Source organism: Plecotus auritus (assembly GCF_963455305.1).
Source record: "Plecotus auritus genome assembly, chromosome: 3".
Classification (NCBI taxonomy): Eukaryota; Metazoa; Chordata; class Mammalia; order Chiroptera; family Vespertilionidae; genus Plecotus; species Plecotus auritus.
In genome coordinates, this window is record NC_137772.1 from 205062590 (window position 1) to 205134317 (window position 71728).

General features: G+C 43.6%; 2 protein-coding genes across 5 annotated transcripts; one reads left to right on the plus strand and one right to left on the minus strand.

The window, feature by feature from the left end:
* The first annotated feature begins 15335 nt into the window (after positions 1-15335).
* Positions 15336-39042, plus strand: FOXJ2 (forkhead box J2). Of its 3 annotated transcripts, none has more exons than XM_080659212.1 (11): positions 15336-20342; positions 26304-26650; positions 28308-28349; positions 29314-29382; positions 29552-29692; positions 30151-30349; positions 32534-32941; positions 33369-33470; positions 34267-34476; positions 35084-35179; positions 36066-39042. In XM_080659212.1, the coding sequence occupies exons 2-11, from the start codon at positions 26318-26320 to the stop codon at positions 36152-36154; spliced, it is 1689 nt and encodes a 562-aa protein (XP_080515338.1). In that variant the 5' UTR covers positions 15336-20342; positions 26304-26317; the 3' UTR covers positions 36155-39042. The 3 variants fall into 3 exon arrangements, with proteins under 3 accessions (XP_080515338.1, XP_080515336.1, XP_080515337.1); XM_080659210.1 differs by having other exon boundaries at positions 28275-28349; positions 36066-39041; XM_080659211.1 differs by lacking the exon at positions 15336-20342 and adding an exon at positions 23216-23250 and having other exon boundaries at positions 28275-28349; positions 36066-39041.
* Positions 39043-40004: 962 nt separating this feature from the next.
* C3AR1 (complement C3a receptor 1) lies at positions 40005-60510 on the minus strand (the record flags this gene model as incomplete). Of its 2 annotated transcripts, XM_080660091.1 has the most annotated exons (3): positions 60438-60493; positions 54321-54394; positions 41859-43317 (listed from the first exon to the last, which is right to left on the minus strand). In XM_080660091.1, the coding sequence occupies exon 3, from the start codon at positions 43305-43307 to the stop codon at positions 41859-41861; it is 1449 nt and encodes a 482-aa protein (XP_080516217.1). In that variant the 5' UTR covers positions 43308-43317; positions 54321-54394; positions 60438-60493. The 2 variants fall into 2 exon arrangements, with proteins under 2 accessions (XP_080516218.1, XP_080516217.1); XM_080660092.1 differs by lacking the exon at positions 54321-54394 and having other exon boundaries at positions 40005-43317; positions 60438-60510.
* Positions 60511-71728: the final 11218 nt, after the last annotated feature.

Here is a 71728-nt window from a genome sequence, read left to right on the forward strand (position 1 = left end):
GCCTGTAAATTGTAATTAGCTAGTTATTTATTTGCTCTACTTACTCTCCTTAAGAGGCTGTGCCTTAGCCCCCTGACCAATGGGCACACCAATAAATACTTGTGGAAGAAGGTAAAACCTCATACAACTCTAATGTTGTCTGAGATTAACTCAATTCTGGGGTCCTCAACAAAGCTCTTCCCACTGGTTCAGTGCAAAACAAACAATGTTATCAAGTTAAGGGTTGTGGGGAAAGAAAAAAAGAGCTGAATATGTTGAAAACAGAACCTCTACATTGAGTCATTGCTCTGTCATCAACTAGCACAGTCTCCCCATTAGCAAAATGAACAGGGGTCAAAGTAGGTGATCCTGCTGATATAAAATTCTGCAATTTAATGCGGCTTATTTTGCCAAATAAAACTTAAAACATTTTATATAAGCCATCTCCTCATTGCTTCACCTTAGCCTACACTACCTCAGTGAGCTGCAGGGAGTGGGAAATCATGATTCTGCTTAACTAGTTATCAAGCCTGAGTCTGTTTCCTTCCTCGGTCCGCTCCCCTGGCGTGGGTGGGTGGTTCTGAGGACCTGCTGGGATGCTGTATGTTGAAGCACTAGTATTATTTCCTGAGTTTATTTGGAGGAGAAGAATCAGGACAGACTATTCCTTAGCCTCCCTATTACCATTTCCTTTTCCTCATTTGGGAAAAACAAACAAACGCCCCAAGTCCCCACAACTCTTTTAACTCAAATAAATACACTTTTCTTAAAAAGGGAGATGTTACTTAGTGATTTGTAAAGTTAACTCAGGCGAAGTCTTCACGAAAACCAATGGAAATGACAAATTGAGTCAACATATTAAACGGGGACAACGTTAATAACAATATTTTGCCAGACGCACTTGGGCTTACTACCCCCCCCCCCCCTTTTCTCACACTTCAGGAATAAAGAACCACATGAATTCGGCACTGAATGAAGGAATGATTCCTAACTTTTTAAGAAAGCTCCAATTTCCATCGGGCAAAACCCTACAAAGCTAATCTCATCTGCATGGCACTTCACCTCCTGGTGGACACCTCGGAAGGCCAACACAGTGCTCTCTTCCTTGGTCCAGTTCCCTCTGCCTGCATCACCCTCCTACGGCTGCCTCACCTCCTCCGGTCTCAGGCCAAGACGACGTCTCAGACCCATCCCTCCCCCTTCCCCCAAGGTGATACCCGCCCCCCCAACTCTCTCTTTCCTTCCTAAGCTGTATCTCTGCCGGCATTTTAGGAGATACCTCTGCATCTTCTTGTCTGTCCCTTGCCTGGTCCGCTCCAGGAAGGCAGGGCCATGGCCCACCCCCTTCCCTGTGGGACCCCCGCAGCCAGAGCAGAGCTGGGGGCCCAGCAGGTGCTCCAGAAAGAACTGTTCTCTCCGACACCCCGAGGCTCCTGGCTAGTTTCTCCAGTCTCCCTGAGCCCCGCCCAGCACGCAGTCACCACCCACCTCCACCGAGCCCGGCTCGGATGCTGGGTGCTCGGAGGCTCGGCCTCCCGCCTGCGGGCCCCGGGCAGCGCAGCGCACCCACCACCCGGACCGCAGGGCCCCGCGGCGCCGCTCAACCGCCCAGCTCGGGGCCACCCGCACCTGCGCCGGGTCCAGGCCGCCGCCGGGAGACACAGCGACGGCGCCCTGCGCTCCGGCTGCCCGTTGAGCAGCCGTTAGGCCCCGCGCTGCTCCCAAAGGCCAAGCTTCAGTTTCGAATGATCCGTTGACCTGGTGGAAAGACGTGACTCGGTTTATCCGCGCCCTCCGTTAGCCGGACGCATGCGCCGCGCGCGGCCGGAGCGAGGGGGCTGCTCGCGCCCCCCCCACCCCCTCCTCCCCGCCCCGACCTCGCACCTTCACACCCAACTGACCCGCGGGCCTCCCGTCCCATCGGGCGCCGCACTGGCATCTGCGCGCGGAAAGAGCGTGGAACCCTTCACGGGGAACCGGTTCTGGGCACCCCTGTTAAAGAGGGGGTGCATTTCTGCTGTAACAGATACCCGCCCCCCTCATCGCCTCGCAGACGTCGCTGCGGGGTGGGCCCCGGTCGGGCTGCGAAGGCCAAGGGCAATTTCGGGTCGTCCTTGGGCCCCGGTAGCTTTGGTGATGAAAACCCAGCGCCTGGCCCTCCACCCCGGGAAGGGCTCACAGTTTCGGGGTTGGGAGTGCACAGGCTCCGCGCCTGGCCGTGCTGCCCAGGGGAGGGGGGCGCCCCAACCGAGCACAGGGGTGTTTTGAAGGGATCGTTCTCCTCTGAACCCAATTATTTGGAGCCCCACCCGGAGAGCCTGACCTTCGGTAAAGAGTTGAGTCAACAGTGACAAGGTTTTTGTTGTTGTTTTTAATATATATATTTTTATTGATTTCAAAGAAGAAGGGAGAGAGGGAGACAGAAACATCCATGATGAGAGAGAATCATTGATGGGCTGCCTCCTGCACACCCCCCACTGGGGGTCAAGCCCACAATCCCGTCAGGCGCCTTGACCAGGAATTGAACCGTGACCTCCCGGTTCATAGGTGGAAGGTCAGCCACTGAGCCACGCCAGCTGGGCTGCATTACTTCTGCCTGAGCTCCAAGGGCCCTTCCTCAGCTTCTGTAACTTGTTTCCTGAGCTTATGCAGCTCAGCTGGCTCACGTCTACTACCTTTGGAACTTTCTAAATACACTTTATTATTTGCAAAAAAAGAAGAGGACATATTGAATGATTCCATTTCTATAAAGGTCAAAAACAGACAAACTAATCTGTGTTGTCATAAGCCTAGATTGTAGTTACCGTACCTTTGGGGTGTTGTGACTGGGAAGGGACATCAGGGCTTCTGAGGTGTGTTCTGGGATTAGGTCTGGGTGCTGCTAGCTTTGTAAAAACAATCATCCAATGAAACATTTTTCCATGTATTTTTTACTTTAAGAAGTTTTTAAGAAAAGAAAAAAAAAACCTGAAGTATTAATTTGTCTTAGTTACCCACTATTCAAGCTACATTCATTTTATTTATTTATTTATTTATTTATTTATTTATTTATTTATTTATTTATTTATAATTCTCACCAGAGGATATTTTCCCATTTTTAGAGAGAGTGGAAGACAGAGAGAAATATTGATGTGGGAGAAACACATTGATTGGTTCTCTTCTGCATGCACTCTGACCAGGGCCTGAGGCCGGGGAGGAGCCTGCAACGGAGGCCTTGACCAGAATAAAACCCGGGACCCTTCAGTCCGCAGGTTGATGCTCTATCCACTGAGTCAAACTGGCAAGGGCAACGAACATTCATTTTATAATCATGTTATATAAGGCACTGACAGGCACTATGGAGTCCTGGGAAGATGCTTGTGCTTTCAGGAGTTCGTAATTGAAGAGGTGGCACAAACATAAAAGCCATTGCTTGGGCATAGTCTTTGATACTATGCTGTTTGTTAGGGAAGTCCAAATTAATTGCTTTGGGAGAAAGTTGGGGGAAAGCATATGCATCTAGGCAGAGTTTCTGAGTTAAAGGGATTTATTTATTTATTTATATTTTTAAAATATATATTTTATTGATTTTTTACAGAGAGGAAGGGAGAGAGATAGTTAGAAACATCAACCAGCTGCCTCCTGCACACTCCCCACTGGGGATGTGCCCGCAACCAAGGTACATGCCCTTGACCAGAATCGAACCTGGGACCCTTGAGTCCGTAGGCTGATACGCTATCCACTGAGCCAAACTGGTTAGGGCTATTTATTTATTTTTAGAAGGGATCTTAAGGTACTCATAATGACTTACAGGCAGCGGTAGGGTGATCAGCTGTGTCAGTGTCCCAGGACTGAGTGGTTTCTTGGAACAGGTGACCTTTAGTGCTAAATCTAAGATAATACTGGGAAACCTGGGAGGGGCAGTCACTCTAGCAGGGGCTGAGCCTGATACATCTTTGAATGTATCCAATTATCTAACATAAAGTCTTACACATAAAAAAAAAAGAAGAAGAAAAAAAAGTCTTACACATAGAAGATGCTCAATAAGCTCAATGTATATTTGTTGAAATGAAATAGGGAAAGTGCCCGGCCAGTGTGGCTCAGTGGTTGAGTGTTGACCTATGAACCAGGAGGTCATGGTTTGATTCCTGGTCAGGGCACATCCCCGGGTTGCAGGCTCAATCCCCAGTAGGGGGCATGCAGGAGGCAACCAATCAATGATTCTCTCTAATCATTGATGTTTCTATCTCTCCCTCTCCCTTCCTCCCTGAAATCAATAAAAATATATAAATATATATATATATATATATATATATATATATATACACACACACACACACACACACACACACACACACACACACACACACATACACTAGAGGCCCGGTGCACGAAATTCGTGCACGGAGGGGGAGGGTGTCCCTCAGCCCAGCCTGCAGCCTCTCCAATCTGGGACCCCATGAAGGATGTCCGACTGCCCATTTAGGCCCGATCCTGGTGGGATTGGGCCTAAATGGGCAGTCGGACATCCCTCTCACAATCCAGGGCTGCTGGCTCCCAACTGCTCACCTGCCTGCCTTCCTGATTGCCCCTAACTGCTTCTGCCTGCCAGCCTGACCACCCCCTAACCACTCCCCTGTCAGCCTGATTGATGCCTAACTGCTCCCCTGCCAGCCTGCTTGCCCCTAACTGCCCTCCTCTGCAGGCCTGGTCACCCCTAACTGCTCTCCCCTGCCGGCCTGGTCCCCCCTAACTGCCCTCCCCTGCAGGCCTGGTCATCCCTAACTGCCCTCCCCTGCAGGCCTGGTCCCCCCTAACTGCCCTCCCCTGCAGGCCTGGGTCCCCCTAACTGCCCTCCCCTGCTGGCCTGATCTCCCACAACTGCCCTCCCCTGCAGGCCTGGTCCCTCCCAACTGCCCTCCCCTGCAGGCCTGGTCCCTCCCAACTGCCCTTTCCTGCAGGCCTGGTCCCTCCCACCTGCCCTGCCCTGCTGGCCATCTTGTGGTGGCCATCTTGTGTCCACATGGTGGCAGCCATCTTTGACCACATGGGGGCAGCCATCTTGTGTGTTGGAGTGATGGTCAATCTGCATATTATTCTTTTATTAGATAGGATATATTGAAAAAAGAAATAGGGGAAAGTAGTAACAGAAATAAGGGTACCTATTCAAGTGATGCCAGTCATTTCAGGGGTGAGCAGAGAGTTGTGAAAAATGTGGGTTAGGACCAGTTGAGGAGGATGTGAATCCAGACTGATTAGTTTGGACTATATTTTATTGACAAATGGTAGCCATGGGATGCTTTTGAACAAATGGTGTGACATGGGGTGGGGGAGTGTTTTTCCTTATCAAATCTGGGGAACAAGTTGGTATAAGGAAGAGTATACAAGCTGAAGTCCAATTAAAAGTCCAGAAAAGAAGTAAAACAATGGATTTTTAAAACTGTAAGGGAACTAGGAGGTCCACTAATCTAATGCTTTTCCTATTATACTAATATGTTCCTTTTAGAAACTGTTTCTTCCAGTTTCCTTCTCATTGCTTAAATGTTAATATTTACTTGTAATACTAATTTTAGTTAGCAGTAAACGAAGGCCCAGTGGTAATGTCACTTTTTCAAGGTTATTCAGCAAGTTCTAAGCAAGGTTGGGCAAGGAGCTAACTTTCTTCTCTGTAAGGGCCGTGACCTTGCACTTATTCAGTGGTTTCAGAGCCCTGCCACACTGGAACAGTGTGTTCACTGAGAAAGGAAAGGCAAAGTTAGTATTTTTCTTGAAGTTTAATGTATCAGTCATTTATTTATTTATTTACTTACTTATTTACTTATCCTCACATGTGGATATTTTTTCCATTGATTTTTATTTTATTTTATTTATTTATTTTTTTAAAATATATTTTATTGATATTTCACAGAGAGGAAGGGAGAGGGATAGAGAGCTAGAAACATCGATGAGAGAGAAACATCGATCAGCTGCCTCCTGCACACCTCCCACTGGGGATGTGCCCGCAACGGAGGTACATGCCCTTGACCGGAATCGAACCTGGGACCTTTCAGTCCGCAGGCCGACACTCTATCCACTGAGCCAAACCGGTTTCGGCTCCATTGATTTTTAGAGAGAGTGGAAGGTAGGGAGAAAGGGGGAGAGAGAGAGAGAAAAAAAAATCGATGTGAGAGAGAGACACACATTGATTGGTTGCCAGGGATCAAACCTGCCACCCAGGTACATGCCCTGGACCAGGAATCAAACCAGCGACCCTTTAAAGCAAGGGCTGGTGCTCTAACTATTAAGCAACACTGGCCAGGACGAGTTTATCCAGTTTTTAAATTCTGAGATGATAATCTCCCCACCTTTTTGGTGTTACAAATATTACTTCTTTTATGAAGTGATGGTTATGGCAAACAGTAACTGGTAATGTCCTTAATGTGACAATATAAAAAGTTCTCTGCTCCCCTTATGTTCCAGTTGGTTTATAAAATGAAAATGTCTGAAACAGACTTTTGCTTCATTCTTGTGCTACTCCTGGCTCAGAATCCTTTCTCTCTACTTATTACCAAGGAAATTTAAAAAATGTAGATTCCTAAACACTTGTGATGGATATGGCTGACTTACATACTATCTCCTTTTTATATAATTTCCTATACTGCAAAGGCTGGGAATCCAAAAACTGCTTTCCAGATTTTGTTGCAGCTAGGAGTGAGTCTAGTTGTAAAGTTTGATGTCAATAACTTGCACACCCAAGAGACTTGAAAGTAGAAGTGAGGCAGGGGCAGCACCGTCACGGGATGCTGGGTTTTCTGCAGCCGTGTCCCAGCATCCCTTCGCCAGGCTTCTGAAGGCTGTTGAGGCAGCATTAGCAACAGCCAATTCCTGGGTCACAACTAGTGCAATGTGAGTTTTTTTGTTTTTGTTTTTTAATCCTCACCTGGGAATAAGTGTATTGATTTTAGAGAGAGGGGAAAGAGGAGAGAGAGAGAGAGAGAGAGAGAGAAAGAAACAGATCAGGTGCCTCCCATATTCACAGTGCTCTGATCAGGAATCAAACTTTCATTCTTTCGGGATAGGAGACTATGCTCCAACCAATTTAGCCATACTGGCCAGGGATAGGGCACTGTGTTCTTAAACTCAACAGTTTCAGCAATAAGTCTTCATTCCTCCCCTTTCTGAAGCTTCCCTGGTGAGAGGGTTTAGTAGTCTCATTCTCGGAGTCATTTCTGGGATACAGCAGAGACGCTGCTCCTCCAATCTTTCAAAGGACTTTTTAAAGGACCTATATCTCTGTATTAAGGCATTTTCTGCTGAAAATAAAGTGGCTTCTGTTTACTTCAACCTAGCCCGATAGAATACCTGACTGGCAGTAGTAAGTACATTGTCCCTTCTACACCTCTACCAGCCCCTCCTATACCTCTGCCTTCCCTTTTCCTCTTCATAAATGCCAAATGTAGTGTAGTCTGGTGCTTTCATTCTTGGTCTTTCAAGGCCTTGTAGCTGTTCCTTGGGTCTTTAGAAAGAAACTTTAAAAAAAGTTTTTATTGATTTTAGAGGGGAAGGAAGAGGGAGAGAGAGTGAGAGTGAGCGAGTGAGAGGGAAATAGCAATTTGTTCTTCCACTTATTTATTCATTCATTGGTTGATTCTTGTATGTGCCCTGTCCGGGACTGAACCTACATCCTTGGCATATGGGGACGATGCTTTAGCAATCGAGCTACCTGACCAGGTCAGAAACTTAAAAAAAAACCCCACACAATTATCATTATTATTTATTTATTTTTAAAATATGTTTTAATGATTTTTAGAGAGCGTAAGGGAAAGGGAGAGAGAAACATCCATGAAAGAGAAAGATCAGTCATCTCCCTCCTGCACACCCTCTACTGGGGATCAAGCTTGAAACCTAGCCATGTACCATGACCCAGAATAAATCAGTGACCTCTGCATGCAAGGGACAGTCCTCAACAAACTGAGCCACACTGGCTGGGCCAGGGTCAGAAACTTTGGATTATTGTTTCACAGGAGGGTGAAGGCTAGGAAGAGGAAGGAGCTCGCTAGGCTCCGGGTGAGGATCTCTCTAAGGTCAAAGATTCCATCTACTATCTGACTCAGTGTCTCATGTTCTTGCCAATCAAGATGCCACTGGTTTACTTTGTCACGCAAAAAAGGCCCAAACCTGTAGAGAATTTTTATAAGAGTTTATTTGAGCCAAACTGACAACATATGCTGGGGAGCAAGATAAAAAATGCTTCCCAAAATGACAGCTTTTCAACGTTTTTTTGTGTATTTAACATCAAAGAGGGAATTGTAATGAAGATTACATTGAAGCAGGAAAAAGCAAGGCAGGGATTGGATTACGGGAAGTTAACAAGAGTACATACTCTCTTGAGGATGGTTATGGTTTTATTTCAAAGGTGTGTTAATCTAGATGCACAGATGCAATGGACAGGCCTTTCTTAAGGCAAAGATAAACCTTTCCTAAAAAGTTATATGCCTGGGTGTGACTATCCACCATGACCTGCCCAGTTAGGAATTTATGATCAGATCACCCTATGAGGTTACTTTCCATAGAGCTCATTTTTACATCCACAATTTTTACATGCTGGAGGGCTTGGATCTGCGATTAGGAACCATGGCAGGTTGTTGTTTTTTTCTTCCTTAGACTTAGTTCTGGGCTCTAATGATGCCCAATAAGCCAATTTCTGCTTTGGCTTATTGGGCATCATTAAAGGGAAAGTGACAGTGCTGTCAGTGTATGAATTATGAACCTAAAGATCATTTTGTACATTTCCACATAATTCATATAACATTAGGAATGTGGGTAAAAAATGGGGTTCTCTGGAAAGGAACATCACAGGGTAATCTAATCATAAATTACTAACTGGACAGGTCATGGTGGATAGTCATGCTCAGGGATATAACTTCTCTAGGAAAAAGCTTATCTTTGTCTTAAGCAAGCCCTGTCCATTGTTCCTGTGTATCTCGGTTAACACACCTTTGAAATGCCTCTTTGCATATCCTTCCTTCTAAAGCATGACCACCCTAAGCAGAGCACATAATCTTAACTATCCTGTAATCAGACCCACCCACACATTATGTGTTCAAGAAAGCACATAATATTTTATATATACATATATCTATATCTATATCTATATCTATATCTATATCTATATCTATATATATATATATACACATATATATGTGTGTGTGTGTGTGTGTGTGTGTATATATATATATATATATATACTAGAGGCCTGGTGCATGAAATTCGTGCATGGGGCAGTGGTGTCCCTCAGCCCAGCCTGCACCCTCTCCATTCTGGGACCCCTCAGGGGATGTCCGACTGCCAGACATCCCTCTCATAATCTGGGATCGCTGGCTCCTAACCGCTCACCTATCTGCCTGCCTGGTTGCCCCTAACTGCCCTCCCCTGCCGGCCTGGTCACCCCTAACTGCCCGCCCTGGCCAGCCTGGTCGCCCCTAGCCACTTCTCCCTTGGCCCCTGCCACCATGGCTTTTTCTGGAAGGATGTCCAGAAGATGTCCGGTTTAATTAGCATATTACCCTTTTATTAGTATAGATATGTTTATTGATTTCAGAGAGGAAGGGAGAGGGAGAGAGAGAAATATCAATGATGAGAGAGAAGCATTGATCTGTTGCCTCCTGCACGACCCCTCACTGGGATCAAGCTTGCAAGCAACCACAACCTAAACCCAGGTATGTGCCCTGACTAGGAATCAAACCTTGACCTCCTGGTTCATAGGTTGACGCTCAACCACTGAGTCACACCAGACAGAAAGCACATAATCTTAACCTGTAATCAGATTCCTGCCTTGCTTTCTCCCACCTTCCTATAATCTTCCTATAGTTCCCTCCTTAATTTCAAATGCATAAAAGAAATTTATTCTCCCCAGCATATGTTGCTCCCCAGTATATGTTGTTAGTTTGGCTCATATTCTTGTAAAAATTCTCTACAGGTTTGGACGTTTCTTATGCTGACAGGAACAAAATGCACTTTTCTCTCATGAACACAATTGAAAATTTTCTTTTTTTAAAAAACCCTCCCTCAAGGATGTGTTTCTTACTGATGAGAGAGAGAGAGAGAGAGAGAGAGAGAGAGAGAGAGAGAGAGAGAGAGAAACATCGATTCCTTATATGCCTGCACTGGGGATGGAACTTAAAACCTAGGTATGTGCCTTGATTGGGAATCAAATTGGCAACTTATTATTTTTTTGGTCTTTAAAATGCAAAATTTTATTTTTTAATTAAATCTTTATTGTTGAAAGCATTACATATGTCCCCTCCCCTCCCATTGACTCCTTCTAGCCCCCCCCCCCCTCCACCCCAGGCCTTCACCACACCATTGTCTATTCCATGAATTATTCATATACGTATACAAGTTCTTTGACCATTTTCCACTCCCCCACCCTCCCCCACCTTCCCTCTGAGATTCAGCAGTCTGTTCTGTGCTTCTAAGTCTCTGGATCTATTTAGTCAGCTTATTTTGTTCATTAGATTCCACATATAAGTGAGATCATGTGATACTTGTCTTTCTCTGACTGGCTTATTTCGCTTAGCATAATACTCTCTAGGTCCCTCCATGCTGTCTCAAAGGATAAGAGATCCTTCTTTTTTCACTGCTGCATAGTATTCCATGGTATAAATGTACCATAGCTTTTTTATCTATTCATCTGCTGATGGGCACTTGGGCTGTTTCCAGATCTTAGCTATTGTAAATTGTGCTGCTATGGACAGAGAGGTGCATAGATTCTTTCTGATTGGTGTTTTGGGTTTCTTTGGGTATATTCCCAGAAGTTGGATCACTGAGTCAAATGGCAATTCAATATTTAATTTTTTGTGGAAACTCCATACTGTTTTCCATATGGCTGCACCAGTCTGCATTCTCACCAGCAGTGCACTAGGGTTCCCTTTTCTCCACATTCTCAGCAGCATTTGTTATTTGTTGATGGTAGCCACTCTGACAGGTGTGAGGTGATAGCTCACTGTTGTTTTAATTTGCATCTCTCTGATGGTCAGTGACTTTGAGCATTTTCTCATATGTCTCTTGGCCATCAGTATGTCCACGTTGGAGAAGAGTCTATTTAGATCCTTTGCAAATTGGCAACCTTTTGGTGCATGGGATAATGCTCTAACCAACTGAGCCACACTGTCCAGGACTGAAAATTTTCTTAAAATCTCCCCTTGCCCTTTGGCATAAGCAACATATACCTTATGCTAGAATTATATATAGCCTAGTAATAATTTTCCTATGATACTTTCATTATTGCAAATATAGTTGCCTCCTGTTGCTCCCCTTATTTATAAACTATTGCCATAATGATACTGAAGAGCCAGTATGATACACTCTCCTGTAAATTATTTGGCCTAGAAGATCCCAGGAAATAATAATAATAATAAAAAAAGGTGAGATAGCTTCTGTTAAACAAAAGGTATTTATTTATTTATTTATTTATTTATTTATTTATTTATTTATTATCTTGACCAAAAGCCCTGCAGGGTCCTGCAGTAGGGATAGTTACAATACAAGTGGGAAGTTCTTGCACCACTCCCTCAGTTTCAGAGCACAGTTGTTTTTTTTTTAAATATATTTTATTAATATTTTTACAGAGAGGAAGGGAGAGGAATAGAGAGCTAGAAACATCGATGAGAGAGAAACATCGATCAGCTGCCTCCTGCACACCCCCCACTGGGGATGTGCCCGCAACCAAGGTACATGCCCTTGACCGGAATCGAACCCGGGACCCTTCAGTCCGCAGGCCGACGCTCTATCCACTGAGCCAAACCGGTTTCGGCTTGTTTATATATATATATTTAACTGATTTCAGAGAGGAAGGGAGAGGGAAAGAGAGATAGAAACATCAATGATGAAAGAGAATCACTGGTTGGCTGCCTCCTGCACGCCCCCTACTGGGGATGGAGCCTGCAACCTGGGCATGTGCCCTTGACTGGAATTGAACTGGGGACACTTCAGTCTGCAGGCTGATGCTCTATCCACTGAGCCAAACTGGCAAGGGCCAGAGCACAGTTTTTATGCCATGTTAAAGCATTGCTCAAATCTAGCTATACGAAAAAATGTGGCCTGGCCACAGTTGGCTGGAGTGCCAAGGTTGCAGGTTCAATCCCTGGTCAGGGCACATATAAAAATCAACCAATGAATGCATAAATACGTGGAACAACAAATTGATGTCTCTCACTCTCGTAAGATCAATAAATAAAACATAAAAATATAAAAAAGAAAAAATCTGGACTCAAAAAAGTGAACACTTGTGCTGGCAAGCAAGTGACTCCATAATTTATAGTATAGCTGGTATCTTTCAACACTCAAATAGTAAATCCTTCCTACCCTTGAATTTCAGATTGTAGGTTAAAGACCTTATTTTCCATTCACTGCATGTAGAGGATATCTTTCCATCTATTACCATCTATCTTTTCAATCTTTCTAGGAAGGCAGGTTGATGGGAAATCTGCTTTCAATTTTAAAGGCCTCAGGCTAAGGAGAAAATGGTAGCATTTTTGCAGGCAGGTGGGTAGGTAGCCCCCCAGGTGGGTCTGGGAAGTATATCTACATCTCAATTTAAGGCTGGATTAACTCAGGTGGTGAATGTAAAACACTTTTCCAGGATCATAAAATTGGCACAGAAAAGGTCTGACATGTTTAGAATTTGTTCAGCATACTTTACAAAAGTTTATCTTTATGGTTTGGTTCCCATCATCTACTATGTATCGGACAATGCCAGGCACCAGAGATCCAAGGATGAATAAAATATACTCTCTCCTCAAGGTATTTGTATATAATTATTGCCTTTCCTTCAGATAAATCTTTGCAGTTCTCTTCACCTCCACCCACCCTCTCCAATTATTTGATGAATGGTTTCTTTAGGAACCCACCTGCTTGATACTGTTATCCAGGGTCATCCCTAGCTTCCCACACCAGAGCCTCAGATTTCCTCTTTCCCTAAACCAAGGCTAACACCCTCGCTTTCCTCTTTCATTCATTTTTTCAGGTAAGGAAAAGGGAAGTCTGGGACCAATAGCTCATAAGACTTGAATTTTCACGTATATTCCAGAAAGCCAGGGGACACGCAGACTTCGTTGAGTAAACAGGAAACGATCGATCCCATGCAGGAAATGACCTTCTCTGAGGGCAACCAAGGTGCCGCGGATTTTCCTCTTTCTTCCCTCAGTTCCCTGTGAAACTCATTTCCGGGTCTCAATCAATTTGGTCCTTAGCTACAATAACAGAGTCCGGCAGGCCCCGCCCAGTCCCACCGTAGACAGCGTCCCCCGCCCTGAGAGCGGCCAATAGGCCCTTCCCTTCAGTGGACTTCTTCATGCCTCGCTTCACATCGCTGCGTATCTCGACCTATCAGTAGTAGAGGTAGGAGGTACCAAAATAATCTCCACTTCCTCCCCAATAGCCACCCGCGTTGCGTCATCCTGATGGATTACTTAGGTAGCCAATCAACAAGCAACCTCGGTCCCAGCCTACCTTAAACCCAATCAATTAAAATGAAGAAGGGGAATTGGGGCGGAGAATGGAAAACTTGCCCCTCTTTTGGAAATGGCTTGAAAAGGTGCGTCCGGACCTCGTGAACTTACGTATTTTTTTAAAACTAGGGGTCACTGCATACTTTATTATCTCATAAGCCCCAGTTCTGTCCCCCAAGATGAGCCCCACCCCTCACTTCTCCTCCTCCCCGGTTTAGTAGAACACATCCCCACCCCGAGTACTCCGGGAAAGAGCCAAACCCCAATGCCTGGTGCTTTACACGCTCCTCCCCGGGCGAGTAGAGTCAGGGGAAGGAGAGACCCTGCAGCCCTGGCGCCAATCTTTCCATTCAGTGCGTGTCTCCCCCCTTGCCCACGTTCCCGGGTCGGAGCTGACACGGGAGTGGGCGGAGCCGAGTGCCTGCTGGCTGCGGGAGCGGCAAAAGCTTCTTAAGGTGGAACAGAACTGTTAGGTGGCTGGGCCTCAAACTACCTGGGGTGTGACCTGCTTCTCAACCTTGCTTTCTACACAGTTTCTCATCGCTGTCCCCTAGCCTTAGTTTTAGACTTTTTTTTTTGCAAGAATAAACAGGTTAGGTAGAGGATATAAAGTTAAATTAGTAAAACTTAAAATAATAGTTATGTAAAGGAAATACAAATGGTGGAGAGAACTTTCCCCTTATGATTTAATCCCCTCTGCTGTGTTCCATTCTTCTGAGATTGCCTGTTACAGTAGCAGCTAGGACTTTTCCTGATGTGCAAATGTGAGCTCAACTTTTGTCTGGTAAATCTTCCTAAATGAATCATTTTTTAAAAAAAACATATTTTATTCATTTTTTTACAGAGAGGAAGGGAGAGGGAGAGGGAACTAGAAACATCAATGGGAGAGAAATATCGATCAGCTGCCTCCTGCACACCTCCTACTGGGGATGTGCTGGCAACCAAGGTACATGCCCTTCACCGGAATCGAACCTGGGACCTTTCAGTCCGCAGGCCGACGCTCTACCCACTGAGCCAAACCAGTTAGGGCTCATTTTGTATCTTACGTTTATTCTCTCCCTACTAGATCTGACTACAGCCATTAGGAAACAAGGACCTTGTGCCAGTGGCTGAGGGTACCTCCTATCCTTTTACCACGAGTCCCCTGTAGCTGGCAGAATGGAAGGTGGTATATTTCCTGGGCTTGCAGTCTTGTCCCTGGCTCAGTCTTCTCATTTATAAAGTGGGCATAATAATACCTACCTTCTAGGTTTAGTGCGAATACCTGAAGACATAATGTATTAGTAAATGAAAACACGTAATCTGAAAGGTATAAAGGAACAGTAGATAATATTATGAATACAAAGCATATAATAATAGTAAAGATTTACAACATCCTTACTATGTTCCAGCACTTTTATTTTTTTTAAATATATTTTATTGATTTTTCACAGAGAGGAAGGGAGAGGGATAGAGAGTCAGAAACATAGATGAGAGAGAAATATTGACCAGCTGCCTTCTGCACACCCCCTACTGGGGATGTGCCCGCAACCAAGGTACATGCCCTTGACCGGAATCGAACCTGGGACCTTTCAGCCCGCAGGCCGACACTCTATCCACTGAGCCAAACCGGTTAGGGCTGTTCCAGCACTTTAAAAAAAAAAAACAAGTTATTTTGTACAACTTCAGACACATACAAAAGCAGAGAATAGTAGTAAAAAACAAAATAAAAAATAAACCATGTTGTAATAAGCAACAATGGGCAAATTTTTCATCATTTATGTCATCACTTTATTATTTTGAAGCAAATTTCAGGCATTTCAAGACTAAATACTTCTGTATACATTTTTGAAAGATAAAGATTCTTAAATAATAACAATTTCATTAGCACATCTAAAATATAACCATAATTTCTTGATATCACCACGGTCAGGATTGAAATTTCACCAACTGCTTCATAATATCTGTTCCAGCTGCTTTTTTCTAACCAGAATTTCCCCAAAATGTCCACATATTGTATTTCACGGATATGTCTCTTGATCCATATACGTTGCATTGGATCAATATGTTTTAAGCCTCTTTCAATCTCTAGGTTCCCCTTTCCTCATGTACTTATTTATGCATTACATGCATGAAGTAGGAATTATTATTATCATCCCCACTTACTGATGAGATACTGAGTAACAGAGCAGTTTAATGACTTAAGTTTTTAATTATTGAGTGCTAAAGTTGGGATTTGAATACATGAATCATATCACTATACTATGTTTCATAGTTTCATATAATACACAGCTCTTTAATGCCTCCAAAATGTGTATTGTGCTGTATTAGTTACCAATATTATGAAGAAGCATTTTGCTCAAGGTCAACTAATACTCATGAAGAATTACACAATATGTTCTATTATATAGAAGGGTGGATCCTTCCCTGAGAAACATCAATATAAGAGAGAGACACATCAATTGGTTGCCTCCCACATGGGGCTGGGGATCTAGTCTGCAACTGAGGTTTGTGCCCTTGACCAGAATCGAACCTGGGACCCTTCAGTCTTCAGGTTGACACTCTATCCACTGAGCCACATCAGCTAGGTGAGACATCCATTAGTTGTTCCACTTATTTATGCATTCATTGGTTGATTCTTGTATGTGCCCTGACCGGGGATGGAACCAGCAACCTTGGCACATCGGGACGACAGTCTAACCAATTGAGCATACTGGCCAGGGCCTGTTTCTATTTTATTTTTCTTTTTTTAAAAAAATATATTTTTATTTGTTTCAGAGAGGAAGGAAAAGGGAGAGAGAGAGAGAAAGGAACATCCATGATGAGAGAGAATCATGGATCAGCTGCCTCCTGCAAGTCCCCCACTGGGGATCGAGCCCACAACCCCGGCACGTGCCCTTGACCAGAATCGAACCTGGGACCTTTCAGTTCGCAGGCCGACGCTCTATCCACTGAGCCAAACCAGCTAGGGCTGTTTCTATTTTTTTAAAGTTACAAATAATGCTGCAGCAAATATCTTGTATATTAGAAATAATTCTTGAGCTTTTAATTTTTCTGAATTTACAGAAAAAGAGTCTTATCTTTCCCTAGCTTTTCAATTTTTAATATTTTTACCCCTGCTCCCCAAATTCCACATACATACATAGAAAATGTCAAAGTTTGAAAAAAGAAGCATAATAAAATATCTAACTCATAGCAAGAAACATTTGATGGCAAATTATCTTTGTGTGGGGGAATGAGTTAATGTTTCAAAGTGTGTGTGTGTGTGTGTGTGTGTGTGTGTGTCGGAGGGGGTGGGGGGATACCTGGATGTTAGAAGGGTACAGAGAAAGAAAAGGCTCCACAGGCCTTTACTTCTTTTGAGCTTAAGGATGACTTTAAAAAAAAAAAAAAAGGATGACTTTTAATTCTGACAGCTCTGGACAGTGGAGTAGAAATTAAGAGCTGAGTCCTTAGAGTCATTTGGATTTGTTCATTTAAGTCCCGACTTTGCTACTTATTAATCATGTGGACTTAGACATAGTCAATAGCTGTTAGTCATAGTTTTCTCATCTGTAAAATAGGTATAGTAACAGTGCCTTATGGGCTTCTAGAAGAATTCAATGTGATAACACATGCAGTGTGCTAAACTCAATGCATGGCACATTGTAAATATAATGTAATTTTATATATATATGAGTGGCCCGGTGCACGGATTTGTGTAATTGAAAGGAAATTTATTAGAAGAAATATTTTAATATTGCTATTCGCCCTTTCTCTATAATAGAAGTCAATCAAATTCACGATCGATAATGACACATTGAAACACACACATGCGATTGGCACCAGCGAGAGCTTTATAGGTTTCAGGCATGCGTGAGTCAACTTAGTCTTTTATATATATATATAGAATAAAATAGACCTTGCTTAATTAGACCTGCTTTCTGATGCAGCTAAACTTTTTCCAGCCCAGTGAAGCACCCCAACTTCTCTTTCAGGTAATTGTTAGCAACACAGCAGTAAATATCAACACGAAGCAGATTATTATTGTAGATCATGCAGGAGAACAAAGGGTAAAATATTTAACTGCAGCAGTGTTTGACTATATTCTGCACAGTGAGAAAACCATTTTCAAGGTCCACCATTTCTTACTTCTTTTCATTCGGGTCAAGTTTCTAAGCTTTCTAAATCTCCATTTTCAGGCTAATGAAAAGAAAATAGGATTCCACCGAGTCTCCTATCTACCTATTCCAGGACTTCCGTGAGGATCAAATGAGATGAGGCACGGGAAAACGCTTCATTTGGTTAAAGTGTAAAATGTTTCCACCTGGCTATAAAGCAAGTCATGTTTCTGGGCTGAAGAAACTCCAAGGAGACTAGTCGCTAGGGAGAGGAAGCCAGCCGTTGCTATGTGATGTCATTACCCGGCACCCACAGCCACCATTTTGGGGCTGGGCTGGGCTGTGGACCGCATTTTGTGCCATCGCAGCATTGGCTGCGATTTGGTGGGGTGTTGCTCCGGGATGGTGGCGGGGCCTGTGTCCCACCTGGGGGAAGCCGAGTGTTGCTTTGTCATGACGCGCCAGGTCTGTGCTGCAGTTTCTCTGTAAGTGGCCAGTGCACGTCACGGCAGCTCCTGCATTGAGAGTCTGTCCCCTGGTGGTCAGTGCGCGTCATAGCAACTGGTCGGAAGGGCGGAGGGACACTTAGCATATTAGCCTTGTATATATAGAGATAATTTAAATAGAATATAGTATCATATATTTATCCAGAGGACAAAAGACTAATGTCTAAATGTGAAATGTAGTCATCAAGCTGTAATCTTGGGTATGCAGTCTTTTTTTGAGCAATTCAAATAATTCATGGATGTATTTGCTTTCATATTATTTTATGTGATAGAAAGTAGAGTAGATTTAGAAAAGCTTAATAGGCCAGAGGATGAAACATAAGAATCTGCAGAGAAATAATGACTCCAGGAGGAAAAGTGGAGGGTAGATTCCCTGGTGTGGCATTTTCTATCTTTGGGTGGGGATTACTCTGTAAGGGGCAGAGAATAAGAACATTGTACACTCTATGACCAAGATAAGATACGTTATAGGTTTTTCAAGCAAATTGAACAGTCATATTTTGTATACTGTACAATTTAGAAAGCAACCCGTATTGGGTAGGCAAGGGGAGTATCAAGGTCCTCTCTTTGGTGATTGATTCCATAGAACAAATTTATAATGCTAGACTTCCTTATGTTTAGTTCAGAGTTTTCTCAGTTACACGCTCATTTATCTCTTTATACACTCATTTATCCAACAAGCATCTATTGAACTCCAGGATGATATCAGGGTAACACATTAACTTCACCCTAACCCCCATAACCCTATAAACTATCTCAGGGGACAGAGAAGTCCATCAAAGATATTCCTGAGAAAAACGGGCATGTTCATCTGCATATGGAACACAACAGAATGAGAAAAGGTCAGCGACACAGAATTAGTGTGGACTTGACAGTTCGTGTCCGGTGTGAACGAGGCAACCTCCCGCTGGAGAGCAGTGGGTCGTCACTAGGGTGGATGGCGAGCGGCACCGAGCGGTGTCCTGGTGGCGGCTGGCGGGGAGGGAGGGTCTGCGCTCGGCCCGGGCTGTGAGCAGTGGCAGCGTCCCCGGGAGCCGGGGTGCAGCGGCGCCGCTCTCCAGGCGCAGCGCCCCCCGGCGGCACAACCCGGCCCGCGGCCTGGAGCCGCCCGCTCCTCCTTAACCCGCGCGGGAGGCGGCGGCGGCGGCGGCCCGGCGGGCGGGGGCGGGGGAGGGGCCGGGAGCGCGGCGCGGAGGCCGGGGAGGAGCCGGGGCCTGCAGCGGAGCCGAGCCGAGCCCGAGCCCGAGCCGAGCCCTGGCACTGTCCGTCCGCCTTCTGGCTCCCTGGGAGCCCGGACTGGCCGGAGCCCGAGCGGTGGCAGCGCGGGGAGCCCCACGCGCCAAGTGAGCGGACCGGCCGGGACGGGGCTAGAGGAGGCGCTGGTGCCACAGTAGCCAGTGACGGGGGTGCGGAGCCGCGGCCTCCCGGACCCTGCTGCCCAGGCCGCCCGGGGAGAGCGGGGAGTACGAAAACCCCACCCTCTGGGGCACCCCAGCTGCGGAGGCGGGAGCGGGGACGGGGCCACCTCTCCCGGTGGAAGAGAAGACCCTTACCGTCCGCGCGAGGGAAAGAAGAGACCCTGGTAGGGGACGAGTCCCCCCTTCTTGGAGGCGAGGAAGGTCCCGGTTCTGGCCGCGAATAGATCCGAAGTAGAAGGGGCGATCCTTGCTGAGGAAGCGGAGTGAGACCGCCCGCGTGCCTCCGCCCCTCCAAACACACTCTGAGCACTTCGGGACTTTAGAGGCAAAGCGAAAGGGGGTGAGCTTATGGAGTAGGCACCCTCCATCCTCTCCAGTACTCACAGAAGCAGAGGACACTCCAGGGGAAGAAGAGGCAGCGGCCCTCAGCGTGTCGGGAGAGAGGAGAACTGCCCCCTCAACTTCCTTGTGCCTAGACAGTGGAACAGGGCAGAGCCCCTCCGCTCAGGTCTCCAGTGGACAGAAGGAGCCCTCCACTCCTGAAAGATCCAGCTTGGGGGGGAGGGGGACTCCCCCAAGGGGGAGGAGACAACTCCTGGTTGGGAGAGGCTCCTCCCCTCCTCCCCAGCGTCACAGGCAGGGTGTGGGGGGTGTGCCACCTTCCCCAGGTAGGACCCCCTTCTCCTCCTCCTCCCCCTTCCCCTCCTCCTCCCTCCACTCCTCATCCTCAGGGGACCCAGATCCCCTCCCCAGCTTGGGAGGCTCAGCCAAGAACCGGAAGAGCCACTGAGGATGAGACGCTTCAGCTGCCTTTGAAGAGGGGAATCCCTCCAACCCCAAACTCCAGTACCAGGTGGTTCCCTCCCTTTGCTGGGGGAACCTCGGAGACAGGTTAGTGCGTTCTTTCATCTTCTCTCCGTCAGCATTAGGCACTAGTGGGGGCAGGGGTCTGAGATGGTGGCTCTTGGGTTTCATTACTGGGAAAGGCAGAATGATAACTCAGAGAAATGTGTTCTGAAGGAACTCCTGGATTCGAACCCACACCTTGCTGCAGAGGCTCTGAGAAGTGGGTTTCATTTTGTGTAGGGATGGGATTCACCTGGGAAGTGTATGTTTCCATGCTGACAGCAAAGGGATATGGGAAAACACCTGCATTTTCGGAATCCATCCATACTGTGTAACAGTGATTGACACATCCCAGCTAGACTCCCATATCACCCTGCATCCTTGGGGCCATCTCCCCTGGACAGTGGGTCCTCTCACCTGGAGAGGGCCCTCACTCAAGTCATGGTGGCATTTCATGGCCTGACCTTGTTTGGGGCTGCCACTGGTATTACATTTTCTTATCTGTAACCCGTCACTGTGATGACTGCTCCCTTGAAAGTAAAGCACACTGTCCCCGCTCACTGTACCTCAGACACCAAGAGGCCTCCTGTCCTGATATTCCCATTCCTGGCTGGAAGCATTTACCGATAAAGCCCAAAGGGAAAATGGGGACTCCACACGTCCCGAGACAAGAAGCAAGGGCACAGGGGGATGCCTGCTTCTGGGTTGAAGTTGTTCCCTAATGCTGACTCTGTCCCACTGTCCCAGTCATCCTTCCAACTCCTGTCCTTGGCTGACAGTTCCTCAGGAAAAATCAGGTCCTGCAGAGGAAGAAGGAGGATGTTCAGCCTCCTTCCAGCTTTTCCTCTAAAGAAGTTGTGATGTGACTTCTCAGGAGTTCCCTTTCCTAAAAGCACCTAAGAGTCTCATCTGCCTTCCTGTTTCTTGTTCAGTTCTGAGTCTCTGGAACCTTGTATTTAAGTTTTTCTTTGTAAGATTGGAGTAGGAATCATCCAAGTCCAGAATCTTTAGAAAATGCAGGAAAAAGGTGCCAGGAAATTCTTCTAGCTAAGCCCAGGCTGGTGTTTAGGAGAGCTCTGCCTTTCAGCCTGGGATCACTAACGGGGCGCCTGCCTTCTTGCCTTGTCACTAGGAAATGTCTTCTGTAAGGGTTATTACAGCCCATAGCACGGCCAGGTGGGAGGCTTTATCTCTCTGGGTTTTTGTATTTCTTCTTTCTCTCTTTGTCTGGTCCATGGATGGGCTGTCTGAGCCCCTAAGTACATCCACTTGGACCTGGAATCTACCTGTTCGTAGTGATATAGGAGTAGAGGAGACAGGGCTACAATCCAGGTTTGTATGGCTGTGCTTTAGAACGATGTGCATATGTTTCTTAATTCAGGTGAGTGTGGCTCTATCTGACCTCTGTCTGTGTTTCAAGTGGGTATGTTTCTGGAGACAGGTACATGTATGCTTTTCAGACCAAGCCTCCAGTGACCTAGAATTGTATGTTTCCAGTAGGCCTCTAAAAGCAGGTCCCCCTGTGCAATGACCTGGGGAGGGTTCTGGTAAGGATGCTCAGCTGGAAGGAAAGGCTGGGCCTCCCCTGGCCAGCGGGAGCCCTCATGAATGGCTGCATCCCAAGCAGCAGGGCAGCCCAGCCAGCCTCAGGCTGGGATCACTTCTCATAGGACTAATAAGAGAGCTTCATTTCTGGTATCTCTAGTCTCAAAGGCATGAGGATCTTTGGCTCCTAATCCTAGAACTTCTTCCCTGACTTTTGAAAACGGCTCTGGTGTAACAGCAGTTTATTTCTTACAAAGTACTTTACCAGATGCTGGAATGCAACTTGTTGAATGGTAACACCTCCAGGTGTACCACCACCACACAGCTTCGCTGGCCCTGTTTGCCCTGAGTTTTCCAATGCCTGCCTCTGTGGAATCAGTCAGAAGCACATGGCTCTGGGCTGAATTAACTGTGATTTAGAGAGTGCTATTTTCCAGATCATGTCTTATGGCCAGACCTAGCCCCCCCCTGAAAAATAAGAGATAACATTCTCCTATTCCTTCATCCCTGGAGTTTGCTCGGTCCTGACATTGATCAGTGATACTGTCCCCAAAGGAAAAGCTTGAGATTCTGACATCCTGCGAATGATTGCAAACTCAGTGCAGGCTTTGCAGTATAAACCATCGACGGCTTTCTGCTCCCAGTCTTACCTCTATGATCTGTCAGTTTTCTAATTTTTAATTTCTAATATTCTTTTCCCCCATTAAAAAATAATAGTTACACTTACTAAGTGCTTTAAGATATTAAGGTACCTGGGGAGGGGACAGGAGCGGGGTGGAGGGAGTCAATGGGGGGAAAATAGGGGCATCTGTAATACTTTCAATAATAAAGATAATTTAAAAAAAGAATATTAAGGTAATCTTCACAACAACCCTATGTAGGTATAGTTATCTTTAATTTATAGATGCAGAAACTACAACACACAGAGGTTAAGTAACTTGCCTGAGGTTGCAAGGCCAGTAGGTAGTGGAGTCAGGACTGAAATCCAGGCAGCCCACTGGTAATTGGTAATGTGGTTAACTTAGCCATTGCTCTATTATGTGCAAAGCAGGAAATGATCATTCCTTAATGCCTGACCTTGGCACCATACAGAGAACAATTACTGGCCTTGCAGATAAAATGGGAAGAAAACTGTGCCTATAATTTTGGATCTTACATGTATCATCCAGAATCAGTCTTCCACTCCAACAGAATGTCTTTCTGTTTTTCTCTGCCTTTCTCCCAGTACTGTAGTCTTCCTTAGACGCCCTGTGGATGTGATGGAGCCTGCCCTTTGGCTGCCTTTCCCAGTTTCTATGGGTATTTCCTTTCAGTCTTCCAGCACGCAGAGAAGAATGTGGCCTGACTCAGGTTCTGCCCAAGCCCAGTGGCACGAGGCCCACCTGGAGAGAGAGGTCTGGGTAACTAGGTTGGTTGGACTGAGAAATGGAAGTACCTCTTGTTTGTCTTTCTAATAATAGCCCTGAACATTAGCCTCATGCCATTATTTTGGGGAGTGTGGAATGTGTGGCAGCCACCAGCTCATTAAGCTTCATTCACTTCCCTCCAAGGGTGAAGCCTTGGCAGTGTTTAGGACTTCATCCCTTTTATTAACAGGGGAAACTGAGGCATCGAGACTTCAGGGAGCAAGGGGTGGTTAGGGATATTTAGTGAGTCAGTGTCAAGGTTAGGAATGGAACACAGGAACCTCAATGTCTGAGCTTTTTCACACTGGGTTGCCCTTCAAGAATGGGGAAGTGACAGGAGTGAGGAAGTGGGATGGGTTGAAGGAGAATGGTGCTGAAAGATCAGAAGGACCTTTTGCTGCAAGCTTCTTGTAGCTGATGAGACTGGAATATATTTTGAGTGCCGGGGCGTATCTGGAGGGCTGACTGGGAGGGTGCTAGAGAAAGGTTAAATTTAACCCCCGTGTCCTAACCTGGTGCTGGGGTAAGGATAGGGAAGGGCATAGAACAACTAGCAACAGGCTGAGAATGCTTCCCTTTCCGGAAGTCACCGTGATTGGCATGTGCCAAATGGGTTCTGTAAGCCCTCTGACCGTCTACTCTCATGCTCCTGTCCAATGTTGGGTGAGTTTCAAATGAAATATCCACTAAAGGCTTCTGTGTTCTTAAGATGAGATTTCCTAGGGCTCTTTAGCAGGAGATCATAGGGAGTAGGGTAAAATTTCTTTACAGCCCTCCCTGTGGTCATTGAGAACCTGCTCATTGTCCTAGTATTATCTAGCTGGGATAACCCGGCCATGGGACCCTGCTTTCTCATAGAGGCTGTGGTGCTTTGATTTAGTATAGTGCTAGGAGGTCTGAGACTTCCTGGAATGATTCAATATCCCTATTAGTTTCCAAGTTTCTGTGGGTGGTGGGAGAGAAGATACGGATACAAGGAAGACCCCTTTATAAAACTATTTATAAACATGATCTCCCCCCCACCCCCTTCTCTCTTTTTTTTTTTTAAATATATTTTATTGATATTTCACAGAGAGGAAGGGAGAGGGATAGAGAGCTAGAAACATCGATGAGAGAGAAACATCGATCAGCTGCCTCCTGCACACCTCCCACTGGGGATGTGCCCGCAACCAAGGTACATGCCCTTGACCGGAATCGAACCCGGGACCTTTCAGTCCGCAGGCTGACGCTCTATCCACTGAGCCAAACCGGTTAGGGCGCACCCCCTTCTCTTGTCAAGCAGTTTTGGGTTGCAGTTGGATTTCTGGCTGCCTAGGCCCCTGAGGCACTAAGGTGTTTCCTTCATCCTTGCAGAGTAGGCGTGTTGCTGGTGACGAGCTCAGGGCTGGGTACTGGTGTGTATGTGCAAAGATTGGGTAGGTGGGGACCTTGCGGGGGAGAGAGATGACCACGAATGCTGACCTTTAGGAGAAAGGGGTAAGTGTCAAGGGGGGAAGAGTCACTGACCAGAAGAGTGACTGATAGCCTGAAAGATGAGTTGGAATCGGGAGAGGGGGAGGCAGCCATTGCTAGGACTGAACTTTGGATGGCAAAGTGTGTGGATTTGTGCGTAGTTGTATGTATGCGCTTGTGCATAGTATCTGTGCGTGGATTTAGAGATTACATACATAATATGTTTCTGTCCAGGATTCTGAAATCTGAGGCGTGCTAGCGAAATGCCCTGGCGGGGCTGTCTGCAGGGACAGGAGGAAGAAATACTAGTTGGAATCTGGAGGCTGTGCAGGCACAAACCTGTCAGGCAGCAAGTGCTTAGGGGGTTGCTGGCATCAGCTCTAGGGGAGTGCCAAATGGCTACCAAGCGGTTCCTGCCAGCCTTTCTAGACCCTGCAGTACAGATGTCGCCCACCCTTCTTCTCCTTCCCCCACCAAGATGTCACTCTAGCTACACCTCTCTGCCAGTAAGAGCGCCCAGGCTGTGTGGGTGGCAGCTGGGCGTGCACACATCAGGCGTGGGCGGTTTGGCAGCGCCAGAAGTTTGCATGAAGGTGCAGCGAGCGTGCGTGCCTGGCTGGGAAGGAAGGAGAGAGGAGGAGGGCGGGAGAAGGGGAGCCAGTTCTTAGCCCCAGAGTGGCTATTTTTAGCCAGGCTATCTGATTGTTACCGGTGTGCACTCAGCTGGGTGTCTCCCTGGCTTAGTGAAGCCCAGCAGGCCGAGAGAGGTGGGAGGTCCTTGTTGATGACTTCTTCCTGGTGTAGGTGTCTGTGGGCCGAGCTTGCAAAGGGGTAGCTTTCAAGGTGTGAGGGCAGCAGTACTGAGGAGCTGTTACCTGTGTGTGTGTGACTTTGTGCTCTGTTGGTAAGGTATGCTGTATAGCTAATCGTGATCTCTGTTTATGTGTCTGTCTTACATCTGTTCTTTGCTGGAAGTCATATGTAATTTATGCTTGGTATATATCTAATATGCCTCATGCACATGTATGTGAGCTAAAAGGGGCCAGTGCTCAAATATATCTGATACGAAACATCTTTAGAGTGTTGGTGTATGCTTCATCAGTGTATAATTCTGTTTAGAATGTTTTCTTCATATGCTCACTTGTGCTGTCAGTATATGTTGTATGTAAATTACAGCAGGTGTCACATAATTGAAGAACAGACTTTGGCAGATGTTTCCTGCTATCTAAGTGTATTTTTTAAAGTTATTTTCTACATACTTTAAAGATATTATGTTGTAGGGCTTTCAGTAAGGAGAACAGAGGGAATAGCTCAGTTGGGTGGTTTGATCTCACTCTTAGTCCTACATGAAGGGAGAGACCTCTAGGCTATGTTCCACATTAAGATGTAGAATAAGTACCAGTCTGTCATCTGGTAGATGATTGGTGATAGATCCATTTGGGTTTTAGGACCAAGTGGAGGGCTCTCTCGTAGAGAAGTTTACTAAGGGAATTGTAGAAGAAAGAAACTATCTTCTTTAAAGCACTAGGATTCAGGTATTACTTGCCACCTGTAACCAGAGTTAACACTCATTTTTCTGTTTCCTTTGTCCATTTCTCTGCAGAACCCAGAAGAACCATGGCTTCTGACCTAGAGAGCAGCCTCACCTCCATAGACTGGCTCCCCCAGCTGACCCTCCGAGCCACCATTGAGAAGCTAGGGAGCGCTTCCCAGGCTGGCACCCCGGGGGGCAGCCGCAAGTGTCCACCAGGCTCACCCACAGATCCTAATGCCACCCTGAGCAAAGATGAGGCAGCAGTCCACCAGGATGGCAAACCACGATACAGCTATGCCACCCTCATCACCTATGCCATCAACTCCTCTCCGGCCAAGAAGATGACCCTCAGCGAGATTTACCGCTGGATCTGTGATAACTTCCCCTATTACAAGAATGCTGGCATTGGTTGGAAGGTGGGATGGCTTCTATAACCAGGGATTATTTATAGCCTTTGACAACTTTTTTCCTCTACTTTTGTTTCTTTGTTTAATCTGGTCCAATGGACTGACCTGACTCAGACATGTGGTATATACTTCCATCAGATACATCAGGGAAACTCCAGTGATACTGAGCCTCTAAGTATAGTTATGGGGCTGGCAGGATGTTGTTACTCATTATACCCTCTTTTTTTAATTTAATTTTATTTTATTTTATTAAGGTATTATATGTGTACATATCTTACCATTGCCCCCCCCCCCAACCCCACTCCCATACATGCCCTCACCCCCCAATCATTATACCCTCTTACCTTCTGATTCCTCAAAAAGAATATCCATTCATTTCACAGATATTTATGGCCACTCTACTATGTTCAAGTCACTGTGCAAGGGATAGGATTGCTCCTTCCTACTTGGTAGTAGGAATCCCATCACATTTCCAAAGCTTCATTGCACATAGTCATCTTTTAAAAAACTGTACACCAAGAAAAAAAAATATAATTAGGTCCTTTACCAACAGCTCATCGACCAAGCAAGTAATGAGAGGATAAGTCATTTGGCTGGAGATAAAAAAAGAAGGGACTCCTCTTCCAAGCTAAGAAGGAAGATTGATGTTCTCAGTCTTTTGGAGTACCAATTCATGTGCCAACTGCAGAGCAGAATGAGGTTTTAATAGAGTTCTCGCACTGTATGAATCACCAGTTGATATACAAACCAGATGATGGGCTGAAGACTGTTGAAAGCAGTCAGTTTTTTTTCCTTTATGCATATGCCCCTGCTAACTACCAAAACCTCCAACACATTTACACGACAATATTTCTTTCCTTCAAATGTGTCCAATCTATGGGCTGTTGAGAAAACAAAGGTGACCTGTGCCTTTGTTTTACTCATAACTTCTATTTGTTATCATTAATAGAAACAGTTTTAAAACTGTTTTATAAACAGTTTTGTTGTTGTTAATCTTCACCCGAGGATATTTTTCCATTGATTTTTAGAGACAGTGGAAGAGTAGGGGGAGACAGAGAGAGAGAGAGAGAGAGAGAGAGAGAGAGAGAGAGAGAGGAGCATTGATATGAGAGAGACACATCGATTGATTGCCTTCTGCATGCTCCAACCAGGGCCAAGGTTCTAGCTTACAACCAAGGTACGTGCTATTGACCAGACTTGAACCAAGGACCCTTTAATCTGCAGGCCAACACTTTATCTACTGAGCCAAACTGGCTAAGGCTAAAACTTTTTTTTTTTAAACTATAGATAAAATGGTATGGAAATTGGGCAGATGTGATTTTGAGGCATTTATATATACTTATCAATTGTGTGGAAAGATTGAAAAACTATATAAGCAGCTTTCCAGAAGCACCTGGTAGCCACATTTATAGCCATTACTGCTCATCAATATAATATCTGCATGTTTTCTTAGTTCATTATTCTTGCTATCTGTTAGGTATGCTCCTTCATCAGTAAAGTTGAGTGGTGCTGAGTTTACTCTGATACTTGAACTTTGTTTTGTGTTATGTCCTTTGGTGTCCCTTTGTATCCTATTGGAAAATGTTTTGCTTTGCACAATGCTCAAATCTCACTTGTTTCTGTGCTTCCTCAGAACTCAATTCGGCACAACCTTTCTCTCAACAAGTGTTTCCGGAAGGTGCCCAGACCCCGGGATGACCCTGGGAAGGTGAGATACTGCTTGCTGTAAGCACTGAAGGAGGAACAGGAAGGAGAGAGAAGTAGTTGACAGCCCAAACTCTTGTGATTGTTTTAATTACCCAGAAGAGGAAATCATGTTAGAGAAGCAGCTTTATTTTTTCTCAATGGAAGAGCTTGGTAATCAAGCTTGTAGGGCCCCACTAAAATGAGTGACTAAGGAAGATAGCAAAATCTTTTTTTTTTCTTTTAATATTCTTATTGATTTTAGAGAGGAAGGGAGAGGGAGAGAGAAATGGAAACAACAATGATGAGAGGGAATCATTGATCGGCTGCCTCCTGCACTCACTGTACTGGGGATTAAGCCCACAACCTGGACATGTGCCCTGATCAGGAATGGAACCATGACCTCCTAGTTCATAGGTCAGTGCTCAACCACTGAGCAACACCAGCCAGGCCTGAAGTCTTATAAAAAATAGAAATATTTATGTTAAAGTTGACTTTGCTGCCCTATGGGTTTGTGTGTGTGTGTGTGTGTGTGTGTGTGTGTGTGTGTGTGTAGCACTCATTCTAGATGTAAAAGGTGGTCTTAATAACCTTTGTAGGAATTTTTTATCTTTTAAAAGAAGAAGAGGTAGGTCATTCTCTTTGTTTGACAGATTTGGATGCTAAAGCCCAAGAGAGTCTTGCCTCAGATCACATTGAAGAGTAGCAGTTTGAACTAGATACCATTGTTCTGTTCCTCCAGAACAAGAGGTCTGCGTTTGCACCATATGGGATATCTCTGACGCCCCCTAGTAGGACAAACTTACTCCTCAAAATTAACCAGTATCCTTAAGCTTTTGTGTGAATTTTCAGTCATTTTTCTTTTGTCCAGACATTTTGCTTAATACATAGAACTGTTACTTTATGAGAAAATCCTCCCAAATATCTGCTTTTCCAAAGGTGAGACTTTTCATTGAAAGTGATTTTGTTGGTGCTGGTTCTCCTTCTAGGGCTCTTATTGGACCATTGACACTTGTCCCGACATCTCCCGAAAGAGGAGACACCCACCAGATGATGATGTAAGTCCTCACCTCATGGAGGGATGTCTTTTCTGAGTCAGCTGCTCCTTCCTCACTCTTTCCTGAGTTTTCATATATCTGGGCAAAGGGCAAATACCAGCAGAAACCATGGGTCTTGGGAGGAAGTTTAGCTTCTGCTTATGGATTTCTATTCTTTCACACCCCTCAGCTATCCCAGGACTCACCAGAACAGGAGGCAAGCAAGAGCCCTCGGGGAGGTGTTCCAGGGAGTGGAGAAGCCTCACTGCCTCCAGAAGGGAATCCTCAGATGTCACTGCAGAGCCCCACATCTATCACCAGCTACAGCCAGGTAGGAAGGAGAGGTGGCAGGGGGCATAGCGGCAGATGGATGGATGGATGAGTTGGTGGCTGGGTGAATGGATGGATAGGTGATTGGGTGGTTAAATAGAGTCATATATCTTTCAGTTCAAAATTATGTATTGAGTATCTGTGATACAGTAGGCAGATAAATTGGTAATGAAGGGGAGAGCAAAAGAGGGAAGCTGAAAGAGAGAGAATGAGAACAGAAATTTGAGAAAGATTAGGAAAAAAAGGGATGAGAAGAAGGGGGGCAAAAAAAGTTTATAAGAAAAATAAGTGCATGGATGTAGCATAGGGAAAGCACAAGAGGCTACATCAAAATATGAAATATGCTCATTCTTTGCAAAGTTGGTAGAGGATGAAGAGAGGCAGGAGAGCTTGGGGAGCACTAAAGGGTAGTATTGGTCCCTCATTTGGGACGTGGATCAAGTCTTTCTTCTATTGTAGGGCACAGGATCTGTGGATGGTGGAGCAGTGGCTGCAGGAGCTCCAGGCCGAGAAAGTGCTGAGGGTACCCCTCCCTTGTATAACACCAACCATGACTTCAAATTCTCCTACTCAGAGATCAATTTTCAGGATCTGAGCTGGTCCTTCCGCAACCTCTACAAATCCATGCTGGAGAAGTCCTCTTCCTCCTCTCAGCATGGTGAGTCTGAAGTTGGGATGGGAGCATGGTCATCCTTGTATTTTTGAATAGATGGTGACATTCTCTTTTCTCCCTTCTTTCTTATTTTTAACTCAAGGAGAGGTTGATCACTGGTCAGGGGAAGCATGTCATGAATCAGTACTGTTTGCAGTTGAGCTCTTCTGGCTTAGTTCTGAAGGACAGCTGTTTCAGCACACAGTCTGGGTTATTAGCTTCAGAAAGTGAGTTGGAAGCATCCCCCTTCTAGAGGGAATGGCAGTGATTTTATTGCTGTAACAAGTCATTTAGAGAATGACCACTAGGGGACAGCAGTTCTCTTTCCTTAATAGTCAGTACTCCCCTCCCCTCCCCGCACCCCCTCCCCCGACTCTTCTTTGTGAGAACAATTTAATCTTATTTTTTTTTTAGCATATTTATATTTGTTAATTTTTTTATTAGTAAAAATTTCAAACAGATGTAAAAATATAGAAAATAGTGTTATAAACCCTCATGTTTCCATCTCCCAACTTAAACAGTTACCAATATTTTGTTAAGCTTGTTTCATTTACCGCTCAGCTTTTTTTCTTCTTCCCATCACCATTTATCCCTTCATGATGCCCTCTTCTACCTACCACCCATCCCCTTCTTTTTAATTGGAATATTTTGATGCAATTCTCAGACATGTCATCTGCCTGTAAATATCATTTCAACATGCATCCTTAACAAAAAAGACATGTTTTTTGTTATTTATATCTATTAACCTACCACAACTTAATATCAGTTTATATCTTGTTCATACTCAATTTCCTGAATTGAGAATGATTTAAAGTCCTTATTGGGAGGCTCAATCTGGTTCAGCCCTCTGTAATTCCTTTTTTGTTGTTGTTCCGTTTTGTTTTTAAAGAAATTAGAGGTAGGGGTAAAGTCAAGACTTTTCAGTGAGGGGGTGGGTAGAAGTGGAAGAGGGTATATGGGGGATAAATGGTGATGGAAAAATAAATAAAATAAAATGTAAAAAATAAAGACATTAGGTGAATCATCAGATCTTCTTGTTCTATACTGTGGTCTTGTACAGACAGCAGGAGATGAATGGAATGATTAAAAGTATTTAGGACTTACTGTTTGGAAAATTTATATTAATTGTCATAAATTTTTTTAAAAATTATTTTTATTGATTTCAGAGAGAAAGGGAGAGGGAGAGATAGAAACATCAATGATGAGAGAGAATCATTGATTTTCCCTGGGGATATGCCCTGATCTGGAATTGAATCCATGATCTCCTGCTTCATAGGTCGACGCTCAACTACTGAGCCACACAGCCAGGGGATTTGAATCTAGAGTTGTGTTCTAAGATTGTAGCATTTGCATGAGAAATTAATCCAACTCAGGTGATTGGTTGATTGGAAGGGAAGAACATGGAGGAGCTTTCAGAAACAAAGTAAAAAGCTATATTGGTAAGGATAGCAAAGTGTTCGCTGAATTTTAATGTTGGCTGAAAGCCCCTAGCCTCAGTCTCTAATTCTCTTCTGCCTAATTTGTTTGAGAAATTCATCCATTCCTTATCTACTCCTCACTGAAGCTCCGTTTGTTGGTAGTGAATACAGTAGAAGGGTGTAGAGACAATAAGGAAGAGGAGAGAATAGACTCCCATGGCTTTGTTTTATTTATGATTTACTTTTAAAACTTGACCTGATGTCTGGTGTCTTTTGAAACTATGATTAAGGCCTACACTCAAATCCTTGTACAAAAGCATAGAAAGGGCCCTAACCGGTTTGGCTCAGTGGATAGAGCGTCGGCTTGCTGACTGAAGGGTCCCAGGTTGGATTCCGGTCAAGGGCATGTACCTTGGTTGCAGGCACATCCCCAGTAGGGGTTGTGCAGGAGGCAGCTGATTGATGTTTCTCTCTCATCGATGTTTCTAACTCTCTATCCCTCTTTGTAAAAAAATCAATAAAATATATTTTTTAAAAAAGCATAAAAAGGTACATGCTGACCTTTTGCTAAAATTTCAGTCGTCACCACACCGTCAAGGCCCTCCCTCTGCTTTACCTATGAGGGGGCCAGTGCCATCCCTGCTGTCCCAGAACACCCTTATCTTTGAAATCTGTGGTTTCCATCTGAGGCTACCCACCTCAACCCAGTGGAAATCCTCTTGAGTGAAAATGCATTGCCCAAGTGACTCGCCTGCTTCCTCCCACCCTGCAGGCTTTTCCTCTCTCCTGGGGGACATGCCACCCTCTAACAACTACTACATGTACCAGCAGCAGCAGCCGCCTCCTCAACAGCAGCAGCAGCAGCAGCAGCAGCCACCACAGCCACAGCCCCAACAATCACAGCCACAGCAGCAGCAGGCACCAGCCCAGGGCCCCTCAACTGTAGCGGGTGCTCCTCCACTGCACACCCCAAGCCCAGATGGTTGTACCCCACCAGGGGGGAAGCAGGCTGGGGCTGAAGGCTATGGGCCTCCCTCTGTGATGGCCATGCATCCACCCCCACTGCAGCATGGAGTCTACCACCCTCATCAGCACCATCCCCACAACCATCCTGCCCAGCAGCCGCCACCACCACAACCACAGGCACAAGGCCAGGCTCCTATCAATAGTACTGGTTTTGGTGAGTAAGGATGGTACAGGGATATGTGGGGGCGGGCGGGCGAGAGTGGAGGGGATGAATGACCCCTTTTTCTGACTCTGGCATGGAGGTCCAATTGGTGAGGAAGTAAATACCGAGTTTAGCCTCTCCTCCGTGAGAGCTTATCTGAACTAACAAGTTGCTACTTGGAGCTCTGTATTAGAGAATTTGTAGATAAATTGGGATTGTTTTGTATATCCTCCTGCCTATGAGCTGAGCTGTCAGTACCTAATGCATAGATAGCTTTACTTGTCCTAAATCTCCAGGGAGGGAGATTCTAAAATTGTCTTGATAATGCAATCGATAACCTGTATAGATGCAAGAATCTTACATGTAGTCACTCTGCTAATGCGTTGACTGCCATCTTACACTTGATTCTCTCTTATGCCCCACTTTGTCCTCTTTATAGCCTTTCCTCCTGACTGGTGCTCCAATATTGACTCCTTAAAGGAAAGCTTCAAGATGGTGAATCGGCTCAATTGGTCCAGCATTGAGCAGTCACAGTTCTCAGGTTAGTGATGACTGAAGAGAGAAGTGATCCAGTGGGAGTAGACAAACCCAATAGAAATCAGAACCAGAAGGGGATGGTTAAGTGGTTTGAAGATTTCATTGTTGTCCCTCCTTATTTTCTTTTTTTTTTTTTAAATATATGTTATTGATTTTTTACAGAGAGGAAGGGAGAGGGATAGAGAGTCAGAAACATCGATGAGAGAGAAACATCAATTCAGCTGCCTCCTACACACTCCCCACTGGGGATGTGCCCACAACCAAGGTACATGCCCTTGACCAGAATCGAACCTGGGATGCTTCAGTCCGCAGGCCGACGCTCTATCCACTGAGCCAAACCGGTTAGGGCTTCCCTCCGTATTTCACAAGGTAGATGATATTGATATGATTTGCAAATTAAGTTCCATAAATTTAGCCTTATCTCAAAACATGACAATGGTTTATCCTAGCCAATTCTGTCTCTGGGAGAGAGGGAAGGCTCTCAGGAATTCAGAAAACCTGGACCAGTGGTTTGAATTTTTGTCACCATTTGCTGACAGTGTGACCCTGGCTAATTCCTTCAGCTACTTTGAAACTTTGTTTCACTCATCAGTAAGATCAAAATTATAACATGAATTTAATAACAAACAAGTAGAATGAGAGTTTGAAAATGTAGAGCTCTAACGGATGCCAGTTATAATGGATAATGCATTTAATGGGTGATATTGATTTGTGATGTGGTTGGAACAGTGAGATGGGGTAGATCCGATAGGGGCTCTGGGCCTCTGCAAGGTTAGCCTTTCTTGCTTCTCTGCTTGTAGAACTGATGGAGAGTCTGCGACAGGCAGAGCAGAAAAACTGGAGCCTGGACCAGCATCACATTGCCAATCTGTGCGACTCCCTCAACCACTTCCTTACTCAGACTGGTCACGTGCCCCCTCAGGGGGGTTCCCACCGGCCACCAGCCCCTGCCCGAATTGCTGACTCCTGTGCCCTCACCAGCGGCAAACAAGAGCCAGCCCTAAACCAAGGTACGAACAAAGCTAGTGGCCAAGGAGGTGGAGACTCTGATGAAAAGGGAGGGGGAGGAGAAGGACAGAAGAAAATGGAGAGAAATCATCTAATGGGCAGTGATCCAAACTGAGCAGCAGGACAAGTTTGTTCACCACATTGACTGAACATTTATCTGTAAAGTCCTGAAGAATGCCAAAGAAATAGACCGTGTGACTCCTGGATGTAGAAGATGAGAATTACGTAAGAAAAGGGAGGAGAAAGTCTCCATTCCAAATTTGTGCTCAGTAACCCATACCTGAATCATAGCAGGTGAAGTCTTGATTCTCTACACTTGTATGATCATCAAACCAGTGACAAGAGAGATTCCAGTGATCCTATTTCGATATTTGTCATCCTTCTAATACATTACTATGTTCTTTTACAGTTCTCCTATTGGGGTCCTTTATACCCTCAGTGGTGAGGATTGATAGCTCCTGCAGAAAGCCTTCATGCCCTTGGAGGCTATAGAACAGAGCAGGGGAGGGATAGGAAATGGAGGGAGGGGACTGTTTTTTCCCTCTCTATGGGACCCTGCTTCATGGAGTAGAATGATCCCACTCAAGTAACTATTTCCTTGTTTGGCAGTGAACTCTTATGGGCACCCACAAGCCCCCCACCTATACCCTGGCCCATCGCCGATGTACCCAATCCCCCAGGACTCAGCAGGATACAATCGCCCAGGTAAGAGCCAGGAAGCTTGTTTTACCACCAAGCACTCTCTTCCCTGACCAGATGTTTCACTTTCTTCTGTCTCTGGGTCTTCATTCCCTGCACCTTCTGGCAGGAACGAGCCTTCATGATTCTAAAGGCCTGAGTATGGGTCACCTGCTACTGAGGCGTATGTCATGGGAGACTAAAGTAGACACTTACTTTGAAATTATCTGGTACCTGCGATAATGAAAGGCAGTAAAAGCATGACTGTAAATAAAGATAGATACGTAGAACATTTATGTCTGGCTTTAGAAGCTGAGAGATATACTCAGGCAAATCAATGAACATGATATGCAAAACATAAAACATAGCTGCTTTGTGACCCTGGCTACTTTCCTGTTGCCTGACCTCTAGTATCAGGGGCCTGGGATTAAACTATCTCAGATGGTAGGAGTGCCAGGGGAGACCCAAAGTTATCAGAAATAGTACAAAATGAACTATTTCACTTGAAATCCATTTTAGAAAAATCCTGCCAAACCATAAGCATTTTCAATTGTGGGAATGACATTGGAATCTTTGTCCATGTATTCCTTACACATATAATACATACACACATTTCTGTACTGCTTTTTAAATACTAGTACATCTGCATGTTGTTTGTCATTATTACATAGTCTTTGAAAGTGTAAGTGTAATGGCTGCAAACTGTTATATTGGCATGGAAGCTGGTTTGGTCTAGTTTATTTCCTGGGCCTCAATGAAGTTGTGGCTGGCCACAAAAATAACTCAGGGATGATAAGAACAAAAGGTTCACCAGACATTCCTCGTGGTATTTGGGGGCTGAGCACTGTCCATCTAACTGATAGAATAGCTTCCCATCTATTCCCCTTTTAATGTCTTTTTCTCTTCCTAATAGCACACCATATGGTCCCTCGGCCGCCGGTTCCACATCCTGGTGCCAATGAGGAGATCCCTGATGACTTCGACTGGGACTTGATCACTTAGTGCATCACAGAGTGTGACTCTCAGCCCAGAGCTGGGTGGTGAAGCCTGGCAGTGGGGAAAGAGCAGCCCCAGTCCATCCCTTCTCCCCTTGCCTGTATATAGATATATATCCTCTTGTTTTGTTCTTTCTCTGTCAGAGAAGTCACCGCAAGATGCTGCCGAAGATAATCCCTTTTCCCTGCCTCATTCTTCCTCTTTCTTCTTGTTTTCCCCCTGATTCTTTTATTCTTATTATGTTACTATTGTGATTATTGGTTATATGCGGTCCCCTGTCTCCTCTCTCTATACCATCAACCATGTGCACCCCTTGTTAATTTAAAACCATCTGGCTGGAAGGTGAGGCCATGATAGCTACAGAGAAAGGTTTCCAACTCGGATTTACCTTTCACTCTGAGATATTCAATGCTAACCATACCTTTCGACCTTAAATTGTTTTCTGTTCCTATCAATTCAGTCCAGGACTGGAGAGGCCACATTACCAAGTAGAAGGACCTCAAACACTGCTTGGCAGCCAGGACTTTGCAGGTTTTACTCAATGGTGCTAATTTTGTCCTCTGAGCGTTTCCTGTCCCTTCATATTTTCAGTCCTTACTTGTGTTGATCCTCATTCCCCATTAAGGGTAAGAGTGATGGTGGTGGTGCCAGAAGGTGACAACAGAACCCTAGTGGAATAAGAGGTCTGGGTTGGGTGGAGTAGAATACTGCAGCCAGGCAATGGAATGTAAAACATTCAGGAATTGGTATATAATACTCTATCAAATCAACATCCATTGGCTTGTTCCTAAGCCATTCTCGAAGGGAGATAGGGCGGGTCTGAGTCAGAACTCTGCTGCTATAGTAGGAATGAGGACAACTATTCAGCATAGGCTCGGCTCTTTGGAGATGTTTTCAGTGTAACCGTTTTGGCTTTTTAAACGTAATTTTCTCTGGAAATGTACTGTGGTTCTTATCTGCATTTACAGGTTAGTCTTCAATCCTCTTTCCCACTCAGCAAATACTATGTAGTCCTCCTTTGGTTGTTGGCTCAATTCCCCTACTCACCTTATTTTCTTCCCTCATTTTCTGGCATTCTCAAGATAGAAAAGTAACCCATTATCACTCTCAGTGTCATCATGTCCCAGGACAGGATGGGAATCTCTTTCCCACCGATCATAGCGGAACCAACCTGAATTGGTGGTAGGAGGGTGGGCAAAGGAAAATGGAGCTGGCATCGACACAGGAAGGAACTCTTTCAGTTCTTTCATTATATAGGCAAATGCTCTGTTGGAATCCAGACCATTGGGGCTGTAACGTTTACAGTAGCCTTTGGAGGGGGTGAAGGAGCTTGGCAGTGTGGGGTAAATAATCTAGAGGGAAGAGTTCAATGAGAACCAAGGGAGACCCCTCAGGAAAAGGTATGCGGATAACTTCTCTCCTTTAACAAGGAGTGGCCATGATTTGTTGCTGCAGAGTACTCAGTGTATATTGATATTAATTGTTGAATTGTAGTTATGGGTGGGAAGAACAATTTTACTACCATTTTTATTTCTCTGAATGTTTAGTTTCTGAAAGCTACAGGACGTAATGTATGGACTGGACAGGGCCACTCTCTCAGTGATTTCTGTTTTTTTGTTCATATTTCTTTATTTACTGATGATTTCCAAAAGATTTAGCTTTCCACTCCTTCCCACCCCCCTCTCCCACCCCCTCCTTTTTTTAGAAGGGGGTTATATATGAGAGTTGGTTGAAGATGTCCAGTGAGGCTGAAGTAAAGAGGCAGGAAAGGGCAGTTGACTAAAGAGCACTTTATTTCTTTGAAGTTCTTTGTAAGAAGTGGGGATGTGAGTGGCTTGAATCCCCCATTGTGTTGGAGGGCAGTTAGTGGGGTTGAAGTATGACATAATATTTTAAAATTGGGGAAAGGAGAATTTCTCATAGAGGGTGGCACAATGCCTTTGCCCAGTGTTTCTATTTTGGGCATCTTTCTTATTCCTTCCAATCAAGGTGCCTCCTGCACACAACTTCCTATCTGTTCTCCCTAAGATGCCCCCTTTACGTGTTATCACTCCTCTTTTGTAAACTCCTTTTCTACTCAGATTCAGGCAGAGTTTGCAAGGGTAGACTAAATCATCCATGTAAATGTCCCTTGTTTATAAATCATCTGTGTCTCAAAGAAAACTAGTCTCATTAAGAACTCTGGTGGGCTGCCAGAGTAACTGAAGTTTGGGGCTAGGGCTGGAGATTGGCTGTCAGGCTTCCTTGGACTTAAGGTCCCGTTCAGTAAACTCAGCCTTGCTCAGTGGCAGAGGAAAATCCTGACCCTCTTTGGGCCTTAGTTCCCCATTCCCCACCATGAAATGGAAGAATACTACTTTTTCTTGTTGGTTCAGCATTGCTGGGCTGGAAGTATAGTCATTGTTGTTGTATTGGGTGATGTGTGCAAAACTGCAGGAGCTCACTGCCTGCAAGATGAAATAAGGGGGGAAGAGGAGGAGAGGGACAGAAGGAGCAATTACTTGGTGTAGATCCACCCATCCCTGTCTTCCTCTCTTTAACCTCTATGTTTCTGGTTTGGTGAGTCCTTCCTACCACTCATAATGCTTTGCATTGGTGCAGGCTGGGAAGGGGGGGTATGGTCTCACAATTGTTGTTGTTGTTTTTTTGCATGCTTTCATAATAAAAACCAAGAAGAATGTTTCTGGTTTTATCTTATTGATGCTTGTCTCAAGTTTATTCTATGCCAGGGTAGGAAGGCAATGTGAAGTATTTGTTTTCAATTGGTCTTTTGCCCCTCCCCACCTCATACCACATGGTTTGATTAGTTGACTATTTTTTTGGGGGGGAAGATTGATGAGAGACAAAAATGTACAGTATGCCATTAATGTTCTCATTTTCGAATGCTATTAAAAATAGTGAAATATTGTTGGGAGGTTACAGTCACCCTTTGCCACTTGGTGTATGGACAAGGCCACCTTGCTTTAATTCTGGGATATTGTAAAGATTAAATGTACTACAACTTGGAAAGGTATCTTACTTAATGAAAGAGAAACATGCAAATTAACCATGGCAAATTAACCATTAATTAACCATAAATTAACATGCAAATTAACCATTAATTGGCTATGCCCACAGCCAATCAGAGTGAGTATGCAAATTAACCCAACAAAGATGGAGGTTGATTTGCATATGCAGGCACAGAGCGGTGTGAAGCCTGCTATGAGGGGAAGCAGAGCGGTGGAGGGAGATACTGGAGTGGTGCTCCAGACAGAAGCGAGGACTTGCCAGCTCCAGGCGGCCCTGGAGCGGGGACGTGCTGGCTCCTGGGCTGCCAGGGAGCAGGGACCTGCCAGCTCTGGGTGGCCTGGGAGTGGGGATGTGCCGGCTCCCGGGCTGCTGGGGAGTTGGGACTTGCTGGCTCCCGGGCGGCTGGGGTGGGGAGCGGGGACTTGCTGGGTCCTGGACAGCTGGGAGTGAAGCCAGGGGCCTATTCTTGCACGATATCGTGCAACGGGCCTCTAGTTGGGTCATAATTATAGGTACTCCCCAGAGTTTTTCATCGGCAATGAGGGAATTTCAATTTTAGGAATATTTCAGATTACATTTCCAAGGTAAATAGTAATCTAAAAGGAGTCCAGCAATGCCAACTATTCATTCCTCCTCATATCCTTTGCTCTAACCTCAGGAGTTTGGGATTATACCTAGGGTCTTGGGAGATATGTTGGGATTTCCAGAAGCCTAGCCAACTGCTACTACAGCAAGACTACAGCTATTCCCAATAAGATTTATTTGCTGCATATCTAGAGATTATATTCTGAGTATCACACAATTAACAGAATCCACGAATCTCTTGGGTCTTGCAAGGAATCATGAGAAAGAAAGCATTTATTTCCATCAAATATATAAGCAGTTTAAAATAAAAGTTAGCATTGCAAATATACATCATATTAGACATTACCTCACAAGTGAAAGAATTCCTAGTTGTTTGAAATTTCCTGTATAATACTTTATAACAAATTTGTAGTTCAGACCCTCACCTCAACTTTTAATTTTCTATCTTTAGATTAAATCATTCAGCTTAGCTGAAGCTGTTTAACAAACCTGAAATTTTAAATGTTTAACACATACAGGCTTATATACAGAAAAAATGATAAGGTAATAGGGAGTTGAACAGTGCTTTTATAAAATGAAAGAAGGATAGATGGAAAGCCATATGTATGTATGTATGGTTGGAATGGAGAGAGAAAGTAGAAGAAAATGTGTGGTCATGAACAAATTAAAGTGTGATGGTTAATGAATATTGGAACTCTGGATAAACAAGAAATATGAATATGTGCTAGGATAAAATTCTTCATTTTGCAAAATCAGAAGTCATTTTATCATTATCTACAAAAATGATCAGCATAAGTCCATGACTTAGAAACATCATGGCAAATATCAGAAGGAACATCTAAAATTGTGCAATGGTTATCTCAGAAAAGGGAGTGGGAGGACAGAGTATGGCAGGAAACTTCTCATGTTTCATTATAAACCTCAAATGGCTTTAAACTATGTGTATGTATTACTTGGATTACGTTTAATTTAGAAACCTAAAGATATATACATCTGGTGTTTATAACATGAAAAATACCCATAGTCATGTTTTAATAAGTTTGATGGTATTCCTGGAGGGTACTCAGTCATTTTTCAGTGATTTTAAACTTTTGAAATTACAGGTTAGTAAAGGTACAAATTCTAATATGACAGAAGACTTAGGGGCCGAAGAGAAATAAGGGAATTAAGTTATTTAAGACAAAGAGTAGAAGGTAGATGGCTCTACCAATAGGTAGATAGAGAAAACAGTTAAGAGAACTCCTCAAAGGGCAGCTTACATTACAGATCACAAGTAAGTTGTTAGATGCCTTAGTAGTCTGTGTTTACACAAGAGATGCTTATTTAGTTGCAATAAGGAAACTTGGAATTGTGTGCTGTATTCATGAGTATTCTAAATAGGAAGTGTCTGGCATTGTACTTGCTCTAGACTCATAAATCCTTGTTTTCATAGACTACTTCTTTAAAAAAAATTTCATTTCATTAAATGTATTGGGGTGACATTGGTTAATATGGTCATATAAGTTTCAAGTGTACATTCTATGATACATGATCTGTATATTGCATTGTATGCCCACCAACCAAAGTCAAATCATCTTCTGTCGTTATATTTGGTCCCTTTACCCTTTACTACCCCTCCCCCCCACCTGCACCTTCTCTTTATTTAAAACCATCTCCACCGCCACCAACAGTATAACAATAAAGCCATAGAATAAATGATCATCTTTCACTCAGAGCTAGGATAATTGGTTTTAAAATGAATCTGGAATGGGAGTTCGCTATACTAAATAAAAAGTTTAAGGATGGAAAGAAACATTTTACAACAGACTAGATTCTCATTTATCTCAGGTGGCTTAGTTTGGGATAGAAGTAGATTAATTTGTGCATTGTCTCTCAGACATAGCATTCATCAGAAACAAGAGAACTTGTTTTCAAGTCAGGTTGGACCAGAGAGTTTCCATATGATGCTGATGTCACTAGTCTGGGACCACACTTTGAAGGCCTCAAGATTGAGTCTTTGGTGTTTTCCGAAGTCCCTGTTCACCATGTCCCTTGCTCTTTTAGAAACATGTCACACTTGGTGAATATCTAAGAAGCTCTGCTTGGGTCGAGTGCTTGGGTCAAATGCTCCATATTCTCACACAGCTGTACTGCTGTTTGTTTTAGAAAAGCCTTTGCTCTGGGTACAACCGGTAGAATGTGTGTGCCCCTCACTGAAAGCTGCCTCCAGAATGCCCTGCACAGACTGCCTTGCCTTCTTCCTAAAATTTTTCCCCATAAGGGCATAAAGGAAGGGATTGAAGCAACTATTGGCAGATGCTAGAGCAATAGACACATTGTCCCAGGATAGCAGAGCTTCCTTCAAGGGAGTCTCTGAGCCAAAAAACAAAAATAGGACTCCAAAAATGTGGTATGGGGCCCAGCAGACAATGAAGACAACCACCACCACTATGGCCACCTGGAAGGTTTTGCTCTGAGCCTTGATTGAGCGACCCCACATTTGGAAGATAATGAGACTATAACAGGTCACCATGACAATACAGGGCAGCAGGAAACCCATCACTAGCCTAGTGATGGTTATTATCATCTCAGGTGTTGGAACTTTATTATCATATTCAAAGTAACCTTCAGTATAGTCCTGGAAATCTTGTGATGGCTCAATTGTGTATAGGGCATTACTTGAGGTACTAGAGTAAAGCTCTAAATCGGTAGAGAGGAAAGCATCAGAGCCATCCGTTGAGTTAATTCTGTGATCTTCAATGGGAAGGCCAATGGGGATTGTTGGGGAGGCCTCATCATCAGGTTTAATTAAATGATAATATGGATGTTGATTAGATAAGCTAGTTGAATCCACAGGGACTGAATCTCCAGGAGGTCTTTGAAATGTTTCAGGATGGAGGAGAGTGGTAGTTGTCCAAGGATGATCATTTCTTTGTGAAGAGAAAGCATCTGACCTGTCAACCATTTCTCCAGGCAACTGAACAATGGGGTAGTCAAGAGATGCATTTTCCAGTTGATGATCAGTGTAGTATGAATAATCTGATGAGCTATTGCTACCAAAATTGTAGCCACACATAGTATGGTTGTCTGTGGTGAACGTTTCCCGGTACATGAACACAGGTATACACATTGCAAAAGCCACCACCCAGATACATCCACAGATGGTGAAGGCTGTCCTCACATTGCGGTGATTCTGGCACCAGATGGGCTTGAGTACCAGAAGGCAGCGGTCCAGGCTAATGGCAGTCAGTAGGAACACGCTGGCAAACATGTTGAGGATGATGATGGAAGGAATGAGCTTGCATAGGAGCCAACCATAAGGCCAGTGTCCTTGGAGAGCCAAGTGAACCAGGGAGAAGGGTAAGGAGAGGCAGCAGAGAAAGTCTGCCAGTGTGAGATGGAGAAACCAAACAGTGTTCACGGTCCACTTCATCTTTAGGCCAGCCACCCACAGCACCAGCCCATTGCCTAGCAATCCCAATATGAAAGTGAGGCTGAGAATGACCATGGACAGAATTATTGGGGGTTCATACCAAGGCTGGGAGTGTATGTCAGTTGAATTGGTCTCATCAGGGAAATACTCCATTGCTAAATTTCTGCAAAAAGAGAAACAAATATATTTAAAGTAACATTATCTTTTTAAAAATGGGTATCTTGGAAATCTAACCTTCCCATATAATGATGTAGAACTGCACGGGCCCTTACACTGTTTTAGTATTCCTTGACTTCACATTGGATCACACAAAACTTTCTCTGATAGACTGTTTATTTATTTACTTACTTAAAAATATATTTTTGATTTTATAGAGGAAGGAAGAGGGCAAGAAAGATAGAAACATCAATGCTGAGAGAGAATCATTGATTGGCTGCCTCCTGCATACCCCACACTGGAGATCGAGCCTGCAACCTGGGCCTGTGCCCTGACCAGGAATTGAACCGTGACTTCCTGGTTCATAGGTGGACACTCAACCACTGAACCACGCCGGTCAGGTTCAGATAGACCATTTAAAATCTGTATCTATTTAAGTGTGTATCAAAAGAACCTCATTTGGAAGTTTATATCAATGTAAATTTCTCCCTTTTTTTTTGACTTTTAATCTCTCATTCTCCACTGATTACTTTCCTTACTTAATATTCTCTATTAAAAACAAACAAATAAGTCTAATGGACAAACAAACAATAACTTTGATACCAGAGGTTCCAAACTTTAAATCCATGAAAAGGCTTTTAGAAGCCCCATTTTTACCTCACATGATAGGGAAAATTTTAACTTTACATATTTTCATTTCCTTGAGGACAGAGGTCCATCCATTCATTCCCTACCAGATTTTCAAAGGACTCATCACCACAGAAAAAGGTCCTAGACTCAGTTATATCTTTTTTTTTAAAATAAATCTTTATTCAGATTATTACAATTATTTCTCCTTTTTCCCCCCATAGCTCCCCTCCACCCATTTCCCACCCCACCTTCTGCCCTTACCTCCCCCCCACTGTCCTCATCCATAGGTGTATGATTTTTGTCCATTCTCTTCATGAACCCCCCATACCCCTTTCCCCCTGAGAATTATCAGTCCACTCCCTTTCTATGCCCCTGATTCTATTATATTCACCAGATTATTCTGTTCCTCAGGTTTTTAATTCACTTGATTTTTAGGTTCGCTTGTTGATAGATATGTATTTGTTGTTCATAATTTTTCTCTTTACTTTTTTCTTCTTCCTCTTCTTTAAGAATACCTTTCAGCATTTCATATAATACTGGTTTGGTGGTGATGAACTCCTTCAGCTTTTTCTTATCTGTGAAGCTCTTTATCTGCCCTTCAATTCTGAATGATAGCTTTGCTGGGTAGAGTAATCTTGGTTGTAGGTTCTTGCTATTCATCACATTGAAAATTTCTTGCCACTCCCGTCTGGCCTGCATAGTTTCTGTTGAGAAGTCAGCTGACAGTCGTATGGGTGCTCCCTTGTAGGTAATTAACTGTTTTTCTCTTGCTGCTTTTAATATTCTCTCTTTGTCTTTTGCTCTTGGCATTTTAATTATGATGTGTCTTGGTGTGGTCCTCTTTGGATTCCTTTTGTTTGGGGTTCTGTGGGCTTCCTGGACTTGTAAGTCTATTTCTTTCACCAGGTGGGGGAAGTTTTCGGTCATTATTTCTTCAAATAGGTTTTCAGTATCTTGCTCTCTCTCTTCTTCTGGCACCCCCATAATTCTGATGTTGGTACGCTTGAAGTTGTCCCAGAGTCTTCTTACATTATCTTCAACTTTTTGGATTTTTTTTTTTGCTTTTTGCTTTTTCGGTTGAGTGTTTTTTGCTTCTTTGTATTTCAATTCTTTGACTTGATTCTTGGGTTCCTCTATTCTGTTTCTGGGTCTCTGTATAATATTTTTTATTTCAGTCAGTGTATGTTTAATTTCTAGTTGGTCCTTTTTCATATCTTCGAGTGTCTCGTTATATTTATCGGCCTTTTCTAGGATATTCTTAAAAAGTCTTATAACCGTGGTTTTGAATTCTATATCCAGTCGTTTGTTTTCCTCCATTTCTTTCGTTTGTGATCTGATTCTTTGACCCCGCATTTTCACTGATTCCCTGAGTTGGTAAGGTAGATATTTGTGCTAGGTTTCCAATATGGCCCAGTGGGTCTGCTTCCCCAGTTAACCTGAGGTGGACACTCTTGGTGCACCCCTTTGTGGACTGTGTGTACAGCCTTGTTGTAATTAAGTCTTTATTGTTGTTGGTATCACTGGGAAGAATTGACCTCCGGGCCAGTTGGCTGTAAGGATCAGCTGTGTCTATGCTGGGAGAAGTTCGGTGCTGGAGACAGCCTTATAGGATTAGACTTGCCAAATTGCAATAGCCTCTGTGCTCAGCTTGGATGGGGTGGAGTCTCAGTCTTGGCTTCCTGTCAGCCTTGCCCTTGCGCGCATGTGCGCTTTCAGTCCTCCGCCTTCCCCGGCTCCCGAGTCTCCGCCCGAGAGTCCAGACTCCCCCACAAGAGCGTGGGTCCCCAGGGGCTCGCCTGGAACTGGGGTTCACTGCAGTCAGAACTGGGGCTCAGTGCAGTCAGAATCCTCTGACTCCCTTCCACTAGGGAAAGCCTGTGGCAACCTCCGCAGCCTTTGTGCGCATTGGCGCGCGCGCGGGCACTTTCAGTCCTCCACCTTCCCCGGCTCCCGAGTCTCCGCCCGAGAGTCCAGACTCCCCCCGTAAGAGCGTGGGTCCCCAGGGGTTCGCCCGGAACTGGGGTTCAGTGCTGTCAGAACTGGGGTTCAGTGCGGTCGGAAGCTTCCTTCCCCCTTCCGCCAGAGAAAGTCAGCCAGGCTCTCAGCCGCCCTTCCTCTCTGCGCGCACAAAGCCCCTTTGCCGTACCTCCAATTCTCTGTGAGCTTTCCTCTTTCCTTCTAGTTGTAGAATTTTCACTCAGCCAGCTTTCCTGTGGTTCTGGATGGTGTCCGTTCTGTCTTTTAGTTGTAGTTTTGAAATTGTTGTGCGAGGCAGCAGTTTAGGTGTTTACCTATGCCGCCATCTTGGTTTCTCCTAGACTCAGTTATATCTTTTAGATACAACATCAACTTTTCCTTCTGCTGTTCAGTTTTTCAAGAGGCATTGATTTTTCTCACCACCCATTATTTCTTTCTTGTTTATTTGTTTTGTATTGAATATAATAGAAACTTTATATTAATAGAAGCAGAAAGTATGCATGAAAAATATAGACAAATAAGAATAAGAAAATAGCCCAGCAGGGGTGGCTCAGTGGTTGAGTGTTGACCTATGAACCAGAAGGTCATGGTTTGATTCCCAGTCAGGGCACATGCCTGGGTTGTGGGCTTGGTCCCCAGCATGGGGCTGTGCAGGAGGCAGCCAGTCAGTGATTCTCTCTCATCATTGATGTTTCTATCTCTCTCTCCCTCTCTCTTCCTCTCTGAAATCAATAAAAACATATTAAAAAAAAAAGAATAAGAAAATAAAAATCCCATATTCTACCAGTCATTGATTACTACTTTAGCACCTTAATTTATACCTTCCTGGATCTTTTATATACATACTAGTGGCCCAGTGCACGAAATTCATGCACTTGGGGTTGCGGGGGGGATGTCCCCCAGCCTGGCCTGTGCCCTGTCACAGTGCAGGAGCCCCGCAATCTATCGCCCCAAAGAGGTAGGCCCCGCCCACCTATCCGCGGCTCCTCGATGGATTGCCCCAAAGAGGTAGGCTGGAGCCAGCGGAGGCCTGCGGACCCCCAGCGCAGGCACATGGACGTTCCCACCATGGCCCCGCCTCTGGGCAGGGCCATGGCGGAGGCCTGTGGACCTTTGCACACCTGCGGACCCCCGGCCAGGGCCGCACTCCTGCGGACCCCCAGCTGGGGCCGGCCCCTCAGTGGAGGCCTCTCTGTGCACCTGCAGGCCCCCGGCGCAGGCGCGTAGAGAGGCCTCTCTGCTGCGGCCCTGTCCCCAACCCCGATGCTGCAAGTCCCCGCCCACCCGCGCCTGCTGCACACGCAGCCTGCTAATGGGCTGTTACTGTGACAGGGTCCCCACCAATTTGCATATTACCCTATTATTAGTATAGCTGTGTGTGTGTGTGTGTGTGTGTGTGTACATACACACTTGTATATATGTATGTATATTTTTTGTTATGCAAAATTTAACAAAATTAGATCAAATGTACATATTGGTTCTTAAGCATTTTTAATTGTGGTAAAATACATGTAACAAAAATTTACCATCTTAACCATTTTTAAGCGTATAGTTCAGTAGTGTTAAGTATATTCACATTATTGTGCAAAATCCAGGATTTTCTCACATTGCAAAACTAAAACTCTATACTATTTGACAGCTCCCTACTTCCCTCTCCCCCAATCCCTGGTAACCATTCTATTTTGTTTCTATGCAATTGACTATGGTATAGGTATAATTATACAGCATTCATCTTTGTTGTGTCTAGCTTATTTCACTTAGCATAATATCCTTAAGATTCATCCAAGTTGTAGCATGTGTCAGAATATTCTTCATTATTAAAGCTGAATACTATTTCATTGTATGTATTGGTCACATTTTGTTTATTCATTCATTGGTCAATGGACATTTGAGTTGCTTCCACCTTTTAGCTATTGTGAATAACAGTGCTATGAATGTGGGTGTAAATGCATATTGTTTTATAAACTGCTTCCTTTTTTTCAGTTATCAGTCTCCACATTATACAGTATGATTGTACCTTAAGGAATACTCAATCTTGATTCAATTCTTCCAACTGTCCCCAAAACATCTTTTATAGTTGATTTGCCCACAATTATATCCAACTTAGGATCACACTTGCCTCAGAATGTTATGTTTCTTAAGTGTCTTAATTTAGCCTATTTTCTCTTTTTCAAAGATACTGGCTTGTTTTGTGGTCTGTTGTTCTGACCACTCACTTCTCAACCCTGTGTACTTGGCCTTCTGCTCCTATCACTTCACTAAAATTATCTCTAAATAACAATCCAAGCATCTTTTTCTCTGTCTCCATCCTCTAGAATATAATATATATCATTTGATACATTAACTCCTTGACACTCTCTTCTTTTGATGTCTGTGACATTACCCTCCCCTAATTCTGAATGTACCATACTTTATAGTTTTCTTGAACAGCTCACTATTCCAAGTTAATGCTATTTTCTGTACCTTAGCTAATGAAGTTTGCTTCTATCTGCAATTATGTCCTTTACCTTAACCTCCTCTTTCTTCCATCTTTAATTTCTACCTGTAAAAATCCTAGTTATGCCCTAACCGGTTTGGCTCAGTGGATAGAGCGTCGGCCTGCGGACTGAAGAGTCCCAGGTTCAATTCCGGTCAAGGGCGTGTACCTTGGTTGCGGGCACATCCCCAGTAGGGGGTGTGTAGGAGGCAGCTGATCGATGTTTCTCTCTCACTGATGTTTCTAACTTTCTATTCCTCTCCCTTCCTCTCGGTAAAAAATCAATAAAATATATTTAAAAAAATCCTAGTTATTCTTCAAGATCAGTTCAAATATTGTATTTTCCTTGAAACTTCCTCTAATAATCCCAATCAGAAATTAATTCTTCAGCCTCTTAATTTGTGTGTGTGTGTGAGAGAGAGAGAGAGAGAGAGAGAGAGAGAGAGAGATTTGAATCTCTTTTCATAGTCTCTGTGCACATTTTATCTCTTATTGTAATTATTATAGTGGCTGTCCTATTTATCATACCAGCCTTAAATTTCATGACGGTAAAAATGAGTCTTGTTCCTAAAAGCTTGTTCCACAGAATTTAGCACAGTGCTTTATATGACATAAAGATTAAATATTATTTGAATGGATGGATGTTCATTTGGGGGGAGGGTTACTTTTTTTCTTTTTAAATTAAGTTTAAAATTCTTATTTTTATCCATTTACTCCAGTAAGGATACTGTCTCTTCTGACTTCCTCTTTGTTTTTCAGTTCCCAGTCTTAGTAGCTGTAACAGCATTTTATGTTTCCCTTTATAAAGGCCCAATATATTTTTGTCACTTGGAAGTAGTTCTGCTGAGTTAACCCAATGTTGACATAGGATCTTAAGTAATTAGCAGAAGTTAAAGTAACTGAGTCAACAAAACAATAATTTAAAAAAAGTTATCCTCATTTCCTTTCCCTTAGCCTTATCTATTCAAATATTCAAGTCCTGTTAGGGTCTCTTCCTTTCTTTTTGTGCATGACAGTGACCCTGATCCCATGTCCTACTCTGACACACGCATTCATGCATAGATCCATAAAACACCGAGAGAAAGACAGAGTCAGAGAATGCTAGGACTGAAAATAAACTTAGCAGTTATCTCTCATTGTCTATTTTTATTTTGCAGTTTTTTTGACACGGATATTCAGCAAATTAGTTGACTTTTACATATGCAAATAGGAAGGTTCCCTATTGACAACTCCCTACTTCCCTCTCCCCCAACCCCTAGTAACTACCATTCTATTTTGTTTCTATGCAATTGACTATGGTATAGGTAGAATTATACAGCATTCATCTTTGTTGTGTCTAGCTTATTTCACTTAGCATAATATCCTTAAGATTCATCTAAGTTGTAGCATGTGTCAGAATTTTCTTCATTATTAAAGCTGAATACTATTTCATTGTATGTATTGGTCACATTTTGTTTATTCATTCATTGGTCAATGGACATTTGAGTTGCTTCCACCTTTTAGCTATTGTGAATAACAGTCCTAGGTCCAATAGCTGTCAGGCTGATTCTCTCTCTCTCTCCCTCTCTCTCTCTCTCTCTCTCTCTCTCTCTCTCTCTCTCCCTCTCTCTCCCTCTTTTGACACTTAGTGTTAGGCCTGTAGGGCAACACAATCCTTAAGGGCCATTTGTGAGTCCCACCACAGGAGAACAAAACACCAGGAAAAACTTGCAGGGCACCAGGAGTCAGATCAAACCACACAAGGAATTGGAAACTGTCCTAAAGGCACTTGATCACACTTGAGCATTCCATCTGCATTCCAAGCCACCAGTGCAGCCGACCCACCAGAGACTGCCTAGAAGGACGAAACTCCAGCTCCTGGGTGCTGCTCTCATTGACCCAATGTCCCCGTGGCTGGGTGCTGTACAGCCCTTCCCTTGGGGTATCCTATCTCCCAACCCCTTCCCTTAAATAAAATTCATTTCTCTTTAATTACTGTCTGAGTTGGCTATTTAGCCTGCCTGCATCCACCATCCACCATGTTCACCTTTCATTTTGGTGGCTTGTAGGGGGATATCCAGAAGGGAAGCTTTCTTCCTTCCCTTCCCCTCACTCCACCCTTACCCTTAAAGACTTAGTTTCCGGGTCTAACAGCGACCAAGGCCTTCGGACTCCCAAGCAGCCGCAGGAGTGCCAGATCATCAGACATTCTGATTTCTACTAATGGGTGAGTTATTTCATTTTTGGGAAGAGGGCACTAGGGACCAAGACTCTCAGCTCCCCATGGGGCCACCACCTGCGGGGGGCATGGGTCAGCCTTTTAAAAGCCTCTAGAACGGGCAAGATTGCTCTAGACAGCTCGCTGGTCGCAAGCACTTGTCCAAGCAATGGAGGCACACTATGAAAACCACACATCTCCCAAACCCTGGTCCAAAACGCCCTGTAGGATTTTATTTGGGGGACTGTGAGATTTGGCATGTCAGTTTCAGCATAGCGGGGGGGGGGGGGGGGGGGGGCATCCCTCTTTATCCCTAGCCACTGGGGGGGGCGGGTCACTGAGTCCCGAACTTAGTCTTTTCTAGTCATGGAGGGATGCCTCCTGGAATAAGCTTCAGCACAAGGAAGGGGCAGTAACCATGCTGGGACGCTGGCCATTGGTTTCTCCCTGCAAATGCCCGTATGACAGTGATACCATAGGCAATTCAATCTCAACCCTTCCTAAGGACTCACCTCTGGCCTGCCTTTTACAGACTCTTAAGGCCCTCCATTTACGAGACAGAGTTAGACACAAATGCTTCTTTTTTTATTGCAATACAGCATGGCCACACATTGTCTAATTTATTTTTTAAAATATATTTTTATTGATTTCAGAGAGGAAGGGAGAGGGAGAGAGAGATTGAAACAACAGTGATGGAAGCGAATCATTGATTGGCTGCCTCCTGTATGCCCCACACTGGGGATGGAGCCCACAATCCAGGCATGTGCCCTTGACCGGAAGTGAACCTGGGACCCTTCAGTCCACAGGCTGATGCTCTATCCACTGAGCCAAACCAGCTAGGGCACATGACTGCACATCAGGAGATCAGGCCCCAGGATGGCACTCTTAATTATCCACCATTCTCCAATTGGATTTATACTGCCACTGCCTAGGCAAATGGTCAGAGATTCCCTATGTTCAGGCCTTCTTTGAGCTCCATCACCACCGTGAACTCTGCTTCTCCTGTCCTATTGTTTATGCCTCCACCCCCCAACTCCCTAAAACCACATGAAACCCTTGATTTTGCCTTCTCACCATCTCCCTTCCCAAAGAACAACTTTCTTTACTACAAAACTGCAAACACATAACGGTCGGGCTACTATCATCACACAATTTAGCATGTTATCTCTAAGGAAAAACGTGGCAGTTTTAGATCCAAGCTGCTGGAGGCCTGGGAACAAGCAGCAGGGCCTGCTCCCTCCTCTCCCCGCCTTTTCTCCAGCCTCACATGCCTATATGTAATTTTCCAAAGTCTTTGGTAACTCAAAAGCTTTGGAGCGTTGCTGACTTGAATGATAAACATCTAGATATTCTAAAATAGCATGAAATTCCAAAACATTACTGTTAGACAAGTTTTAAGTTCACCTGATTTTAGCTTTTGTTACAGAAACTCTATAAAGTAAATTTGGAGCTGTTGATGCAATGTCCAGTGCTTTGTTGAAGGTGTGTTTCTTGAAGTGAGTATGTTTCAAGTGTGTTTGTAAATGTCAATCTAAGAAATGCTGGTTGTTTATGGTCTTCATGTATTTGTCTGTATGTTATATGCAATGTTTGGATGGCACTACTAGGGTATAATGTTTTATTGGCCTACAGAAATTAAATACATAACTTCAGTAGAATCCTATGGTCGCAGGGGTCCTCAAACTTTTTAAACAGGGGGCCAGTTCACTGTCCCTCAGACCGTTGGAGGGCCGGACTATAGTTTAAAAAAAAACTATGAACAAATTCCTATGCGCACTGCGGACCCGGGATGCGTCGGCTGCTAAGCAGGACAGGCAGCGGCACCAGGCGGGCCGGATAAATGTCCTCAGCGGGCCGCGTGTGGCCTGCGGGCCGTAGTTTGAGGACCCCTGGTAGAGTCTAGACAAAATATTTAATATCAAAAGCACTTCAAGTTCAGTTAGCAGCCTTTAATAAAATTGTTACCATAAAGCTATACCTTTTGTGGACGAAAGGGGCCACATGCTAACCTGATTAACTCAAGGAAGGCCTGCATGGCAGCCTTGCAAATTCATAGACCTAAAGTAACCACAAAGGACGGTCTGAAGTTAAAACCTTTTCATTAAAAAGCAGTTTATAATGGGTAGTCCTGTCTTAGGCCAGTCAGTATCTTCCCTGACAAAGATCAACTTTAATCTTTACTGAGCATATTGTCTTTTTGCACCTGAGATAACATGTGAAATGTCAGGGTAATTTGTAACTTCCCTTTTTCTGGACCCTGCAGGGCACAACAAATGGTGCCAGGGCAAAAATCATAAATTCCCTCATTATTATTGTTGCTGTTATCATGTTAATTGTTGACCATTAATTATGCCCACCTATGTAAAAGAAGCACATGTCTATCATTTAACTTTTTATCCTTTTCCAGAGGTCCCCCCAGCCCCCCGCTCCCCTTGTTTTCTCCCACCTCACTAATCTATACCAATGGATTTCATGTAGCCCACTTACATCTCCTCCTTTGATGGTAATTTATAAAAATAGGTGAAAAACCATCATTCTCTGGAGCATTATCTCAATGTGTTGAGATTCTGCTTCCCAGCAATTATCCGTAGTTTTACTCAAATAAACTCACAAAATTTTTTTAAGGTTTGAATGTTTCTTTTGTTAACATTTTCTTCTGCCTAGATTTACAAAAGATTTATAATATAATATGTTGGTTAAGTATATATGACAACCTTCCCAAAGTTTAAATTTCAAAAGACTTTTCAACAGAGAAACAACTTTGAGCTATTCCATGGGCCCTGGAATACCTCAAGGATTCATTCTCTCTCCTAAGTTTTTAAACTAATTAGGCCCATATAATATGCTTGAAAAATTACATGGGAAGCTTTGCCAAATAATAATACATATATATTTTTATTAATATGAATATTCTAGAAATTTCAGTCTGCTCTAGGAAGGAACTTGCAAAGATTCAGAGCCAAGTTCAAAAAGGAAATTTTAAGGAGTAACAGGTTTGTTGTCAGTGAAACTGGACAAGCCTAGAGTAATGTTTCCCTATGGGAAGCATCTGGCAGTAGTACTTCAGATGTTTGTAATCCACACATTGGGGCATTTATGAATTGTCTCCAGTGCTCAATACTTTTAAAACCTTGCATCTTGTTCTTTTTATATATATATTTAAACTCTAAACTTTATATTGTTCTTTTATGTCATTGCATAATAATTATTATTTACCAAAAGTTGTCTTATGTGGTATCTTACAGAAAAGCAACATTCTTTGTCAATTGTTTTATGGTCAAGTCTATAACCATGTCACTCAAGTTTGTCATTTACAGACCATCATTATTTTTCTCTGATGCATTTACAAATACGTTAAGTCTTTGGAAAAATTCATAACAAGGACTCTGACTTACTCTAAATTATAGGTTTCTAAGCAGGTCAGCTCTTTAAAATATAAAAAATATTGTTTTCATTCCCTAGAACAATTTGATAAATTATACCTTCATAAGCAATATGGAAGGTTTTATATTTTTCTCCTTATCTTATCCCTCCAGAATTTGGTCATTCTTAATGAGTAAATCATGGCAATAAGTTTCCTCACATGAATTCAGTAAGACCAGTTTCTAATTATGGTTTTATTAACCAAGACTTTGACTGGAATGTCATGTCTGAGAGAGGCATGCTTAGACTCTGGGCATTACCAGAAAGCATTCTCAAAACTGATTGAAGCCAATCAAAAGCCACTTACAAGAAATAGCATGGTACCTTGTTTGATCCCGTGGTTCATGGCAGTCTTCCAGGTAAGGAACAAGGGTTGCTTTCCTGAGAGATGGCAAGGAAGGAACCTCAAGACATCATTGGGGACCTCAAAAACTTGAGGAATTCACCCCATTCTACAGATATTGCATGCAAACTTGATGGCAAGTAGGTGGCTCACCTTCCTTGTCCTAGAGGCTAATTAAGTCTCAATCTTGGGATTCTAGCAAAGCAGGTTTTGAAAACCTATATAATCAATTGCTATTCTTGTTGTGTTCATGCAAACAATCAGGCCATATTGAAACTAAACTAAATACAGTAAATAAATTGGTTTTAATTTGGCTATTTAATAAAAATGAGGGAGGGGAAACCAAGATAGCGGCATAGGTAAACACCTAAACTGCTGCCTTGCACAACAATTTCAAAACTACAACTAAAAGACAAAATGGACATCATCCAGAACCACAGGAAGGCTGGCTGAGTGGAAATTCTACAACTAGAAGGAAAGAGAAAAGCACACTGAGACTCAGAGGAGCTTCAGGAGGCAGAGGTACTGAGACATGCTTGTGCGGAGAGGACTGGCAACTGAGTGCGCCGCTGGCTTTCTCAAGCGGGAGGAAGACAGAAGCTCCTGACTGCACTGAACTCCAGTTCTGGGCGAGACTCTGGGGACCCAGACTCATTCGGGGAGAAACTGGACTGTTTGGCAGTGGGCGGAACTCAAGGGTGGCTTTTTCTCAGAGGTGCTTGCAGCAGTTACCATGGGACACTGAGACACAGGGGCCTATTAGGGCAGGGCTGATGGGAAACCAATGCTGTCTGCTCCACCCTGAGACTCCGCCTCATCCAAGCTGAGCACAGAGACTTTTGCAAGTCTTGTCTCATAAGGGTGTCTCCAGCACAGAAGTTCTCCCAGCATAGACACAGCTGATCCTCATAGCCAATTGGCCTGGAGGTCAATTCCTCCCAGTTATACCAACAACAATCAAGGCTTAACTACAACAAGACTGTGCACACAGCCCACAAAGGGGGTGCACCAAGAGTGTCCACCTCAGGTAACTGGGGACGCTGAGCCACTGGGCCCTATAGGACACCTAGCACACAAAGTCACTCTATCAACTCAGGGAAGCAGCCAAAATTCGGAGACAAAGAAACAGATCACAAATGAAAGAAATGGAGGAAAGCAAATGACTGGATATAGTGTTCAAAACCACGGTTATAAGGTGTTTCAAGAATTTTCTAGAAAAGGCCAATAAATTTAGCGAGACCTTCGAGGATATGAAAAAGGACCAACTAGAAATTAAGCATACACTGACAGAAATAAAAAATATTATACAGAGACCTAACAGCAGACTAGAGGATCACAAGAATGAAGTCAAAGATTTGAAATACAAAGAAGCAAAAAACACTCAACGGGAAAAGCCAAAAGAAAAAAGAATCCAAAAAGTTGAAGATAGTGTAAGGAGCCTCTGGGACAACTTCAAGCGTACCAACATCCGAATTATGGGGGTGCCAGAAGAAGAGAGAGAGCAAGATACTGAAAACCTATTTGAAGAAATAATGACCGAAAACTTCCCTCACCTGGTGAAAGAAATAGACTTACAAGTCTAGGAAGTGCAGAGAACCCCAAACAAAAGGAATCCAAAGAGGACCACACCAAGACACATCATAATTAAAATGCCAAGAGCAAAAGACAAAGAGAGAATATTAAAAGCAGCAAGAGAAAAACAGTTAATTACCTACAAGGAAGAACCCATACGACTGTCAGCTGATTTCTCAACAGAACCTATGCAGGCCAGACGGGAGTGGCAAGAAATTTTCAATGTGATGAATAGCAAGAACCTACAACCAAGATTACTCTACCCAGCAAAGCTATCATTCAGAATTGAAGGGCAGATAAAGAGCTTCACAGATAAGAAAAATCTAAAGGAGTTCATCACCACCAAACCAGTATTATATGAAATGCTGAAAGGTATTCTTTAAGAAGAGGAAGAAGAAGGAGCTCCAATGGCACAATCGGTTAGTGCGCGGTACTTATAAGAAGAGGAAGAAGAAGAAAAAGGTAAAGATAAAAATTATGAACAACAAATACATATCTATCAACAAGTGAATCTAAAAATCAAGTGAATAAAAAAATATGATGAACAGAATAATCTGGTGAATATAATAGAATCAGGGGCATAGAAAGTGAGTGGACTGATAATTCTTGGGGGCAAGGGGTGTGGGGGGTGTGGGAAGAGACTGGACAAAAATCATACACCTATGGATGAGGACAGTGGGGGGGCGGTAAGGGCAGAGGGTGGGGTGGGAACCAGGTGGAGGGGAGCTATGGGGGAAAAAAGAGGAACAACTGTAATAATCTGAACAATAAAGATTTATTAAAGTAAAAAAAATAAAAATGAGGGTGACTTTAGGGGAGGAAAATGTGTTTCAATAGATTCCATATTCACAGTTGTAAATGTTAGACTCAAGTACAGTTCATTATCTTCAAAGTTTTATTTTTCACCCATGAGCTCAGCTAAACTAGATTCTGAATTTTTTCCTAGTTTTTACAAATATTTGGCTACAATCCTCCAAACTAATGTCTCTTTCCTTTCACCAGACCATTTGTCATAATTCCTATTGTTCTAGCTTGCCCCAATAATACTAAAATTTATAAAACAGTTTGTCTCCACCAGGTTACTAACCCTACTTGTACTCAAGAAATACCACCCTTATATACCATCACAACCTCCTTTTATGCCCAGGCCTCATCTTCCCTCTGACAGAGAGCAAGGATTTTTGGCTCTAAAGCAGGGGTGGGCAAACTTTTTGACTCGAGGGCCACAATGGGTTCTTAAACTGGACCGGAGGGCCGGAACAAAAGCATGGATGGAGTGTTTGTGTGAACTAATATAAATTCAAAGTAAAGGAGCGGAGGGGAGAGCAAGAGAACCCTCCACTCTTTCGGCTCCGCGGGCCGGATAGAACAGCCGAACGGGCCGGATCCGGCCCATGGGCCGTAGTTTGCCCACGGCTGCTCTAAAGGAAACTATCTCCCCCTTTCAGCAGAAAGCATCTATAGAAGAGACCTGATGCCCCTTTTTCTCTGAAAGAATTCAGGACCAAAAATTTTTATGGGGGGAAATGTTAGACAGACCCCCAGAATGTTAGACCCTCAGAGCAAGGACAATGGGCCAGATGCAGAAACTCATCTGAGCAGAAAGCTCCAGATGTCTAGCAAGGGGCAAAACTGGGAAAACAAGAACCTCGCTCCCAAGGTAACCAATCCTCCCCTTTCATATCACTAGTCAGGCAGTTTAGACCCCCTGACATTTTCTTGCCTGAAGATAACATCTAGGTCTCAGTTGTATTTCAGCTGCAGGCCCAGAAAAGCAGCAGAGTTAGATAGGTGACTCCGTGACTGCCTCAGGACCCAAATCACTCCTCAGGTTTCCTCAGCCTTGGGTATCACAAATAAACTCTACCCAGCATCTTCACCAAACACTGACTGTAATTAATGATTTGGCATGTGCTAGGGATTTTTTTCCCCCCTACATCCCTTCTTAGCAGGAGACAGAGCTCTACTCAAAACATGGACGATCAACATGAACAGGACCTTTGGGCGTGTTTCTCACCACTCCAACTACTCTGAAGCTGGCAGGAGTAAAGCCCAGAATCCATCACACCAAAGTAAAGAGGGCGCCAGAAGGGGAAGAATGGGTGACTGAACCCAGGGAACACCTCAAGGAGGGACTTATGTAGAATGGTCCTTTCCATCTTGCCTAGTAGGACTTGGAACACCTATTGCTAATATACAGAATTATACTCATCCTATTCATTTTGGGAAGAAAGTCACATACAGGGACCTTTATGCTTTGGGACCCACTGTCCTGGAAAAGGATGTAGGAATGTTTGCTCTTAGGCTTGCTGCAGTAGCTCCCTGTGGTGAATGTCGGACTTTTACTAGGTGTTCTAGTTATTGTTTTTCAGTATCTAATAACTACTATATGAATTGTTCTGATAATTTCACCCTTCCTTACAGTAATGGACATACTAAGCTGCCAGTTGGTTGGTTTATGATATGTGGGGTAACTTTATTCATATACCTCCCCGCCCTCCCCCCTCCCCCCCCCCCCCCCCCCACCGGCCAACAGCACCAGGGGGCCTTGTTCTTTAGGATGACTGACTGAAGATAGAAACCTTTGTCTCAGTTAAGAATAATTATTAATAAATAGAAAAAAGAAGGAAATGTTAGGCCTGTAGGACAATACAATCCTTAACAGCCATTGGTAAGCTTCCCGCCGCAGGAGAACAAAAGACCAGGAAAAACTTGCTGGACACCAGGAGTCAGACTATACAAGGAATGGAAACTGTCCTGAAGGCACCTGATCACACACCTGCATTCCATCCGCATTCCAAGCCCACCAGCTCAGCCACCAGACCCACTGACGACAAGTTTCCCACCAGTGACTACGTATAAGGATGAAACCTCAGCTCCTGGGTGCTGCCATCACCCACCCAATGTCCCTGTGGCTGGATATCCTATCCCCCTTTGGGTATCCTATCCCCATCCTCTTCCCTTAAATAAATTCAATTTTCTTTAATCACCATCTGAGATGGCTATTTAGCCTACCCACATGCACCATTCACCATGTTCATCTTTCATTTAGTACATACTTTTATTTTATCTTTATTGGTGAAAGTATTACAGATGTCCCCCTTTTTTTCCTATTGACCCCCACCCCCTGCCCCCCACCAGGTCTTCACCACACTATTGTCTGTATCCATGGGCTATACATATATGCATGTAAGTTCTTTTTTATTATGTAATTTTTAAATATATATTTTTATTGATTTCAGAGAAGAAGGAAGAGAGAGAGAGAAGGAGAGAGAGAGATGGAAACATCAATGATGACAGAGAATCATTGACTGGCTGCAACCGGGGATTTAGCCCACAACCCGGGCATGTGCCCTTGCCTGGAGTGAACCCAGGACCTTTCAGTCTGCAGGCTGATGCTCTATTCACTGAACCAAACCAGCTAGGGCTGCATATAAGTTCTTAGGACAAAGAATCATGTAACTGAAATGCCTTTGGTATTGTTAACAAAGGGAAAGGTACTGAGAACTGCACAAACTGAAGTATTAAAGACTGAAAAAAGCAAAATTCCAGTATAAAGCAATTGAGTCATCCAGTCTGAGCTTTTTTAAATCTCACATATTATCTGTCTTGAAATGAAGTATATATAAATCAGAGTTTTAAAGTCTTTCAGAATAAGATCACTTTTTATGATTCTCCAAGGGTTTGGGCTATAAAATACCTCTACATTTAAGATAGAGAGTAAAACTGATGAACAAAAATAGATCCAGAGACATAGAAACAATGAGCAGACCGTCAAACCTCAGAGGGAAGCCAGGGAAGGGTGGGGGAGGGGTAAGAGAACAACCAAAGGGCTTGTATGCATGCATATAAGCATAACCAATGGACACAGACAGTAGGGCGGTGTGGGCATATACTGGGGGGTGGGAGTGGCTGGGGAGAACTCAATGGGGGGAAAAGGAGACATATGTAATACTTTCAACAATAAAGAATTTTAAATAAAAAAAGATAAATAGAGAATTTATTTATTTTACTTTACTGAGTTGACTGTCAGTAACTAAAAAGATAAGTAAAATTTGAAACTAAAATTCAACTATGATAGGAAAAGTAGATTCCAGAATCAAATGCTAATGATAGGAAACGAGTCAGTAGCAAGACGAAATAAGAAAAAGGATAAATAAAAATAAAAGAGAAATAGAATAAGAATATATATGCATATATTCAATGATTTGCAAAACAAAACTTTTGGAGAAAATGGAAATCAAAAGTCAGAAGGCGAATCATAGCTGATTTAAGAGAGGGGAGGAAATGACATAAAAATTCACTATTAGTTCAGAATGAATATATTAAAGCAAAGATAAATAGAATGTGGAATATTTAGAAGAAGAAAGGTGCACATGAGGAGAAAATAAAAGATATATAAGTTGGGAAGGAATAAAGGGAAATAGAAGATAATGACCCTCCAATCATCATGTATAATAAGCAAAACAAACCAGGCTCAAGTCATCAAGGGGGTCTAGGGTTCCTTACCAGAAACTTAAGACAGTAGCTGAAGGTTTTAGCACTGATCTGGAGCCCTCCACGTCCTGTCTGTCTGGACCTCACACCCACACAGAGTCATGAAGTATGTTTAGGAAATTTGCTGAGCTCTTCCTCTTTCTTCTCTCTTTTCCTTTATGTTGATAAACTCCACATTTTTGACGACTATTTGACTTTACAGGAAGTGTTTCAAAATGAGTCATTTCTAAACATTATCAGATAAGAAAAGTAATAAACAGAAGTGGAGAGCACACTTCTCAGAAATTTTCTGCAGGACAGAGCATTGTTAGGAAGAGAATACTCTGTTCATAAGCTACTCACTTCCTAAATGTTTGCTTTTGTTTTGTTTTGACCCAGTAATCCCACTTCTAGGAATATATACCAATAAATTGATTAATAGGCAGGAATCATTGCTCAAGGTCCTCCTTCAATCTTCTGCACTCTCCTGATAAAACACGGTCTAATTTCTCAAACTCTGTGGTATGTGAGGGTGGGGGTTGGGAATGGTTGGGAGGAATGACCTGCGCAACACCATGTAATGAATCTCAAATAACATTTCTTAAATGCTTAACATGTGTAAAGAAATGTGCCATGCCAAAATCAGATAAATTAAACTATGTTCTTATTTCTTGAGATTCACAATCTAGTAGAAATATGCACCCATACACACAAAAAATTGTAATACAACTCAGGCTATAATAATATAAACGTAGAAATAAAATAGTAGAACATAAGTATATTTAAGTAGGCAACAGTATATTTTGCCTGGGGCAATCTAGGAAAGTCTTTTTTTTTTTTTTAAATAAATCTTTATTGTTCAGATTATTACAGGTGTTCCTCTTTTTTCCCCCCTAGCTCCCCTCCACCTGATTCCCCACCCCACCCCATGCCCTTACCGCCCCCCGCCACTGTCTTCATCCATAGGTGTAAGCTTTTTGTCCAGTCTCTTCCCGCACCCCTCACACCCCTTCCCCCCTCAGAATTGTCAGTCCACTCCCTTTCTATGTCCCTGATTCTATTATATTCACCAGTCCATTCTGTTCTTCAGATTTTTTATTCACTTGATTTTTAGATTCACTTGTCGGTAGGTATGTATTTGATGTCATTTTGTTGTTCATAATTTTTATCTTTACCTTTTTCTTCTTCTTCCTCTTCTTAAAGAACACCCTTCAGCATTTCATGTAATCCTGGTTTGGTGGTGATGAACTCCTTTAGCTTTTTCTTGTCTGTGAAGCTCTTTATCTGACCTTCAACTCTGAATGATAGCTTTGCTGGGTAGAGTAATCTTGGTTGTAGGTTCTTGCTGTTCATCACTTTGAATAATTCTTGCCACTCCCTTCTGGCCTGCATAGTTTCTGCCGAGAAATCAGCTGACAGTCGTATGGGTGCTCCCTTGTAGGTAACTAACCGTTTTTCTCTTGCTGCTTTCAAGATTCTCTCTTTGTCTTTTGCCCTTGGCATTTTAATTATGATGTGTCTTGGTGTGGTCCTCTTTGGATTCCTCTTGTATGGGGTTCTGTATGCTTCCTGAACTTGTAAGTCTATTTCTTTCACCAGGTAGGGAAAGTTTTCTGTCATTATTTCTTCTAATACGTTTTCAATATTTTGCTCTCTGTCTTCTTCTGGCACCCCAAAAATTCAGGTGTTGGTACGCTTAAAGTTGTCCCAGAGGCTCCTTACACTATCTTCATATTTTTGGATTCTTTTTTTTTGTTTTTCTGGTTGGGTGTTTTTTGTTTCCTCATATTTCAGATCTTTGGTTTGATTCTTGGGGTACGTTGATCTACAGTTGAATTTCTGTATATTCTTTATTTCAGACAGTGTATGCTTAATTTCTGACTGGTCCTTTTCCATTTTTTTTGGCATTCTCATTAAGGTCCTTGAAGGTCTCACTAAGCTCCTCGGAGGTCTCATCAAGTTTCTCGGCGGTTTTTAGAAGATTCTTGAGTAACCTTATAAATGTGGTTCTGAACTCTATGTCGTCCATTAGTTTGCTTTCCTCCATTTCTCTCATTCGTGACATGTTTCTTTGTCTCGGCATTTTGCTGCTTCCTTGTGTTGATGGAGTGGCTTTGTGTGGTAGGTGACCTATAGGGGCCAGTAGCTCAGCCTCCCCAATCACCTGAGGTGGACGCCTTTGGTACACCCCTTTGTGGGCTGAGTGCAAAGTCTTGGTGTAATTAAGCCTTGATTGCTGTTGGTACACTGGGAGGAATTGACCTCCAGGCCAATTGGCTGTGAGGACCCGCTGTGTCTATAATGGAAGAACTGCTGCACTGGAGACACGCTTATGGTGCAGGACTTGTTTCAGTGGGGCTTTGGTGCTCACTGAGTCTGCCTCTTGAATGTGTCACTTATGGATGTGAGGAGTTGAAATCTGGTGTCTCACACTGACCACTAGGTACACTGGCTTCTGGATCTCCAATGGGGTGCAGGTAAGCTACTGTCTGAGGCCACCCAGCAGGAGCTACAGCAAGAACTACAGTTTTCTCCTCTTTGCTTGGGGTTTGGAGGTTTTGGAGCTGTCTGACCCAGGCTGCAAGTTTGCTAGGTTAAGCTGCGATAGGGCAGGCCATTCATATGCTAAAGCCGCTGCTTGGAGCTTGGGTGGGTTAGTAGATTGTGCAGGGTGGGGTCTCAGGCCGTGACTAGGCTAGGGCGTGGCAAACAGCGATGGCTGCCAGTAAGCCGGCTCTTCGTCTCCCACCGTGTCCCCGCTTCCCGCCCCCAGCACAATAAACAATTGTTACTGCGCGCAGCCCTGCAAGCAAGCCTCCCTCACTTTCCGACCCCACAGCAGACAGTTCAGCTTCTCCCTGTAGGAGTTTGGGTCCCCCGTGTCTCCCCAGAAATGAGTTCGGAGTAAACAGGAGCTTGTCTCCCTTCGGGTTGAAAACAGCAGCGCTCCCAGTCACCCTTCGCCAGCCCGATTTGCGCGTCTCCGTACCTCAGCTTTTCAGCGCTTGTGCACCCCTCAATGCTGTTTGCTCTTTCCTTCTAGTTGTAGAACTTCCACTCAGCCAGCTTTCCCGTGGTTCTGGGTGATAGACGTTTTGTCTTTTAGTTGTAGTTTTGAAATTGTTGTGCGAAGCAGCAGTTTAGGTGTTTACCTACGCCGCCATCTTGGATCTCTCTCTAGGAAAGTCTTAAGGTAGAAATAAGATAAGTTAGAAATAAGGTTTATTTCCTTATTTATTTATTTATTTATTGTTAATCCTTACCCGAGGATTTTTTCCATTGATTTTTTTTAATCCCCTCTTACTGTGTCTGGTGATTTCAATTTTTTCTTTATTGATTAAGGTATTATATATGTGTCCTTAGCCCCCCCATTGCCCTCACCCCCCTAGTGTCTGTGTCCGTTGGTTATGCTTATATGCAACCTTTGGTTGATCTCTCCCCCTCCCCCCACCCTCCCTTGCCTTCCCTCTGAGGTTTGACGGTCTGATCAATGCTTCTCTATCTCTGGATCTGTTTTTGTTCATCAGTTTATGTTGTTCATTATATTCCACAAATGAGTGAGATCATGTGATATTTATCTTTCTCTGACTGACTTATTTCGCTTAGCATAATGCTCTTCAGGTCAATCCATGCTGTTGCAAATGGTAGGAGTTCCTTTTTATAGCAGTGTAGTATTCCATTGTGTATATTACCACAGTTTTTTAATCCACTCATCTACTGATGGGCACTTAGGCTGTTTCTAGATCTTAGCTATTGTAAATTGTGCTGCTATGAACATAGGGGTGCATATATCCTTTCTGATTGGTGTTTCTAGTTTCTTGGTATATATTCCTAGAAGTGGGATTACTGGGTCAAATGGGAGTTCCATTTTTAATTTTTTGAGGAAACTCCATACTGTTCTCCACAGTGGCTGCACCAGTCTGCATTCCCACCAGCAGGGCAAGAGGGTTCCTTTTTCTCCGCATCCTCTCCAGCACTTGTCATTGGCTGATTTATTGATGATAGCCATTCTGACAGGTGTGAGATGGTACCGCATTGTCGTTTTGATTTGCATCTCTTGGATGATTAGTGACTTTGAGCATGTTTTTATATGTTTCTTGGCCTTCTGTATGTCCTCTTTAGAAAAGTATTTTCGAAAGAGGACATACATAGAAATAAGGTTTTAAAAAACGATAGGGCCTCTAAAGGCAAAAAAGATGACAAGCTGTGTAGAGTGTGTAAGGGGAGCATAGTCAGAAGGAGGTAGGGGGAGAGTGCTTTGGGTATTGGAGCATAGACAGGAGTTTGGGGAATTAGACTGTTTTATCAGGAGAGTGCAGAAGATTGAAGCAGGACCTTGAGCAATGATTCCTGCCTAAAGTATACATTGCAAGGACTTCTCACCCACATTATTCTTTTACATGTATGTATATAAAATAAAGTTTATTTGGATCAAAAGTATTTGAACACTCTTGCCTGTGTTAAGGGCTTTCTATATTAATCAACTTATTGTCCAAACAATAGTATCTGTTCCTCCTTTGTTTGCAGTCAAATCACTGAAGAATATTTTTGTGGCAGAAAGACCCAAGAAAAAATGTCAAGAGTTGAGTTTATTGTTCTATCTATCTATCTATCTATCTATCTATCATCTATCACCTATCATTTCCATTGTTATTATCTAATTACTAGAATAATACATGCTAATAAAAAGATTAATTAAAATACAGAAGTATAAAGGGTAAAAGAGTGAAATATTTCATTTTTAATTTTACTGCCTGGGAGTAACTATTTTAAGGTTGCTTTCACATCTAACAACCTACAACTCTCCCATTTGATCAGGGCTTGAGAGAAGCGGAAAGGGCATTTCAAGCAGGGGCGAAACATGAGCACGTATTAAGGTGGAGGTGAGCCCAACGTGAGTGAATGACACAGTAAAGTGGTTTAGTTGGAGTAAACAGGACACACCAAGGATTAATGAAAGGCAAGTAGAGGGCCTGAGTTAGAATCCCAGCTCTGCCACTTACTAATTGTGTGACTATACAGAAGTTGCTCAAATTCTGTGTTTTTATTTGCTCACCTGCAAAATGGGGATTGTGTCAAATATTATCTGTTGATACTAAGGCTCATTCCCACCTTCTCACACTGTCTCTGTATTGGAAGCCTAGGTACGACATTTCCTAGACCTTCTCTCTAGTGAGTTTCTGAAAGGCTCTGCTAGAGGGACATGTCATGTGTTATTGAAAAGTGAAGAGAACAGAGAATCATTGAATTTGGTTCTGGAACTTAGTTTGTGCAGAGAGATTGCAAATCCATTTTAAAAGTAAAAGAACAAAAACTATAAAACAGAAGAAACATTTAAACTATTAAATAAAACAAGAGAGAGAGAGAGAGAGAGAGAGAGAGAGAGAGAGAGAGAGAGAGAGAGAGAGGAATCACTTAGTTTTTGGTTTCTGCAGAGGGAGAAAACTCTGGTGGGCTCTTATGGTAGAGATGCCAGGTGTGGCAGTGGCAGCTGCTGGCAACTGTGGGCTCTGGCAGAATTAGTAGTTTCAGCAGCAGCCACAGGCCTGTGAATTCCTGAATTTCTAAGCAGCAACAAGAGCCCCAGTCTCAAAGACAAGTACAGATTTGCCCATTCTAGGTAACTTCTTTTTCTACTTTTTTTCTCCCAATTTTATGGAAGCAGCCTCTTGAAGTTATATTATTTTCTCCTCATTTATTTCTCTAGTCCTTTCAAAACTTTTGTACCCAAATTCTTGTCTTCAATACTCTGTTTGAAATATCTACAATGGTTTCTATCTTCCTGGCTGGGGAGTGACTAAATCAAATATTCGCTGTGCCTCCTCTATAGGATTGTTAATGTAAGTAAATTAATACATGCAAAGCACTTAAAACAGTGCCTGCCTTCAATAAATGTTAGCAATTATTATACCAAATACTAATGTGGCTTCCATTTACTCATTAGATCCAAACGAATCTTCCATTGCCCTAGCGGGTGTGGCTCAGTTGAGTGTCATCCTGATAACCAGAAGGGTGAGCCAACGTTTTTTTCCCAGTGGAAAGTTTATTACAAGCAGATTCAGACTCCCCACACGGAGACTCCCCACATCCAGACTCCATGGGCTGACCCCCCTCTTTGAAGCTTTGTAGTCCAGGGGTATATATTTACTAGAAGCCTGCTTCTATATCTATCCATGGCATCGCTTGATTGGTTCCCTCCATTGTTCTTGCCCAGCAACGGTCCTGAACTTTCCCTGTTTCTATGTGCTCTTCCTCTGTTCCTGTGCTGAGCTCTCTCTGTTTCTGTGTCAGTTCACCTTGTTGTAGGCCCTCCCTTGGTTTCCCGTGCCTCCCGTTTTGAGTCCAGAAACATTTTATTATTTCTGCATGCTTAGTTTCTGTGATTAGTCTGCCCCTGCCTGTTTCACCTGCCTTTGTTTTCCACTGGACCCCTGCCCCATCTGCTTGCATTTCAAGTTAACCCTCTCAGTCCCATGCACTGAAAGGTCACTGGTTCAATTGGTAGTCAAGGCACATACCCAGGTTGCGGATTTGATCCCTGGTAGAGGTGTGTACAGGAAGCAACTGATTGATGTTTCTCTCTCACATCGATGTTTCTCTCTCACTCTCTCAAAATCAAAAACATATTAAAAAAAAAATAAACTAGTCTCCCATCTTGGACATGTAGCAAATAAACTACAGCATGTTCCCTTCCTAGTGTTAAATCACAACCTTTATGTCTAATCAAATCCCAAACCATGCCCCTCAAGGATGCAGATTAAGGTTGCTTTCACATCTAACAATAGCATAGCTGCCTAATTTTGCACATATAGTAAAACCAAGTAGGAACACAAGTTGAGGAACAAAGTCACCCAGAAACTAAAGTAACAAAACTGAAACTGTATAACGTAATAGCCAATGAACTTATAACAACAGATATCCAATGCACTTATGCTTAGATCTTGAAGAAATCAGCCATATTTCAAATCTGAGTGGTTTAAAGAAAATTTAGCTAACTTTGCTTCTTCTAATAATATGTTGGTTGTCTATTATAGTTGTATCCAGGACAGCCAAGGAAAGGAGCCTAGAGGGGAAGTAAACTGAGCTTAATTAACACTTTTTGTGAGGTCAGTTACATAATAACGAAAGTAAACAAGAGCATGAAGCTTCATTTTGTGTTTATTTAAACTAAGGAGAAACCATAGGAACTCTTTGAGGGGACAGGATTCAGAAATATTGAGGGGTAGATGGCTTTCATAAATTGTATAGGTCTAGATAAAATTTCGAGTAAATTTTGATTGAGATTTTAGGTGAGCTATCCTATTTGTGAATTATTTAGAAAATGTCTTCTTAAATTTTTTCTCCTTTGCCTTTCCTTCCCCATTTCATGTCTAGTAGTATGCATGTAAAAGAATATGTAAAACATATTGGGTTAGAAAACACCCATTTCCGCCTTTGTGTAGGGAAAAACCCAGTTCTTCATCTCCAGTGTGTCTCCTTTACTTTCACAAGTTAACATCACTCCTTATACTGGTACTCAAATGTGTGGGTTTCCCCCCAACACACATCAAAAAATTCTGTGACACCAGCTACATTTCACACAATTTAACTTATTTCTAACACTATCTACCTGGAGATAGTGTCAGATACCACATTATATGAGCTCAGTCCCCGAAGACTGCCTCTAACTTAAGATGCCAATCTCAACTAGTAGGTCCCCAGGTTACCCTCAACTTCTGCCCGAGTTGGCTACAAAGCAGAGTTTCCCATAACCTCATCTCCCTTGGATTTGATTATTTGCTAGAGTGGCTCATAGAACTCAGAGAAACACTTACCTTTACCAGATTAAGGGATATGATAAAGGATACAGATGAAGAGACACCAAGGGTGAGACCTGGGAGGGTCCTAAGCACAAGAGCTTTTGTCCATGTGGAGCTGGGGTTGCATCACTCTCCCAGGGTGGATGTGTTCACCTACCTGGAAGCTTTCTAAACCCTGTATTTTTGAGATTTTTGTGGAGGCTTTATCAGGTAGATAGGATAAATTATTAACTTCATTTTCAGCCCTTTTTCTTTGTGTGTGTGTGTTTTAAAAAATATTTTTATTGATTTCAGAGAGGGAAGGAGAGGGAGAGAGATACAAACATCAATGATGAGAGAGAATCATTGATTGGCTGCCTCTTGCACACCCCATACTTGGGATCGAGCCTGCAATCCGGGCATGTGCCCTGACCAGAATCGAACCATGACCTTCAAGAGAATTGGAAGGGGGATTCTAAAATTTTTAAGCTTCTGATTATAGCTTGTTCTTTCTACTGACTGACCAACTCTTATCCAGGAGCCTCCAGGAGCCCACCCAGAGTTGCCTCACTAGAACAAAAGGCACTTCTGTCATACAGGAAATCCCAAGACTTTAAGGAGACCTGTGTCATGAACTGGGGTCAAAAACCACATATTAGAACAAAAGATGCCCCTGGTGCTTTTATTAGTTAGGAATTTACAAGGTTTTTGGAGCCCTGAATCAGAAACCGGGGGCAGAGACCAGGATGTCAATTTCTTATTATAAATCACAATATCACATGTACTCATTTCAGGTGAAATAAATACTCCTTCTAAATATCTTCAAGTCATTTTACATTGGGCACATTTGTCAGCCATTTAGGGGAAAATGCTGTTGAAATGGTAACTCTATTTAGTTATCTTCTCTGTTGTATAGCTTCTGAAATACCAAGAATGAACATGTCAATGTTTATCTATACTAAACTAATAATAGAGGAATATGCAAATTTTCTGGGACACTGTCACAGTAACAGTAACAACCAGCAGGCTGCATGGGGTGACAAGGCCGGCAGGAGGGTTAGTGAGGGACGACCAAACAACTGAACAGCAGGCTGCATGGGGTGACCAGGCTGGCAGGGGGGCAATAAGGGGTGACCAGGCTGGCGGGGTGGAGGGAGGGGCAGTTGGGGGTGACCGGGCTGGCAGGGGGGAGAGAGGGGCAGTTGGGGGCGACCAGGCCAGCGGGGGGTGGGACAGTTGGGGGGCAATCAGGCAGGCAGGCAGGTGGGCAGTTAGGAGCCAGCGGTTCCGGATTGTGAGAGGGATGTCCGACTGCCAGTTTAGCCTAAACCGGCAGTCAGACATCTTCCGAGGGGTCCCGGATTGGAGAGGGTGCAGGCTGGGCTGAGGGGACCCGCCCCTCCGTGCACGAATTTTATGCACCAGGATCTAGTATTTACATAAACAAACATAATTCTTATTTCAAATGTAAATTACTATTAATAATAGTAATAACTTACACTATTGAGGGCTTATCTACTAGACACTGTGCTAAGTACCTCATTGACTGTATATTATTTAACTCTCACAACACTCCAATCATGAGATAGGTACTAATAGTAGTATCTCATTGTCAAAAAGTACACTGATGATGCAGAGACTAATCAGTTATCCAAGTTCATACACTATATAAATGGCAGAATTAGAACCAGACAGTTGGTCTCCAGAACCTATGCTTACAAAACGAAAACCCAAACAGGAAGGCAGCGCACTGCCGTGTTTGACCCCAGCTGTGTAAATCCATGTCCATTGACTCAAGTTTTTTTTTTTTGTCACCTTGTGCATGGCCAGGAAAAACTGTGAAACTTCAGTGGATATGGATATTACAGTTACAAATAAACTGTAGTGAATAGGCAAGTTCACAAATATGGAATCCATGAATAATGAGGATCTACTATAGTTGCCAAAACTCTTGAATATTCTATCCATTTTCTAGATAAAGAAGTTGGAGGGAGAAGGAATGAATTGCTGAGGCAAAAATTGCATATTGGTTAAAGACCTGAGCTTAAAGACATGTGGATCTATGTCTGCCACTTGTGCCAGTGGGCAATTTAATTAATCACACTGTACCATTTTCTTTACCTGTAAAATAGGCAGGATAATTATAAGTACCCACCTTTTGTGAGGATTTATGATAAAATGCACATAAGCATGTAAAACAGCACTCAGTACCTAATGTTAGTTATTACTATAATTCAACCATAGGCACAGGAATACTAACAATATATGCCATCAGTGAGACATCCTTAATGCTGCTGTGGAGGCAGGAGAGGCTCCTGCCACTGCCGCTGTGCTTGCCAGCCCTGAGCCCGGCTTCTGGCTAAGCCGTGCTCCCCTTGTGGGAGTGCAGTGACCCCCAGGGGTCAGCTCCTGTGTTGAGCGTCTGCCCCCTGGTGGTCAGTGTGAGTCATAGCGACTGGTCATTCTGCTGTTTGGATGATTTGCATATTAGCTTTTATTATATAGGATATTATCATAATTATTGTTACACTAGAGGCCAGGTGCATGAAATTCGTGCATGAGTAGGGTCCCTAGGCCTGGCCAGTGAACAGGGCCTATCTGTGAGGCATCAAGCGGGGTGATTGGGGGGCCCCTGCTGGCACTCGTCTTGGCCAGCCTGGCATTGCCCACTTGCTGGCCCGCCCCCCGCCACCACCACCACCTCCCTCTGTGGTCTGGGGGCAGCTCCTACATTGAGCTTCTGCCCCTTGGAGATCAGTGCATGTCACAGCAACCGGTCATTCTGCCAGTCGTTCTGCGGTTCGGTCGATTTGCATATTAGGCTTTTATTATATACGATAGAATGTTTATTGTTGAAATTAATAACTGTCAACTTAGCTGCTTCACATATTACCTTTTAAATTTTATGGTGAGATATATCTTTGAAAAAGTGTATATAATGAATATGTACTTAAAATATATTTTTATTGATTTTAGAGAGGAAGGGAGAGGGAGAGATAGAAACATCAATGATGAGAGAGAATCATTGATTGGCTGCCTCCTGCAAGTCCCACACTGGGGATCGAACCTGCAACCCAGATGAGCCCTGACCGGGAACTGAACCGTGACCTCCTGGTTCATAGGTTGATGCTCAACCACTGAGCCACACCAGCCGGGCAGCACCCACACTTTAGGTCTTAATATTTTGCTATATTTAATTCAGGTATTTCTTAAAGATATATACTCCTTCCCCCAGTTTTTTTTATCTCCCTTTTTACTCAGAGATAATCATTTTTCTATACTTTTATTACATACTGGAGGCCTGACGCGCGAAATTCGTGAAAGGGTCTCAGCCCCTGCCATCGCCGTGGCCACTTCTGCCTTGGCCCCCACCACTGCAGCTTCGTCCAGTCTAATTAGCATATTATGCTTTTATTATTATAGATGTATGACTCCATAAGCAATGTGTAGCTTTATTTTTATGTTTTGAAATTTTATATAAATAGTTCTTTTTAAAAAAATAGATATTTTTATTGAAACATCAATGATGAGAGAGGATCATTGATT

What these genes read in the sequence shown, in the direction of transcription:
- FOXJ2 (XM_080659210.1), top strand. Translation starts at nt 26,318, where the DNA reads ATGGCTTCTGACCTAGAGAGCAGCCTCACCTCCATAGACTGGCTCCCC. An exon ending in GACACCCACCAGATGATGAT is followed by an intron (nt 29,383 to 29,551) that starts GTAAGTCCTCAC and finishes CACACCCCTCAG; the next exon opens with CTATCCCAGGACTCACCAGA. An exon ending in CTATCACCAGCTACAGCCAG is followed by an intron (nt 29,693 to 30,150) that starts GTAGGAAGGAGA and finishes CTTCTATTGTAG; the next exon opens with GGCACAGGATCTGTGGATGG.